This window comes from Podarcis muralis, chromosome 8, assembly GCF_964188315.1.
Source record: "Podarcis muralis chromosome 8, rPodMur119.hap1.1, whole genome shotgun sequence".
Taxonomy (NCBI): Eukaryota; Metazoa; Chordata; class Lepidosauria; order Squamata; family Lacertidae; genus Podarcis; species Podarcis muralis.
This window is the reverse complement of record NC_135662.1, coordinates 54,216,497-54,287,678: the sequence shown is the minus strand read 5'-3', so window position 1 is coordinate 54,287,678 and position 71,182 is coordinate 54,216,497. Positions and strand designations below refer to the sequence as shown.

Sequence of the window (71,182 nt, the reverse complement as noted above, 5' to 3'; positions counted from 1 at the left end):
TTTACCTTTTTATTGTGACTCTCCAATTTAGGAAGAATTTGCTGATCCAGAGGCTCTAAATGGATTCTTTTATATTATCTCTTCCTACCTCCACATACCTCTCGATGTATTTTTTATTTTTTTTAAAAACCAAATGTCTGGTAATTTATTCTCCCATTCTCCAATTTGTACCCTATTCTCCCTGCTCCCCAAACCCCACTCTGCAAGTTTCTTTCATCCCTCCTCCCTGGTCCTTTTCACTTCTTTCTCCTATAACAGCTTTCCTCTTTTATCCCTTTCCTTTCTATTCCCACTTTGTTTGTTCATAATAAATATGAACTTCTTATCTCATTTTCTAATTTCCTTCAACATCTCTTCTGGCCCTTTCCCCTCAGAGGAAGCACTTCCTTCCCTTCTTTGTCTCCCTCTACTCAGCATGCTCTTCTTCTTCTTTGGCGATCACTTGTAGCCAAGTAAGATTGTCTTCCATAAATGTAAAGTGTTGCTGGTACTGGCATCAGTCCAATCAAAAGGGCTATGCCAGGGTTAGGGGCAGGGCAGTCTGTGGCACTCAGGCCCACCTGAAAGTGGCCCATGGTGGGTTCCTGGCTGGCTCACTGTTTGAGAAACAGTGATGTAGAGAATCCATATTTTGCAACTCCATAAAGTGTCCAAAGCAGATAACAACTCAACCGCTTCTTACATGTGCCACATAATACCGGTTCTGCATTTCAAAGAATTCAATCTTTTATTGTTACAGCAGCTGCACTTGCCTACTGACATCTGGTAGGCACCTCACTGTACTCTTTTAGGCAATTGCTAAAAGCATTTCAGTTTCAGGAAGCCTGCCCTGGTGTTGATGAGAGTTTGAATCTATTTATTTTCATTCTGTTTGATTCTTCTTTTAATGTTAATGTTTCTTGTTGATGTTATTATTTTGTTTTATCTGTTTTATAAACTGCTTTGAGGGTTGCTTTTACAATCAAGCGTAACAATTTGCTGGGCGAAAGATACCTGCATTGCAGGAGATTGAACTAGATGACCCTCTTAGTCCCTTCTTACTTTAAAATTCTATGATAATTTGTATGAAATAAAATAAATTAAACAAAAAAAGCAACACGGTAATAAGAAACACGTTTTGTAAGATGCTAAGGGGCTCCTTTTTGTTTTTGTTACATAATGTTTTTGTTTATTGATTTTTTGTTGTTTGTTATATAAGGCTGAAATCCAGGTAGCAACAGTCTAGTCTTCATTTCGCAGCATTGCGTGACTGTCTCTACTTCCCTATGTCAGCGTGAATGTTGTGCTTTGGTTTCCCCCTTCCTAGCTCTCTTTTTCTATCAGAAAAGAAAGCCGCCGCCTTGAGTTCTTGGAATCTGCGGAAAGGACAAACACATAAACAAACAAACCTACGAGCTTCTTAATTCCCACATCCCAACCAATGGGCAGCCAGCTAGGACAGCTTTCCCCGCCTTCCTCCGAGAAGTGGGCGGTGCTTCGTGATTACGGAGCTGGCGGCGGAAAGGTTCGATCTGCGCGTGCGCGAGGAGGCGAGGCTGTCCTGGGTCAGAGTTCCCAGTTGGAGATCTGCCGCCGCTGCTGCGCCCAAGGGTCAATATCTGCCAGGTTGAGAAGCGAAGCTAAGAGTTGGGGCGATGGCGAAGGTGAATGCTAGCGGCGACAGCAAGCCTGGAAAGGAGCCGTGGCGGGGTTGCTATTATACCCTCGAAGAGATCCAGAAGCACAATCACAGCCAAAGCACCTGGATCATCCTGCACCACCGTGTGTATGACCTCACAAAGTTTCTGGAGGAGGCAAGTATAAGGGGCTGGAAAGGTGGGGCTGCTGAGCTTGCAGGCGATTTCAGTCCTGTCGAAGAGGCGATGGGGGCTGGAGTAGTTCTGCACGATCATGCACGCTGGCAACTTGCTCTCAGCGAAAAGCTCCTCCTCTGGGTGTTTTGAGACGAGGGATAGACAGATAGATGGGGACCGTTCAGAGAGCAAGGGGGTGCTTCTGTTAAAGTGCTTCCTCGTAGGCGTTTTGTTATTTTTGCTGTTCGTCGAAGTGAGTTTCTGATCCTGTAGTGCTTTTGAAGATGAGAAAGTTCAGCTCACATAGCACATATTCCATCTGTATGGTTTGTTGCAAAGTAATATTTTATTGTATAGCAACTCAATTTTGTAAGAGACACTATCATTGTGGGATGAGCTAGATTGAACTGGAATAGCTTGGAAAAGCAAGGTTGCCAAATTTATGGCAAGCTTTGCAATGAAACTGTTGTAACCAGATGCTTACAGCCATTTCTTGCAAGCAATATGACACGGTTCATCCATCAGTTGTTCAAGTATAAAGGGTTGAGTAATGTCGTCTTTGTACTAATTAGCTGATTAGAAACAGCCCACGTTCATTGTATGTTCTAAGATTCTGTATTTAGAATTTGTGTATCTGTACAGTGCAATTTCTAAAATCCATAATGCTCCTGCTCTCCTACGGTGGGGAGAATCCAATGCAGACAATGCATTTGTCCTTCTGTTTCTGGGCATTTCCCCTCATTTTTTTCTATATTTTCCTTCCCACTAGAAATAATGGGAGAGAGAAAATGAGCTACACTCCTGAGCACATATAAATTTTGCACAGATATGGGGGAACCCCAATGGTTTTGGATCTTTTAGCCAGTAGAACCCTTCAAGGTATTGTGTGGGTGGAGAGAGGCGGGCACAAGATCTGTTGTATCTTGAGCCTGTCTTCCCATCACGTGACAGCAGTGGTCCCAATCTGGGCCTCTTCACTACACCAGTCTTGAGAACTGGCATAGCAAGGGGCCCAACATCTGCTCTGACTGGTGTAACCACAAGGGCTGCAGATGTGTCTGCCATCCCATTAAGTCCTGCTGCCGCCACCCACCTGCCTTCTTAGAAAGAAGTATGCTTGGATGACTAGCCAGAAGTTGTCACTTGTGGAATGTTCACTTATCACAGGGTGGGTTGTTTCTCCAAAGGAGTAAAAGAACATGTTACATCAACTTGGGAGTTGAATTGGAATCCCTTTGCTAGTGCTGTCTCCGCTTTATCACTTTCCTAGCATAGTTATGTTAAGCAAAGGATTCATGTTGGGGGCTGCAGTGAAGGATTGTGTCAATAGTATCTTCAGCACTGCAGTCCTGCACCTCTTTGCAACAAAGGGGTTTGGGTGGGTTTTAAATAGCAAGGAGGTACAGCTATGTACCTTGGTCCATTCATCAAACATACAGAACCGTTGCATTGATATACACCAGGGGTTGCCAACTTTTGGGCCTTCAGATGTTGCTGAACAGCAGCTCTGATCATCCTTGGGCATTGTCTAGGCTGGTTAGAGCTGCTGGGAATTGGAGCCCAATAACATCTGAGGGCCATAAGTTAGCCACCCTTGACAGAGACCTGCTTGCTAGTTGTAGCTAGGGAAGATGTTAAGGTTCATGCCATACAACTATTACAGCCCAAAAAATGACTGTGAGTCAGGGGATTGGGGAGCTCTTAAGGAAGTTTAGGATCTTTCAGTTGTCACTGTTGATTTAAATTTAATTCTATAAATAACTGAGCTGCTGTGTGTCATCTGCTGACTGTATTTCTTGGTACACCCATGTGCACTGATAAGAATATGGTTTAAACCTTCTAGCAAACTTTTTGCTAATTTCCGATCTTGTTCTCTGACAGCAATATCTTGGTTTCAATATTGCATGAAAGCCACCGGTGGCTCTTTCGCCTGTGAAATTGATTTTATGTAGCCATTTATTTCATCAGCTTATTCTGAGAAACTGATTGAAGATAGTATGCTATGAAGACACTTTCTCCTTTTTAGATATATTCTCACAAAACTTACTTCAATCACAAAAAAGGAAAAAAGTTGTTTCAAGAATTTTTTTTGCCACAGATAAACATAATTGCATCCCTCAGACATTGTGTGCAGATAACTTGTGCTAAACATGACGAAGCTTTTCAGGTTTGGGAAAACTGTAGCAAACTTCCTTTATAGTTTAAATTGTTTACGGTAGTAGGTAAACTATTGGGACCTGTAACAAAATACTGCATTGTTTCTTCACCTTCTGACTGGCATGCCCCTGTTCAGGGTCACAGCCTGTTCCAGTTCTAAACTTCTCCAGAGCATTATAGGCCAAAGGTCCCCAACATGGCACCCATGGGCACCACAGATGGATCTGCCAGGGCCCACTGCCCCTTCCAGTTTTTTAATTGTTAAGAAAAACAAGGGGTTTTGACTTCTCTTTTGTTACATAATGTGGGGTTCCTTGTTTGGGGTTGTATTTTATGTTTTGGGGTACGTAGGTATTTTGTCCTGTGGAGGGGATTCCAATACCCATTTTTCTTGAGTGAAATGAGTATTTTGTGGTGCCCACAACAGTTTCTTACATTTGAAAATGTGTCCCAATGATCAAAAATGTTGGGCTCTTCAATGCAAGATCCCTATTCATTCCTTCGCACCTGCTGTTATCAATTTTATTTTACAGCTGGCAGTCAACATTGTGTGTTTACTGACTGAGCTTATTCTCCATTTACCATTCTTAGTTTTTTAACATAGTTTTTAAAAATGAAGGGTGAAAACTATTTGGTGTGCTTCTGCCCCCTAAGCATGCTGGCACCTCCTTCTTGTTTCTCATTGGGGCCCTTTTGAGTCCATTCCTCTCAGTGCTCACCACTGAAATTTGCTGTGGAATGATAGTCTAGTTGGGTAGTTGTCCCAAGGCATGTGATAGGCATGTGAGAGCTCCTGTTTTAGTGGGGGGAATACTGTTTCAAGTCTCAAATGTAAATGAGGACAAACTTGTTTGCTCACCCTTTCACCTACCAGGTTGCAATACCAGGAACTCTTCTGACCCCTGTGATCAATAAGCCATCAGCACCAATAATTACAAAATGAGCAACCTTTGGCAAGAACCTAATCTTGACTATGTTTCATATTTGAGTTGAAACTGACCACATTTTGTTTTAATGTCTCTATACTGACAGAAGGGTTGAAGAGTGAAAGGTTGAATTTTTGAAGAAGGAAATCTGGCAGCTGCCCCCACCGCCATTAAAACTTATAGTTAAATATGTGGATAAACTTTTTTTCCTATCATAACTAAGCACATAAAATAATAGGAGATCAAGAGTCTTAAAAAAAACCTAAAATGGTCAGACCACCCCCACCCCATCTCAAATTAGCTATATTTAAAAGGTAGTGATATTAACAAATCTTTTCCAAGGATGTTCCCTGGTTAGCCTGTTGCGTAACTTCAGTACCAACACTAGGCACCTGCAGATTTAATATTGTTAATTGGTCACTGATAACTGGCAGCATCCAGAACAAGCCTCCCAGCTCATTTTTGGGAATGAACAGGATTTAGGGTGTGCTGGGTACAGATAATCTGCATTTAATAGGTATTGTCTTAATCTGCCTTCCTCCCTTCAATTCTACATGTGTTGCAGGAACTTGTAGTGCTCTCTTCTGAGTTTGAACTAACTGTAGCATGTGGTTATGTTCAGGTTCTTTGTGCTTTTTATGCACTGTGGTCTGATTTGCATGCAAACTTTTTTTGGGGGGTGATATTGGATGGGTTGCCCTCCTTTTGAGCAAGGGTTTGGCCTAGATGGCTCCGAAAGTGTTCCCAGATCTAGGATCCCATAATTCTATATAGAGAGTTTGATGCCATTGTATCTGTACACTTGCTTAAAAATAAATATTGCATTTTGCCTTTACAGGGTGGGGAACATAGGAAGCTGCCTTACACTGAGCATTAGTTCATTGCAGTCTTGATTGTCCTCACTGAGTGGCAGTGATTTAATTTGGGAGCTTCTTCGTGCAACACAGATGCTCTACTACTGAGCTTCTGCCATTCCCCAATATCATTCTGCCATGGGATTGGTTTTCTTTTGTTGGATTTAACTGATACGCCACTCTCAAACAGTTCCGACAAAAACCGGGTTCTCCCAGAAGCTTACTTGAGGTTCTTCATTGAGAAAATAGGCATTGGAAGACAACTTGCTTCAGAAAGAACAGTTCCAAATAACTAATCTTGGTCTGCATTGTGTAACCGCAGATGAATGCTTTGTTTTAGGGTGCATCTAGTTTGCATGGGACAGCAACTAGGCATGGTAAGCAAAGACTTCAGACCTGTGTAAACTGAGACTGTATAGAGTTTCCCACGCTAAAGTAGACTTCCAGACTAATCAATATGGAACACAAAGCTTCTTGATAGTATGAACTTTGAAAAAACCATTGGACCAAGCATTTTTATTTCAGCTTGCATGCAGAATTCATTTTTAATGATGGCATCTAACAGAATGCTTTAGATCTGTGCAGCTGCAGAGGAAGCTGCTCGGGCGCCTGAGGTGGCGTGCCCAGGGTCGGGGCGAGTCACCCATAGGGGCAGGGTGCATCGCAGGGCCTCCAGAGTCTGCCTGCCTCCTCCCACTCAGTTGCCCTACAGCTGGGGAGGGGGAGGCAGCGGGCGGACCGTGTGGGCAGCGTGGAGTCTCTGTGCGCCCATGCCCCTATGGGTGCGTCTCTCCCAGACATGTGGCTCGGGTGCTTTGCAGGCCTTGCTTAGATTACTACAATACATATGCAAATTGCTGCCTTAAGGCACTTCAGGCAATACACATGGTTAATCCTAAATAGAGCTACAGTGGTACCTCAGGTTACATACGCTTCAGGTTACATACGCTTCAGGTTACAGACTCCGCTAACTCAGAAATATTACCTCGGGTTAAGAACTTTGCTTCAGGATAAGAACAGAAATCGTGCTCCGGCGGTGCGGCAGCAGCAGGAGGCCCCATCAGCTAAAGTGGTGCTTCAGGTTAAGAACAGTTTCAGGTTAAGTACGGACCTCCGGAACGAATTAAGTACTTAACCTGAGGTACCACTGTACAAGAAAGGTAGGTACTGTTGCTGGCAAAGCTTTGGAAGTTGATCCACCACTGTCACTGTTTCACCCCTTTGCTATCCTGTATATAGGAATGGGGTGGACTCCTCTGAAGGCTGTAAGTGTTTCTGCAGTCTTTATCTATGCCTGGTAGGTGGAACCCTTTGTTCCCTTCTCTTTTGATTGCTCCTTTACTTAGGTGATGGGGAAGGTGCCTCTGCCTCCTGAGACGTGGCCAGCACTCCTGAAACATCCCCCTCTGGGCAGATAGAGCCACTCCCAGTATCTGACAGATCTGGAGTGAGTGCACCACAGAGAGGCTCTGTCAAGCTAGAAAAGGAGGCAGGGACAGAGAGGGAGGCAGAATTCACAGCTTGGGGACGGAGAAGATATGAGAAGATTGAGGAAGCTGCCACCCCCCCCCCCCCCGCCACTCCTCACTAGCAGATTCTTCGGCATCTGGCAGAGGCTTCCACATCCCACTGGAGCCTTTTCCTGGGTCCTTGGCCAATCCTCCACCTGATTCAGACAGCCCTTTACACTGTATTTCAGCAACATAAGATCTTCATTTGTGATGTAAGGAACATATTTATATTTCACAAAGAAAGTGAACAAGCTGAGACAGGCAGGTTCAACTTGAGCAAAGTTTATATGAAACTGAAATTACCCTGATGTCACACGGCTGGTTGCTACATTTGAAAGGCAGCTCTCAGTTCATACTCAACTCTAGAAGTCCCTGCAGGCTGCAGTCAAGACTTGCAAACTGTGCAAGTGCTTCATGGTTCCTCCTATTAATGTGTCTTTTTTTATTTATTTAAGGTACCCACTTTACTGCGGTCCCACTTTACAAATTTGGTCTTTGACCTGGGTATGACTTACAAGACCACTCCCAATTCTTGTGGGAAGTGTAAACCCATTGGATGTACATTAGCACTCTTGGATAAACCCAGAAAATTTTACACAGAAAGCAAATAAAAAGAAATTAGGTTGTCATTAAAGCCTGTGAAAGTCAACTGGTGTCTATTATGCTGATGGAAAAACTTTTGGGGAACTATTCTGCTTTTGGGCAACAGGAGAAGGGAACTGTGATCTCTGCTCTGACATATGAACTTGTAGGCTAAGATCTAACATTTAAAAATGACTGCTACAGCAGTGTTGTAAAGTATGAGTGCTGGCTTGCAGACTTGTTCACCATCATTGCATTTTTTTTTTGCAGTTGTGGCTCTCATAAAAGGTACTTGTGTGTATGCAGCCAGGATTTTAAGAGCTATGTATCAGACTTTCCCCTCTCCTCACAAGTTTAATGCGTTAAAAGGTAGTTTGTATGTTTTGGGAGAAGAGTATCTAGTATGCTTTGAAAAAAGAAAGAAAAGGAAAAACTGTTTGTGTAGTAACATGACTTTGCCAAAGTCACTCGTTTATTTGTTACACTTACACCCTTGATATTTTAGTTGTATACTGTGGTACCTTGGTTCTTGACGTTAATCGTTCTGCGAGTCCGTTCAACTCCCGAAACCGTTCGAAAACCAAGGTGCAGCTTCCGATTGGCTGCAGGAGCTTCCTGCACTCAAGCGGAAGCCACGTCGGATGTTTCAGCTTCCGAAAAACGTTCGCAAACCAGAACACTTACTTCTTGCAGTGTTCGGGAACCTATTTGTTCGACAACTAAGCTGTTTGAGAACCAAGGTACTCAAGATATTTTACAATCTTTTATTTGTGAATTGTCCCACATACACAAATGCTTTTTGAATAATCTGTATTAGGCAACCGCAAGAATTAGGATGGCTAACCTGTGGCCTTCAAAAGGTTGCCTACAACCCCCTTCATCCCTGATGATTGACCATGCTGACTGGGCCCAAAGGGAGTTGTAGTTCACAACTGCTGGAGGGCACCAAGTTGGCTACCTGTGCCCTAGAGGCTGCTTCTACTTGGGTTTAAAATGTGTAGAATGGTGGTATTTTTGAGAACGTGTTATTTGTGTGTCAAGGGAGTGTCTCATCTGCTTTTTCCACTGTTGCTTCCAGTGGTGCTATTGTCTAGTGTGGAATGAAGTGAACAGAGCTCACATTTGTGTTAATTGCTGAAAGAAGCCATTTATCATCCAAACAGAAATAAGTTTCTTATCTTTCCATGTGTATCTAGTGAATACTTTGAATTCCAAGGACTAGCAGGTATGTGAATATTTTGAAGAGATAAGAAACCAAAACATTGTTTCTACACCTGGAAAGATTTACACATACGTACAAGAGTTTGGTGGGGTGTTTTTGCTTTTGTTTTGCTTTTACTTCACTGCTTTTTCTCCATGGAAAATATGTAGCTATTCCGCAGGTTATCTACAATATATATAATCTTTATCAGTACAAATCATCTAAGGAGACACAGGTCCAAACCTTAGTACAGTTCTTTGTACTAAGGAATGTTGGGGTCTTGGTCTGTGACTTTGAGATCTTCTCTCAGTTCAGAAGAACATATAAAGAGGCCACTGGATCAGGCCCATGGACCACATATTCCGGCATTCTGTTCTTACAGTGGCCAGCCAGTAGCATTTGACAGCACAGTATATTTTTGCTTCTTTACTTCTGGACTGACCTAAAGATTACCCAGGTGAATGCGTCTTGTGCTGTCAAAGGGAAAACTGTTTTAAATCTGATCATATTTCTCCTTTTCAGTATTTTTAATATTGCTCTGTGCCTTACAATTCAGAACAGGAAGCTTTCTCTCTTCAGTTCATGCTCCATTAAAAAATGGATCACTTCATGAAATCACATTTCATTGCAGCTATTCAACTTTTTTTCAGTATAGATGTACTAATAGGAGTTTGGGCTCATCATCTCTGAAAAGTTGTGTAAGTTACACTTTGTTGTCCAACCTGTTTTCTGGATTCAGTTTGCTGAATGCTCTGTAAATCTCACATCAATCAGCTTCAGCGTCGTTCAAGACCTTTGCTCTACTCCTTTGCTTGGATAGTTATCAGTACTGATTCAAGGGTAGGATTTTGTCATTCATATTTGCACGTTCGCTTTGACTTGCATAATCTCTCTCCAGCATGCACTTCCTTAACCTTTTGGGGATTGACGGCCACATGTAATCTTTGCTCTACACACTTGTGTAACTTTTTGCCCCATTTTGCTTAGTCACTGTGCATAAGCACTGTGCACTTTCTTCACCCAATTATTTTTTTTTATGCAAAGAAACTTAGAAACTTTTACAAGTTTATCACTTTTAGGCAACAAATAGTACCTACGCGTGTGTTTTTAGAATGTTGCCAGGGCATCTCTAGACAGGAGTGTTTTCTTTTGAATGGTTTGATATGGGGAAATTGAGAAAGTTGCCTACATATTTGCCTACATACTGCCTTGCATATGTGCTTTCCTTCCCATTCCTCTCGAAGTCCTGAAATGACAAGACTAGGAAATGTGGTTTTGTTTTGTTAGTGTTTTCAACTACTCTTTGATTTAAGAGCTGCATTGTCGGTTATGTGTGAAATTAATTCTGGAATAAGATCTTGGCTAAACAAGTGCTTCAAATGCCTGACTCGTATGAAGTGCTCTCAGGGTTAAAAACATCTTTATTTTTATATAATGAATGTTATAGTACTTAGGTGGAGCAGCATTTACAGGATCATATAACGTGGATTAAGAACTTCACTCATCCCCTTTTATGCAATAAGAATGAGTTAAACACAGGCAGATTGGACTTCTGCACTGGCAGAGGGCCCACTGCCAGTGGGGGAGGCTGGGTCAAACTTCACAGTGGGAGTGCCAGAGAGAAAGAGAGTGCATATTTATTTAGTGGTGTGTTTTTTAAACCCTGCCTTTTAGGAAAGCTTTCTCCTACACATGGCTCTTTGTGTGTGTGTGTGTGTGTGTGTGTGTGTGTGTGTGTGTGTATACACACACACAAAACATTCACAACCACAGCACAATCAATCAACAACAATCATCACTAGGTAAGTTAATTTTAAGACATTTAAAACGTAACAGCCTGATAAAACCATAAAATGACAGAGTAGCACTACAGAAACTGCAGCATGATTTTTTTAAATTCTTCAGATTATGAAAATGCAGTTACAAATCAGTTTTGATGCCCACAGAAGCACCTGCACAGTTGGGGCCTGCCCGTTCCCAACTGGAATGGAGTTACACAAATATGGTGGCTTGCCAGCCTAATTGGTTTGGTTTTACTGACAAGCATGCTGCTGGCAGTAGGGCTGTGGAAACTCTTCTTAAAGTGCCATTAGACTGATATGGGCGAAAGTGAGGCTTCAAGGTAGCCAGTCCCAACCTGTGTTTCAAATGAACAAGGCACATCTTTGGGGGACTTGATCAGAAGCTGCTGCAAATATTGCAGTTGTAAGACATAAACCAGCCAACAATTAAAAATACATTTTTATGAAGGACAGTATAAAGCTGGATGATTGAACTTTGTTTTAATCACAAGCACAGATATATTCTAGTGGTATTTTCCTTGTGTCAACAATATCTTTGTGTCTACAATATCTACATATCTACAATACTGATGGTAGTTGCTGGGCAAAATAGTGTTCTTCTGTGTGCTCAACATTTCCAAAAAACAAGAACCATATGCACACTTGTTATGCATCTAATATTAGAATTTAGGGCCATTCATTGATAGTGATTGGCAGCCAGTTTGGCTTAGAAGTGTACTTTCAGCGGCTCAGGTCAACATTTTGTGCATCTAATGAAGTGGACAATGCATGAAAACTCATGCCATAATACATTTGTTAGTTTTTAAGGTACTACCAGATTCCTTGTTGAGCATGCAATCTGTCGCAGTTCCATTTGTGAAATTGACAGCTTTAAGATGTACTGATACCTATTGGGACAGAAAGCTTTTAAAAACTATTTGTAAAGTTCATGGATACTTATTCATATGTTGTTTTCTTACAGCACCCAGGTGGTGAAGAGGTTCTAAGGGAACAAGCGGGAGGAGATGCTACAGAAAGTTTTGAAGATGTTGGCCATTCCACAGATGCCAGAACATTGTCAGATACATTCATTATAGGAGAACTTCATCCAGTAAGTGCACTTTCCATGTACAGAACGTGTGCTTTCTTTTACCTGTATATTTCTCCATATTTTTAAAACCTTAATGAACATATTAAATTGGATGCTGCGATGCAGTGTTCTGTGTCAAGTTGTAACTTTGTAATTTGGGATTAAAAATGTTTGTGCAGTAAAGCAGGTTATCAGTACCTCCCATCAGTTGATGACTTTTTTCAGTGTACAGTTTATTAGTGCTTCTCTGCAAGTTCTAAGCTATTTTTTAGGTTTTAAGTTTTTTGTTTTAAAATAGTTGGTTCCTGTGTTCAGGATGGATTGGGAAAGTGAGAAATAAATAACAGTTAAGAAGCAAAATAAATAAATAAGTAAAACAGCAATAAATTGGCAGTGGCACTAGAAGTTTAAAACCAAGCTTGTGATTTAGAAGAGACTGATCTGAACACACATTTGCTGCACTGCAAGACATTTGAGTCCAGGGCAACAAATGTATGCCCTTCAGCAACACTTAATGTTATATCTGAACCAATTACTCTTTGCTAAGATCCCACCAATGCAGTTCCCGTAGCTAACCACAGGACTTATCCTGATGGCTGTTAAATTCTAGCACTAACTGAAACAGTCTTCAGTTTCCAAAATTCTCTGCACATCAGAGAACTTGCCAGTGTGTGTGTGTGTGCATATGCATGCATGCATGCACGCACGCACGCACGCACGCACAAAGGTGCTGTCTCTTTTGGTTGGGTAAAGGACAAACTCTACCCAAGTCCTCTGACACTTAACAGAGGACCTAGGAAATGATCGGGATCATTTATGCATTTTGTGCAGAGAATTAGTAGTGTTGCCAAGCTATTTCTGCCAGGTATGTCTGCATGGCAATTCCTGCATTCTTTCCTTTCATCATATTTAGTAGGATACACAGCGGTATAGTGTTTTGAGGTTACGTCTCTAAATCAAGCCCCTTCATGCAGTTACCAAACTAAAGTTTAGACTGGTGCGTTTGATATTTCTGGAGCTGGTACATGAAGAAATTTGCTTCTGTTTAGCATGTGATAAGCTACTGTAATGGGTGTTCAAAGTGCACTGATACTTGCTGTGTTCCATGCAAAAGTGCCTTCATGACTTTAGTACTGGAATCAAGATGCAGTTACAAAGTCCGCTTTTTCAAAAGAGCCAAACAGTTCCTCCTGTTTCATAACACCCCTGTGTCTAAAAGGCATTAGAAGCTTTGTAGAAAACTGATCTTGGCATCAAAACATTGCTGCAAGATTTATTTTTAATAATTTTGTTTCCTTTGCTTTTTTAAAAGTCTTCCACCCACACTTAACTGTTCTGTTATGCTAAAAGATCTGTTATGCTGGAGGACTTGAAAGTAGCTCGTGTGCTACCAGGGAGCATTTAATCAAGCTACAGTAATGTTTATCTCATGTGGAGATAATGTGGAGCAACTTTTCTGGAGGCAAACTCAAAATACGTTTGGTAGAATAAAATTGGATAAGGAAGCACGTTGAAAATTATCAGCAAATACTACAAAGAAGATAGGTTGCGAAATGCTTTTAGAATGTATGTGTATCCATATATTCACTAATCAACAGGGTGAAATTTACTGTACTAGTTTTACATGTATAAATAACTTTTGGTATTTTGGGGCATTCTACATTGTGTTGCTTATCACTGTTTTTGTGTTGCAGGATGACTGGAAAAAAGTTCAGAAACCAACGGTAAGCATTCCACTTTAAAGCCATCGCACCATGTTAATGTTTGGCAGCAGTGATCTGTGTTACATGCAGTGCTGGCAGGGACTTTAACTAATGTTAAACATCTGTTGCTCCTTCCTGTATCAGCTTGGGAAGAACAGCAAGCAGGGCGCTGTTGCTCTTGTGTCCTGCTTACGGGATTCCCAGCAGCATCTACTGTGCCGTAGTGGGAAATATGAGACTGGACTTTATGCGAGGGTGGTCTTATGTTTATGGGAAACAGTTCTACAAAATCTTAAGCATGCTAAGTGGCCTAGAACCAGCTGATGCAAGGCTTCACACAGTGTGCACTAAGAAGGTTCTGCAGCCATTCTCATGTTTCTGTTTGTGCAAAAGGCTATGTAGAAGTCTTTGCACAAGTGGAAGTGGAAGAACATCTGATTTCACTCTCCTCAAACAACATTCTAGCACGAGGCATACAGCAATCCTTCCTTGAACAAGAAGGCACCTTGGGTGGTATTCAACTAAATAATTCCGAGCTTTCCCTCCTCCATGCCCCTGCCACCCCCAATTCTACTTCGAAGGGTTGGGCAAACCCTCAGGGCAGATTTAAGGGGCATGTGGGGTAAGGAGAGGGGAAGAACTTTTTTGCTGCACAAGGATAAACAATTGTGCTGATGGAATACCCTCCCCTTAGCGATGCTTTTAATATAACCTCTTCTGTGCACAGAAAGGCACATCTGGTCCAGCTTTTAGTACTGAAAAAGGAGTTTGAGTCAGCTTTTTCAGATATGAAAATAATACTCTTCAATATTGCAAAGTATTCTAATGCTTACCAATACTGAACAACAGCTGACATTCTTCAAAAGTAGAGGTCTGACCCATGAGACTCAAGTGCTGTGTTGTGCACACTGAAGAAGAAAAAAGTAGATGCCATCTAAATCAGTATTGTTCACATTGAATGGCAGTGGCTCTCCAGGGAACGTCCCCTGCCTTGAAACCCTGAGCTAGTCTGACGTGGTACACGGCAGTCTCCTATCTCACTATTATATCAGCCCCTTTATTCAGAATCATGAGGACTGGAATCTGAAATCATGGAGAAACCCTTCTAGTCAGTTTGGTTAAAACTGAGTTAGGTAGACCATGATTTTGACTGTATATAATAAGGGAGCTTCCTATGGTCCATGAAAGGTGATGATCCAGAGAATGCTGATATGGTTTACATCTGAAGATTTTTTAGCAGTTCTGTTCTGCTATCAGAGTACTTTGTCAGGCCTTGACAGATAAGCAGTTCAAATGTGAGCTGAGTGGAAAGTCTCTCTCCAAATCTTTCTGCATTGCAGAAACTGTTAAGAGGATTCAAGAACTGCCCTCCTGGATCAGGCTTGAAGAGCCACCAAGTCCATCATTTTCCTGCTGAGTGGTGGGCAGTCAAATACTCAAGAGACTCTAAGAAACTGGGGAAGATGGTGATGATTAATTCCCTCCCATTTGCGCAGCATGTGTTTTCCATAGGCATTTCTGTCTCTGAACATGGAGATTGCAATTAGCTTATCTTCCTCAAATGCTGCAAGAATAACAGAAAGGATCTAGAAGGTTAATCATATGACATTAACTGTGGATAAATTGTGGGGCAAGATTTAAGTGAGGGACACACTGATATAGTCCCAAGGCTGAAAAGTGTCCTTGTGGGTTGTAAGATGTTGCAATGAGTCCAGCCATTTATTGTCTAGCTGCTGTATTTTAGGTGTTGACTTTTAAACCAGAACATTGTGGGTTTTTTGCATGGCAACAAGAAGTCATTTCCAAAATTCAGAGAATGTAGCATATACTGCTGTAGCAGCAAGTGAGCACAGAGGGCTAATGATCATGATGAAAGGTTAGATGTGAAAGGTTACACCATATCAGAGGAAATCTGAGGAAGCAGTAGGTGAACACTCCATGTTAGTAATTGGCATGAGTTAGCTTTGTGACAAGAAGGATGGGCAGGAGAGACCAGTTAAGTCTAACTAATGTATTGCTTTGTTTTTCAGGAACCTTACATTACCACCCTTGATTCTAATTCCAGGTATTGTATGGCCTTCATTTAACAAGCCAATAGTGTTTTTCGTTTTAAAAATGGTATTCACAGTGCTTTTTTTCTAGGAAAATATGTGCCGGTACTCACCATGAAATTGTTACAGTAGGTGTCACACTTTTTAACAAAACAAAACAAAAAGAGGTGCCGGTACTGTGTACCCTTGAGTTCCCCCTGGGGGGGAAAAAGCACTGGGTATTCAGATAGGTTGACATCCGGTGACGTTCACTGCTTGTGAAAAATAAATTCACTCAGTGGAATTCTGGTTTCTCTCCCCCCCCCCCCCCCGTTTCCCATGCACCCGCAAAATCTGCTTGGAGGCGGTGTCACCCACCCCTCCTGACAAGCTTTTGAGGAGCAAGGGGGTGAGGAAAGAGAGGCCATGTTATGCAAGCGGAGGTTTGCTCGCTCCGTGTTGGCTTTCACCTTTACTAAGTAATTTTGTTACATTTTCATGATGCTATTATTATTTTTATCATTTTTATTACCCTGCTTTTTTGGCTTACAGATAAAAACAAGAATAGCTAAAAACATAGAAAAAAATCATTAGAAAACATTAATATATACATTAAAAATCTGAAGACAATTGGAAATGGGGTCATATTTGAAGTCTAATGCTTGCATGTGTGTAATTGTTTATTTAACAGGACTAGGCCACATTGTGTTTATTGAAAGAGCACCCTAACTCTGCATCTGGCACATATTTATTTGTTTATATAAAATGTATAGCTTGCCTTCTGGTGACTGCCTCACTGCTTCAAGCCCACTGTCTCTAACAGACTCGTAGAAACTTGCCAGTGCTTGGGTCTTGGGAATCTTAGGTTGCATTTGGAAGGCCACATATTTTGAAAGTGTTTTCATTATATTTGCTTTTTTCACTCTTACTTCAGGATTACATTTCCTAACAAATGTTTTTTAAAAAACTTGTGTAGCTGACTTAATTCAGTCGACCTTCTGGATAAAAAGTTCATTTTGGTCTCAAGCTTTTGTCCTAAAGTCTTCAATCCAGCCATATATTTGCTTGCATTTCCACCAGTAGTTCAGAAAAATATTCCTTTGTCCAGGTCATGAATATGAGGAAACCTGTGGCCTCCAGCTGCCATCATCCTTGCTAAGTTGACCATATTGGCTGGTGCTGATGGGAGTTAGGAATCCAGCAACAACTGGAGGGCCACAAATTCCTCATCTCTTTCTTAGCTCAATGTGACTTCATTATAGTTTGCCAAAAATCATATGCAACCTTTACTTAGTTGACTTAACTATATTATCCATTGTATTTCACTTCAAAGTGTTTATGATCTGCTGCTGTCAGACCTAGGATAAAGCCTTAGCCAAAAGTTCAGTTTTTCTCAAGTCCATCATATAAAAGCTAATGGATATTTGTATCAAAGTAACTTTATTCTGTTTTATTTATATTTATTGAGTTTTTTAATACAAAAAGAAAGAGCAAAAAAACAACACCGTACATCCTACCCAAACGAAAACACACAAAAATACACTATTATTTACACAAACATAAATCCTTCCCTCCCCCAATTGGCTCGCATTCTGATTTAGCCCTTGGAAACATAAAAGCTCTTCCCACCACCACACCCCACAACTTCCTTATTGTTTAAGTTTGATATAATCATTGCACTCTTTAGATTTTGGATTTTTATCTCTTTATAACATTCCTAGATAATGTTGTTCTTTCTACTTTACTCCTTTAATCTAAACATAACAACATATTCTTTATGGAACAATATTTGACCATGTATTCTTTAAAGCATTGCTATTCTAGTCTTAAGTTTTTGGTTTGTCTGCATTCTGATATATCAGAATGTATCAAAGTAACTTTTTGTTTCTTCTAGCACATGGTCCAACTGGGTGATTCCAGCTATAGCAGCAATTATTGTGGCCCTTATGTACCGTTTCTACATGATGGAGTAATCAACATATTGAGAAGCTATAAAGGAACAGACTGTTTTGGGAAAGAGAACCAAAAAATGCATCTGAACCTTCACATCAAGACAGTATCTGAGAACAACTTTCAAATTCCATCCTACTCTTTCCCAGAAAGCCAAAATAGGTTGCTTCAGCAATGCACTTTTTAACTGTGCCTTTCACGTAACTGTTTTTAAGTGCTAAAAATTCAGAGGTCTCTTTTATATCATAATGTTCATCAATTAACTATCTGATATTATCACAACATTTCTTAAAAATAAGACCACTCATTTTATCTATGTTATCAGTATGATACAAGGACACTAATGCTTAAGGCTTGTCTGGGTTTTCTATGAGTTGTTTGGACTTCTTTTGCTAAAAACATTAGCAGAGGTTGTGTCTATGCAAATTCCTTCCATTTTTTTGGCCTTCATTTAGAATTTTCTAATGCAAGGACCCGCTTTCCATCAGTTTCATAGGTATAATTTGTATATTTTCTCCCCCCCAAAAAGTCATAGTAAGCTTTTGGTATGGAAATGAGACTTAAGGCATATGTATATTTTTTCAATTTAAAACACCGTATTTTCCCATGTATAAGACGAATTGTTTTTATTTTTAAAAAATGCTTAAATATGGGGGTCGTCTAATACACAGATAATTCAGATGTTGGATGGACAATTGGTGACTGCTGCAAGGTCTGCTGGCAATTGGCTGCTGCGGCAGTTGGGCGTGCAACTGGCGGACAGACGATTGTTGGCTTTGTCGATGCGTGCAATTGTCAGGCGGGTCAACAACTCTGGGCAATCTCCCCCCATTTCCTCAATTTGGAGTCCCCCAAAATAGGGGTCATCTTATACACGGGGGCGTGTTATACACGGAAAAATTACGGTATTTCCATGGCTCCAAAGATTCCACTAGGTAGCATGGCCAGTTCCAGCCCCACAATCAGCAGCCCTTCAAACTTGATTCAAAATGTTAACAGAACAATTCAGACCAGTTCTCTTCTCCACCCCAACCCCCCAAAAAACTGTGTGAAAGTGTCTTCTGCTTGCAAAGTGGCATCTCTGGATCAAAGCTCCTGTCCTATGATGACTAGGTGATAAAATATATTGGGCTGTACTAAATGCTGCTGATCGGCAACAGATTTCCACTCACACAATGGAACTTCCCCCTCTGCTGTCCTTTGCAGCCCCCTGTGCACCCTCAAAATTTGCTCCATGGGGTTGGCGGACCCTGCAGAGCAAATTTTAAGGATTCACGAAAGGGAAATCCTGTTGTAGGAGTAAAACTCCACGTGCAGCATTGGAGGCAACCCATTGCATGGCCTACCTGGAATTTTGTTAAAGGAGCAAGAGAGGGAGAAAAAATCCAGGGAGGAATTCCACATAGCTTGTCTGAAGGAATGATCTACTCTTTCCTCCCCCTACCCCGCGCTGTTTCGGAGGGGCAATGCAAATTGTGGTGGGGGTCGGGAGCCCCGTTGTGCTTGCGGAAGTCCTTGCATGGGTTACCACTGGTTAGATTAGTTAGTTGAATGTGGGCCCTGTCTTTGATTTTCCACTGCCTGTGTAAATTTCTTAAGTCTAAATGAAATAGTAGAGCTATTTTAATCAGAATCCACGTAATTGTGCAACTCTTAATCATCTTGCTTAATTATCCTTAATTAACTTGACACCTGTCTCTGATTTCTGTGTGATTTCTATGTCCTGCGGAATATAAGTAAAAACATATGTGACTTGCCTGTGCCTGTTTATTTTGATGAAATAAGGGTAGTTTGCATCATGTGCCCATTTTTGTTTTTCTTACCTGCGTGTATGTCACTTGCTAACAACATTTGCATTGGTCACATGGAAGATACTCCGGAATAAACTAAAATGTTTACTTTGTTGTTGTTGTTGTTGTTGTTGTTGTCCTTTATCACCAAGTTGTACCATCCATCCAGCCTCAAGCTCAGTTGATAGTAATGTAGTCGTTGAATGGGTCATAAAGAAATATGAACTGTAGCTAAAGCAACTGCTTTATGACTCCAAAATAATATTGAATTGGCCTAACAATGCATATCTAGATCTGTACTAACAAATGTTTTGTGGAAGTGCTTTCTCTATCAAAATCTAGAAAATTTCTATTTAATAGCGATCACAGGGGATTAATATTTCTAAGCTGATCTTATAGTAGGAACACCATTCATAGCCTTGCCGAGTGAAGGCCTTTCTGAGCATACCCAAAGGCATCTAAACTCTCCCCTTGTACAAACTAGTGCTTCCACTTTTAATTTCAAGAAATTATCCCTGGATGACCTAAATGCTATTACTGCTTGGCTGGTATTCAACTCTCATTTAAATTATGGAACATGACTAAGTTAGGTCTATTCATGTCAGTGGGTCTACTCTGAGTAAGCTTAGTTGAATACCACCTCGTATGTTTACAGTCTTTCATATTAATAATCCAGAATCTTCCAGCCTACTGTTATCATTACAATTGCTGATAATGTTATGGGAAACAGCCCTTTGTCTGAGAACATTTTTAATATAAAAGCTCAGAGAATAGTTGGAACATGTAGTTCTTCACTACTCTCAATGACACACTCATGTTTCTCCTGTCCCCTTGTGTAATAACATACTTTGGCCTTTTATGTGTACTTGGTGTGCACCCAACCCACTTGCATTCATTAAAAGCATTTCCACCCACTTCTTATTGGAAAACTTTAGTATTGGATTATGTCTTTGAATGCAATAACCAGTCAAACCTGTTTTCAATCTCTCTGGTTCCAACAACTTTATAGTAACAGAGCCAGCGTTTTCTCCTTGTACTGCATTATTTTACACAGCTCAGAATAGAAAACACAGAACAGGTTTTTTTGGAGCAAAAAGTACACTTTCAGAAGACATCTGAAGGCAGCCCTGTACTGGGAAGTTTTTAATGTTTGATGTTTTATTATATTTTTATATGTATGGAAGGCACCCAGAGTGGCTGGGGCAACCCAGTCAGAGGGGTGGGGTATAATAATAATAATAATAATAATAATAATAATAATAATAATAATAGACACTGTATTTGCATTGACAGCAAGACTAAACACCTTGATTTCAGCTGTGTTCACACATTTATACTTTGTCTGGTGCATTCCCACTGGTTAGGGAAGCAGTATACACACAATGTTACTCATAATCCCTATCTATCCTATATCTATTCTTTCTTATGAAATACTGTGTTTTCTGCAAATCACCTTTGATCAAAACTGAAGGGGAAAAAAATCTAGCTACTTTTAAAACCAGTAATGTTTCTGCATAGTATTTCTAGGAAGTAACAATGAGCTATCCTATATTCCTTGAATACTTCTCAAATAAATAGGTTTATTTTAAAGCACTTATATGCCGCTTAATATTTTATAAATCTCTAAGTGGTGTCCAACATGAATACAATAAACAATGTGATTAAAACAAACATAAAATGCAAAACCAGTAAAACTAGTATAAAAGCAGGAATCCAGAGAATTCAAATAAATAAAAACAGGGTTCAGTCTTCTGGATCCTGAGATGTCTCTACAAGACATCTGAAGCAACTGATGGTTGCTGCTTCACGTATTGAAGGGCATTCCATAGTACAGGGGCAGATATTGCCTCACAGATATCTCTGAAATGGGGCAATCTCCTTTAGGTCAATATGGAATTTGTTAATTTTAAAATTTGCATGTGCTATGCTTCCAGGGTACCTTGTTGTTGTTGTTTAGTCGTGTCCGACTCTTCGTGACCCCATGGACCAGAGCACGCCAGGCACTCCTGTCTTCCTAAACCTAAATCTTCCTAAATCTTTCAAAGATTTCAAAAGAGGTATGGAAATGTTAACTCATGAGGTACTTTTAGCATCTTTTTTGAACTGTGGTGGTCCAAAGGTACTGAGAAGATTGTGGTCTCTCTTAGGACTTAAAGCTTCCATGCACCTAACTTTCCTCAGCCGAGGTAATATTTACGAAATTTTTTTTGGGTATGAAAATATGTCAAACCCCAGAAATGGCCTGAAGAAAAATATAACACCTCCCCGCCCCAAGAGAGACAGACAAACAACGCCCCACAAAAAACCATGCCCCACAAAACATTAAAATAAGGCAAGCCTTGTTGCACCCCAAAGAAACAACCCAAAAAGACTGGGATCACCACCACTGACAGCATCCCCATCAGGCTGGCCTTTATATCCTCCCTCCTCTAGCACCAAGGCAAAGTGGGCTGGTTTGGGGACTTCCCTGAGCAGCTACAGCCATGCAAGTTGATGGTCTCTATAGACTCAGTGGAGTCCAGAGGAAAATGCCTCCCAGAAACAACAGCCTCTTGGAGGCAGCTGGAGTCTTCATGCTAACCAGTACCAGAACCTCTCTCTACTCGCTCTCTTCCAGCCACTGTCCCCCATGCTTGCTTCTTGCATTCTTGGCTTTTGTTTTGGCCTCTGTTGTAAGTTGCCTGGAAGTTTATTTACTTTTGTAGACGCTGACTAATAAGACAGATATTTAAACAACATGTGCCCAGTTGGCTTGATTCCCCCCACGATATTTTCAAGTACACAATGCTTCTCAGTCATTGCCAAACAACCTCTGTCATCCTCCTCAGCTGAAATAGCATACGATCCAGTATGTCGAGGCAAAAAACTAGGATACCATCTTCCGGTAGGCGGGGGGCATGCTCCCCTGCGAGTCACGTGACCTGTGAGACATTGCGGCCCTGAAAAAGTGCTTTTTGGGGGGCCATTAAGGTAACAAAGGAAGTGGCTCTATGCCAGACAGAAAATGGGTGCTGCCCCTCCATCAACTTGCTGGTAGTTAGAAAGACAAAAGCCAGAGCTCTTTGTGTATAAGGTAAAAGCTGGAAGCAAGGCTGTGAAAGCAAAGGATCAACGCCATGCTTGATTTCTGCCTGATTCCAAGACTGTGGCTATGGGAGAAACAAGACCCTCTTGGGGTGTTAATGCTGTGAGCCCTTCTCTTATAGTCTCAGGTTGTATATACAGTGGTACCTCTGGTTACGTACTTAATTTGTTCCGGAAGTCTGTTCTTAACCTGAAACTGTTCTTAACCTGAAGCACCACTTTAGCTAATGGGGCCTCCCACTGCAGTTTCTGTTTTCATCCTGAAGCAAAGTTCTTAACCCAAGGTACTATTTCTGGGTTAGTGGAGTCTGTAACCTGAAGCGTATGTAACCCGAGTTACCAGTCTCCACTGTCCTCATTCTGAGGAAAAGGAACCCTGGGTCAGCATCTGGAACCCCTGGAATCTTCTACTGCTCAGAGACTGGGGTGTTGCGCAACAATATTTTGCTAGTATTTCCAAAAGCTATCTCAATCCTGTCTCAGCCAAGGACAGCAGCACCATATCATTAGCATAACACAGTAAGTTTACTTTAGAGGACACGATTGACACAGGAAAATATATATATCTTTGCAGTCCTGAGAAAAAAACCATTAACATACAAATTGAATTTTTTAAGAAGAAGAAGACACCCTGGCTTCACTGTTCTTGCAATAGGAATTATCCTAGAAAAGCTTTATTGTAGTGATTATTAGTATTACAGGAGACATTATATGACCCCAGTTTCTATAGGTTTTGTTCTGAGAAATAAAACAAACCATCCTCTCCCTCTTGCTTAAAAAACAACAAACAGAAACACATGAATGCGGCCAATTCCACCCCTTTGTTATAATTACAGCTCACATTTTAACATAACAATGAGCGCCCTCTCCTGACTAAATATTTAACTGAAGATTATAAATTAATGTGTGACAGTAGTATTTATTTTGGAAGTGCAAAGACTTACATCTAAGACAGAAAAATGTTGTGCAGAGGGGAAAGCTCATTTCCCTGCTACACAATTTTTTAAAATAAGAGCAGAGTTCATCACATTATATTTCATAATAACAGAGAAATATAGGGCTGTGCTACAAATCAGTTCTCTTGGGATGTGTTGGGATGGCTTAATTTGTTGCTGATCTCCAGTTCTGAGAAACCCAGAGCCATTTCCCTCCTCTCCATTCTTTGCATTCATACAACTCAGAGTATAATGATGCTTTAAAATGGACCCTGTTAAAATGCTCATTAACTAAAATGAAAGCGTCCCCCAATCTGTTATATTTCGATGGCTAAATTGTAAAATGGCAACATTCTCCCTTAAAAGGGTGAAAAAAAAGATTTCTCTTTACAAACCAGATTGGTCCCAAAGTACTATTCCAGATTATGTTTATGGAGAAATAGAAAATGAAGGGAAAGAAACCACAACAAATGACAAACAAGATTTCCTTCAGCTTTTTTGGCGAAGAAATTGTGATTGCACAATAGTTCTTAGTAGCCAGGGTTTTCAGACAGCAGTGCCAGCATGGTAGCCTCTTATCTAAGTTGAAGATCGGGAAATGGTCTAGATTAATTGCTGCAGTATAGAGACAGCTAATTTCTGTGTCCTCAGGGGCTTACTACATCTTCTGTCCTAAGTGCTGGGATTTTTCAGCTTGCTCATGTGTGGTGTGGTTCCGTAATAAAGTTGGCCATCACCTAGCAATGAAGATGAAGCCTTGGTAGTACAAATCAATTGATCGGGAAGACAGAAGAACAAATGTACTTTCTTAAAATAGGCAGACAGCGAATGGTTGGAACAGGAAGACTGGGAAGTGTGCACTCAGTCTGATCAGCTTCTATCCAAAGAGGAGGAGGGGGAAGTTTCACTCCCCTTGTCTACAGCAGTTTTAGGAGGAGAAAGTGTGAGAGAGATGCTATACCATTCGAGGAGGAATTGCCTAGTTACAAGATAGTGGAGGGGGAGGGGAGAGTGCAACCAGCAGAGACCTCCCTGGAGAGTATGGGGGATCCTCCATCTCTACGGGCCCATCGGTCCCTCCACATCCAAAACAGAGGAGGCAGAGGGGTGGGACACCTGGGACTTCCTGCTGGCACTCAGGATGTTGTTGGGGACGAAGAGGCAGGGCTCAGAATAGCCAACGTCTCTCTTTGTGTAGAGACATGGATTCTTGTCGTGCAACCAGATGACTGAATAAAAAGGACCATACGAACTGCTTGTTATTCTTGCCTTTGATGCTACTCCATGCCTGACACAGACTGGCAGTAATCTTCTAGTTTACTGCCACATGCACGAGTAAGCAATCCAATAACATCTGTATAAAATATCCACTGAGATATCTTTATCTTTACAACTGAAACTGGGCAAAATGTTTCAGCACAACATAGCTGAGATCTGGTAGGATTAGTGGGGTCAGATAAACATGCTTCTTGCCCAGGATACGTCTTCTGGACCAAGGCCTGAACATGTCCATCCATCCCTGTTCTAGGCAGATGGAACAACGGTCTAACAGTATAAGGCTGTTTCCTATTATGTGCATTATTCTGTTGTTTATACCTGTTGTGGATTATGTGGTCAACTGTCTATTAGAATTATACATAAGCAAAAATATTGCGTTCCTTATTTTAAAATGGTCTGTTTTCTGACCAGTAGAGAAAAATGCAATTGAGGGCTACAGGTTCCACATCGCTGCTTTAGCTGGACCAGCTATTCTGTCAGTCCAAGTGTCGGTTCAAGAGAATGCAAACTGCTGAGTTTCACAGGCCTCTTCATCAGGCTTGCATTCAACATCTTTCCCCGCCTAAATCCTTTCCGATTAATTTGTTATGCAAACATTTGCATGAGCATATGCTGTGTTGGAGTCACTGCACAGGAAGAATGAAGGGGAGAAATAGTTTTGCATTTCTAACAGTTAGTCCTCATTAAATGTTTATGAAAATACATAATGTTTACAACAAATACATTCAATAAAGATAAAAGTGCTGAGGATCCTTGTGAATTTTTAATCTGCAAATAATGAAAGTTATTTGAATGCCTCATTCCATCATTAAATATTTAAACAATTTTCTTGTCTAAATGTCAGCGGTAATTAAAATCATGCTTGACTTTTAAATGAAGCTATAAGGATGGCATCTTCCCTCTTAACAATTAATATTATTCGGGTCTGGAAATCTAAGACCAAAGACCCAAAGCCACCTGTACAACTGGGATTTTCTGTACCTGTGTTCCATCAGAAACTTTCAAGACATTTCAGGGGAAAGATTCAGTGTCCTCTCATTGTGGGAGAGTGTGTGTAAAACAAACACGTACATACATATTTTTTTAAATATTTTTTAAAATGAGAGTATAAATAATATTTATACTCTCATTAGGCATGAGAGGCTCTGAAGTGACTAACAAAAAGTTCTCAAAATAAAAGTGGTATCTGCTTTCAGGAACAAAAATGTCCTAACAAGATTGTTCAGGTGAAGTTTCCTGCCCACAGGGCTGGTTTTGTCCTCTAAGGCAAGAGAGGAAGGCTGAGCAGCTGGATCTCACTCAGTCATAATATATCTGTGTATGCATGTGTTGTATCCAAGAGTGTCACTCAGCTAACAGTAAGACTTTCATCTATGAAACAGGGTCATGTGTAGCAACTTTCAGCAGGTTCCCAGGTTCAGTCCTAGGTACTGGCAGAGGAATGGGGTGGGGTGGGGTGGGGTGGGGGGAGTGCACTGCCCCTGGCACCATTGGGGAGGGGGGTACCATCATGGCCACCCCCGACATGTGCCGTGCACCCCCCCACAGCGCCGGGAGCTACACCCCCGGGACATGTGCCAGCCACGCCCCTGCCTGCTCTCCGCCCCCCGGTGCCAGAGCATTGCAGCTTCACCACTGGTCCTAGGCATCTTCAGGTAGGACTAGATACCTGTGATGGCTGCTGTGAAAGTCAGTGCAGATAATACTGAGCTAAATGGACCAAGACAGCTTCCTACTGTGTACATTCCAGCTCTCCGTCTTATACAGCCCAAGGTACCTCTTGAAAGCTTCTTACTTGTTTGGACCAAAGTTCTGCAGTGTCCTTTCCAGACCAATTTTCTGTTTTTCGTCTTTCATTACAGGAGCCCCTCACACACACACTGAATTTGTGTTATTGCATCTATAAATGCCCATGAACTTAGCCAACCAAAGCTCACAACACAGCGATTTCATGGTTCACAAACATGGCAAATACATCATTCCATATCAGTGTCCTCCTCCCTCTATTACCGGCCCCCTTTTGGCACATGACATTAAACATTGGGAAGAATATGGGTGCACCTCAGTCGCGCAGTTGCTCAAATTATATATGTGTACACACACATAACATACCATTCAAGGAGGAAATATACATGCATGCACAACGCACACACACTGAGCTGTTTCAGACATCGAGGGCTAAAATGAAAATGTGACAAGAATTCTTGAATTCTGGAGTGGTAATAGCAGCCTGACTCAATGAAGAGACTGTTGGCTATTTGCAGTATGGTAGCGCTGCAGATAGCTTGCTGGGGAGATCATGCATTAAAAATGAAAAGGACTCAAAAATAACTTAAACAAGGTTTTAATAAGAAAAACAAAAACTCCATTTACACTAAATACATTAACAACCAAACCAGACCCAACCACCAACCCAAACCCCAGGGTAATGGGAGAGCTAGGTGCTGCTCCTTATATACTAAACCCAAATGCTGACACACCTTAATCAAATACAACTCAGCAGCACCTGCTATGTTTCACAGCTTTAAAGTTGGGTCTCGTTATCTTGCTCTGGCCCTTGCTCTGGCCCCTTTAAGATATACACATCGAGTGGAACAATGATGAACCTTTACATTTAAAGAAACCATTCAACATTTCCCCTGCGGTTCATCATTGTGGAACAAAAACAGAAAGCATACTTTGTACATGTTTTTCATGTGTAACCTTTGGAAGTGCTTTTGTAAAAATGTCCGCAATTTGACTGTCACCAGGAACATATTCAAATACAATCATTTCATCAGCAATTAGTTGCTTTACAAATTCTAAACGTAACCTTAAGACTCTAGTGCGCTGCGTATTGGTCTCTGAGCACAGGATAGCAAGTCCACTCTGGGAATCAAGGTAAACTTTTACTGGTAGTGTTACTTGCATCTGTAGGTCTGCAAACACTTGCAGATACCATTCTACATCACGAGTGGCCTGAACGCATGCACATAATTCACTTTCTGTTGTGGAGAGACAAATAATGGTTTGTGTTTGGGACTTCCATTCAAATGGACAACCGTTATAACAAAACACCATACCAGACACACCCCTGCAATTATTTTGTTCCATTGCATGAGATGCATCGCAGAAAATTTCAAAACCTTTGTCAATACATGTTGTAAACTGCAACCTATAATGTTTGGTATGTTTAAGGTACATTACCACTCTCTTAAGAGCAGAGAAACATTGTGTAGTAGGCTTTTCCACAAATTTTGCCAGAAAGTGAAAAGCATAAGTTATATCTGGTCTTGAGATTCTTTGAATGAAATTTAGCTTGCCTATAGCAGAACGATACAAAGTTTTGTTAGGAAATGGCTTGTCTTCACCTGTAAAGGTGAAACCACACACCATAGGTGTTTCCTTCCCATTTGCATTTTCTAAACATAGCATTTCAACAAGATTATCAATTTTTGCAGGGGCCAGAAAAGATCCATTTTTGCCTTTCTCAATTTGCATGGATAAGTAATTTTTAGCTATGCCTAATTCCACTACATCAAATTTCTTCTGTAACTGTGATACCACCTGTTCATATTCCTGTTTAGTTTTTGTAGAAATTAATACGTCATCTACATACACACATATTTTTGTTACAGAGTTTGCCCTTTCCTTTATGAACACACAATTGTCTGCCTTTCCTTGTGAAAAACCAATATCCAGCAATTCTTTTGCTAAAGTTTGGTGCCAATTCCTTCCACTTTGGTGCAGACCATAAAGGGATTTGTTTAATTTGCATACCAAACCTTCAGTGGCGTCTATGCCTTCAGGAACACGCATAAAAATTTGTTCTTTTAAATCTGCAAACAAATATGCAGTTTTTATATCTAGGTGATAAACGGAATGTCCACGCTGTGATGCATCTTTTAACAAAAGCTTAACTGTTTCATATTTTACGCTTGGTGAATAACACAAATCATAATCTTCGCCTGGAATTTGTTGAAAACCCCTAGCAACTAATCTTGCTTTGTACCTTACAACTTCATTTTTGTCATTCGTTTTAACTCTATAAACCCATTTCGAATCAATAAGTCTCATATCTGGGGTTTGTGGTACAAGAGACCAAGTGTTATGCTCTTTTAAAGAAGCTATCTCGGAGTTCATAGCTTTATACCAATTTGCAGCTTGTTGCTTAGGTAATTTCTGAACATCACTGTAGCTTTTTGGCTCAAAAACTACCTTATTGGCATACACAGTATTAAAATGTTCATCTGCAAATCGTTGTGGCTTCTGTCTCTTTCTATCTGAACGTCTCAGTCCAGAAGGAGAGTCAGACTTCTCAGACTTAATGGGACTAAGTAAACCACTAGTTTCAGGTTGTAAATCATTGTCAGATTGAAGAGGTGCCTGTAGGCTAAGCTCTCGGTCAGAAAAATCAAGAGAATCTAACCTCCCCCCGGGTGCCTGTGACTTTAAATCATCAAACAAATTATCAGACTCAACAGGCTTTTTGTCTTTTCCCATTAATTCAGAAGCACTATTTCCTGCTGCTTCTTCTGCTGTTTCTTCCTCTTCTTCCTCAGTATTATCTATACCATCAGTATCTTGGAAGACAGCAACTCCATTCCAATTTACAGTTTGTATCATGCTTCTGGTAATATGAAATTTGCCAGTTGCTGGTATGTAAATTCTGTACGCCCCCTGCTGGTAGCCCATTAATTTTCCCTGGACACTACGTTCACCCAATTTTTGCTTAGCAGGATAATGCATAATTACATCTGAACCCCAAATGCGGAGGTATTTCAGATTAGGGCGTTTTTTAAACAGTTTCTCATAGGGGGTGACATCTAAACCAGTATGATAACTGCGATTTCTAACGTAACAAAATGCATTAAGTGCTTCAGCCCAAAAGTCTTTGGGCAGATTAGCATCATGCAGATACGTTTTAACCCCTGCCTGTAGGTCACGCTGCACAACTTCAACAAGCCCATTTTGCCAGGGACTTCGGGGGCAAGATAACTCATGAGTAGTCCCCTGCGCTTCCAGGAATTTCTCAAAATCCTCAGAAACAAATTCCCCGCCCCGGTCAGAAAATAGGTTCTTAATTGGTTTGTTAAAGTGCGTTTTTACCCAGTTGCAAAAAACTTTATACTTTTCAAATGCTTGGGACTTCTCAGCTATTGCATAAGTCCAACAGTATCTACTATACTGGTCTATCAGAGTAAGCCAGTACTTAGAACCTCCTAATGATGGTGGGAGTGGCCCAACTAAATCACAATGTACACGCTCAAATGGTTCAGTTACTTTCCTATCTGAGCACCTACCCTTGCGTGCAACCTTAATCTTATTCTTGCAACAGGATAGACATTGCATAAAGAATTTACATGGTTTTAAGTTGAGGCCATTAACGATATTCTTTGTCTTAATTACATCAGCAAAATTCAGGTGTCCCAGAATTCTGTGCGCCTCATGGACACACCCGGAATGAGGCCTTACATTCCTCAACCCCTGGCTTGACTGTGCTGCTCTGCAATTTATAGGCGATTGGGAGTAGGTGCGAAAATACAGTCTATATAAACCATCAGAGTCCCGGGCATACAATAAACGTTTGTTCCCATCAAAAAACTCACACATTGATTTTAAGAAACGCACAGTTATGCCTTGACGAGCAAAGCACCTTACTGACAATAAATTGTCCACTGACGGGCAGTAAATGCAGTTTGCTATTGTAATGTTTAAAGAGTCAAGTTTAACAGTACCTCTGCCAAGCGACTGCAAGACTTGTGAATTGGCTAAATGTATATTACCAATTTCCTCTTCGAAAGAAATAAACAAGCTTCGATCATTGCAGATGTGCTGAGATGCTCCAGAGTCTATAATAAAAGACTTCCACTTGGCATCTTTAATTCTTTTACGATTTGTAGTCCAAGCATGAAAAGCTCGCGGCTCGTTTCCGTCTTTACTATACGATGTCTGCTGTTGGGCTGACAACCGTGACTGACGAACAGAAACAGACTTGGGAGTACTTTGCTTTCTTTTGGCTCTGCAGTCCTTTGCAAAATGTCCTTGCTTATTGCAGAACCAACAACGCTTTGCAGCTTTAAATGCAGTTGTATCACCACAGGTTTGCATATGGCGTTCCTCATTCTTTCTGGAAATAGGAGTGCTTATGGCACAAGCCTCCCTTCTATCCAACTCGCCCATTAATCTTGCCGTTACCCCTTCCACAGTTAATTGTGCTGGTGGAACAGCAGATATCTGGCTAGCTATACCATCAAAGTCCTCATTAAGGGAACAAAGGATGATAAAAACATACTGAATATCAGGTATCACCATGTCCCTTCGAATTAATTCGCCGCGTATTGCCTCCAGACGTCTCAAGTGTGCTGCCAAATCACCACCAGGCTGCAACTTCGTCTGGTACAACTGCTTGAAAAACGTCAATGCAGATGCTGACTCTTTTCTAACATGCACTGCTGCAAGACTGTCCCACATTTCTTTGGCAGTTTTCTTATTTCTTATATAGACTACTTGCTGGTCGCTGACTGCCAAATTAATTATCGCCCTGGCTTTTGCATCTCCTTTCGACCAAGCATTAGTTACAGGGTCAGGAGGGTCATCAGTTACATAGGTCCATACTTCTCTAGAGGTCAAAAGTGCCTCCACCCGAAAAGACCATAAACTATAGTTCTCATCTGTTAGCTGTGGGAAGACCAGAGCCTTCTCAGCTTCAGGAACCCGGTCAACCATTCTGGAACTCTTCCAGACCCACAAAAAATTACACTAACAGGAGAAGGAGTTTTCAAACCTTTCTCAGAGTCCAAAAATATGCAGTCATCCACTCAGCAGCTGGGCCCATAACCAAAGATGTTGGCTATTTGCAGTATGGTAGCGCTGCAGATAGCTTGCTGGGGAGATCATGCATTAAAAATGAAAAGGACTCAAAAATAACTTAAACAAGGTTTTAATAAGAAAAACAAAAACTCCATTTACACTAAATACATTAACAAAACCAGACCCAACCACCAACCCAAACCCCAGGGTAATGGGAGAGCTAGGTGCTGCTCCTTATATACTAAACCCAAATGCTGACACACCTTAATCAAATACAACTCAGCAGCACCTGCTATGTTTCACAGCTTTAAAGTTGGGTCTCGTTATCTTGCTCTGGCCCTTGCTCTGGCCCCTTTAAGATATACACATCGAGTGGAACAATGATGAACCTTTACATTTAAAGAAACCATTCAACAGAGACGGGGCACACTTAGACACTTTTTAGTTCCCACTAATATATATAGAAAATATTTAAATTCAAGGCTGCAGTGAAGATAGAGAGACTCGCCTTAGGCAGATTTTTTGATTAACATACTTTTGTAAACTCTGTGGCAGAGTGCTTATCAACGACACTAGGAGTTTACCACATTTTAATGAAATTGTTTGTGACATAGATTTCTGTGGCCAGAAGGTACTTTGTATGGCCAACTTTAACATTTATATTTGGCACAAATGTCTATTTGCCTTGCCTTGCATAGTATGAGAGAGAGAAGTAATTATTCTAGAATAAAGAGGCAGTGTTTGGTTACAAGAATCAGTTGAAGGATTCGTGAGTGAAAATAGAACCACACCACATGAAGAATTTAAGTCTAAACTAAACCACTTCAGAGATTAATGACTCTATCAATAGGTCTCTTCACAACATGCTGGTCCAAATGGGAAATAAAATTAACTAGGGCACACAGTGTCCTGAAAGGATCTGTTATGATTAATCCTCTTGTGGAAGAAACTCCAGATGGAACTGTTGAAATTCACCTTAGATGGGATGCTTTAGATATATGATGGACTTTCCTTAGCAGGAGTTCTGACAGACCATCAGCATTGCCCTTCTGGTAAAAGAAACGTGCTATAAACTCTGTGGTCAGAACAGTGAAATATGTTTCCTAGCCTAAATGACTCCTATCAATCAAATGGAGAAAAAAATTGTGGCTAGCACATAGCTTTTTTGTTACCGGTTGAGATTTATTCCGTTCCCCTTCCCTTGGCTTGCTGGCAGCCATCCTGAATCTTTATAAAGGTTGAGAAGATTGCTCCAAGTTGGCAAGGAAAATAAAAAAAACAAAAGGATGTTGAGAGTGAGGATTTTGTTGGTGGTGCTGGGAAGGAATTCTATAGTTCTGGATACCATTCAAGTGCAGAAGTAATCCACATTTACGGAACAGAGGGGCAATGAAAACACACAGAAGCAAAATATTGCTCTTTATTCCTCTTGTAGCTTGCTGTTTGAGATTGCCTGAGCTTCTACAGGCAGGCTATAAATTCTAAAACAACAAAAGATTTAGTATGAGAGTTTAGTAAAGCCTAAATAATAGATGATGGGACTGACTGTATATACTTTATCATATGCTAGAGTGCTACAGCAGTCTCCTTACTAAGCTGAATGGTTTGGCTTGCCTGAACATCATGCACCAGGAATGGGTGTTAAGTGGAAGAAGAGGCTTGTGCAAAGCCTCCCTCACTTGTGCCAAAGCAGCTCTATTCACGTTGGTGTGAAGGATGCTGCAGCCACAGTAGATTACAGGGGAGAAGGATTTGTGAATGGATTTACCTGTTCCTCAATCTGTTAAAGGTAAAGGTAAAGGTACCCCTGCCCGTACGGGCCAGTCTTGACAGACTCTAGGGTTGTGCGCCCATCTCACTCTAGAGGCCGGGGGCCAGCGCTGTCCGGAGACACTTCCGGGTCACGTGGCCAGCGTGACATCGCTGCTCTGGCGAGCCAGAGCCGCACACGGAAACGCCGTTTACCTTCCCGCTAGTAAGCGGTCCCTATTTATCTACTTGCACCCGGGGGTGCTTTTGAACTGCTAGGTTGGCAGGCGCTGGGACCGAGCAGCGGGAGCGCACCCCGCCGCGGGGATTCGAACCGCCGACCTTTCGATCGGCAAGCCCTAGGCGCTGAGGCTTTTACCCACAGCACCACCCGCGTCCCTTCCTCAATCTGTTGCAGCATCTTAAAAAGCACAGACATCACCTTGCCAACAAAGGTCCGTTTAGTTAAAGCTATGGTTTTCCCAGTAGTGATGTATGGAAGTGAGAGCTGGACCATAAAGAAGGCTGATCGTCACAGAATTGATGCTTTTGAATTATGGTGCTGGAGGAGACTCTTGAGAGTCCCATGGACAGGAGGAAGATCAAACCTATCCATTCTTAAGGAAATCAGCTCTGAGTGCTCACTGGAAGGACAGATCCTGAAGCTGAGGCTCCAATACTTTGGCCACCTCATGAGAAGACTCCTGGAAAAGACCCTAATGTTGGGAAAGATTGAGGGCACAAGGAGAAGGGGACGACAGAGGACGAGATGGTTGGACAGTGTTCTTGAAGCTACCAGCATGAGTTTGACCAAACTGCGGGAGGCAGTGGAAGTCAGGAGTGCCTGGCGTGCTCTGGTCCATGGGGTCACGAAGAGTCGGACACGACTAAACGACTGAACAACAACAACAACAACAATCTGTTGCTAATAAAAACTATATATGCCCATCACTAGATAGCCCTATTCAGGCATTCAGAATCCTGGTTAAATAAAACAATGTGTTAGGGAGTGTGCACAAGCATGCTAGTTTCATCCTGAATGGAGTCTTCTATGTGCTGTAGAACCCTGGAAAATCAGGGTTCTACATCAAATATGACACTGTCACATGGCATTTGGTTAAAAGATGCCTGTTTTTCATGTTATGAGAGTTTGAGGGTGTAAAGACAGATGAGCAGTTGGTATTTTGATAAGGAAAGGGGGGGGAGCACAACCTCATACCCCCCCCCTTACAAGAGGATGGGAAAGGGAAAAAGGCAAGAACCAAACGGGAGAAGCCTCCCTCCCAAGAAGGGGATACTTTAGAAGTTGCAGATGTAAGAGGAGGCTTTTGGTCGTTTGATGGGTAAATGGCAGAGGTGGGTGATGTATATTTCCATTCTTGTAGCATAAGATATAGTTACTATGCCACAACTAAATTTTAATGATCCATCTTTTTCTGCATTTCTCACCACTCTGACTGTCTGGCGATAATATTTAAGCGAAAGATAAAGTGATGTGAGAACAGAAACACACTGGCTTAGATCCAAAGATTTTACTCTGTGAACAGGAGTTTCCATTCACAGAAGGCGAGTTATGCTCATAGAAGGACCCCTTCCGTGTGTAGAACTCTTATTCAATTAACAGGCACTCTTCCCATTCACAGACCCAAAGCTTAGGATCCAAGCAGTTATCTGCAATGTGAATTTATTAACAGTTTTACAGCAGTTACGTATTATCTGCTGTATGTTATTTACTGGGCTAGCCAATACAACACATTGTGCAATGTTATATGATACCAGCCATTCTCAGATGACCTTGGTGGCACAGGGGATTGGAAGATCCCATGTGTGTGTGCGCGCGTGCGCTCAGGCTAGGTAAATTGCATTATTGTTCTCGTAATTTGAGCCTCTGAAAAAACTGTTGCTCTACTAATGTAAAACGCAGTGATCTTGCATTATTGAGGATATGAAGTGGAACCATCTGTTACTAACCCAACCACAATTTTTTGCAGACTACATCTATTCTGTTCTATTACAACAAAATGCTGCTGTTTGTGTTCTTCTTCTTCTTTTAATCAGGCACATAAAGTTTATGTAAAACAGATGCCCACAAAATGAAACTAGTTAACTCTTGTGCTAGAGGGGCATACCATGAAGGGTTTTCTGGAAGCTGGTTTGGCAATTAAATAGTTTATTATACTTATTAGATCACATCACACATTAGCAGAGTTAGTAATACATGCTGGGATTGGCAGGACAGCAGCTTTTCTCAGTTTATGAATGGATAAAACCACATTGGAAACTGTCCCCTGGAACCGAGTTCGATTGTCACAGCTTGGCATTACAGCACAACTTCTGTCCAAAATGGCATCCATCTGGCACCACAAATGAATAGGAGGGAGGATGATTTGCATCCTTCAAACCAATCTCAGAAACATTGCCTGACTGCCAATTTTTATACAGTCTACTGCGGAATGAAAGCACTTAATGTCTATTTGAAATGGCAGATTCAAACAATCCAGACCAGACTATATCAGCACTGAGGCAGAATTCATGCGCTGGTGCGACACTGAGGGTGTTTCCACTCTCTATATAATTCAGTGCAGGTGAAGGTTGTGTGTGAATGGTGGAAGCATAGGGATGAGACAAACTCTGTGGGAAAGACCAAAGTAATCATAGTGAGTGCTCAGGTTAGTGTTCCAACCCCTAAATGACAAAAAAAATCCCCAAATCTCTGAAAGAAAGGTTCCATCCCTGTTGACACTTGAGATATGTATTTTTAGGAGCCACCCTATTCTATGATTTTAAGTTGCTTACCATTGTTTCCAATATTGTATTTTAAATTGCGCTGGCTAGGGTTGATGGGAGTTGTAGTCCAACATATCTATATTGTACCATCATGGCAAAGGCTTCGACTAGGAATCTCTGCCCACTCTTTTGAACTTGCTAGCCAAAGCAGCAGGTCCTTGAGTATATTGACACAAATTGGCAGGTGATAAACTTAGGTTCTTCACCGAGCATGGTATTTTACATTTAGCAAACCGATTTCTTTTTGATGTGCCCTTCAGTTCCATTTATACTGCCATAGATTGTCTGCAAATTAGCAAGCCATTGTCCGCCCTGATCCCGCATGCTTGATCAGGACATATAATGCATTGCCGGACATCAAGTCAATAGGCAATGAAGGGGAAAGCTTAATTCAGCCTCAAAATCAATCTCAGAATCCTGTGCAGAAGCCAGCTCGCCTGTGCTTTATTCTGATAAATTAACTCTGCAACCAGCAACCTGCCCTGTCAAAGCGGGGGGGGGGGGGGGGAGCAAAACTTCCCCAATGTGCTAGCACAGGCATATTACAGAAAGATGGCACACAAAGCAGGAAAGAATTACAGCTGCTGTGATTTCTAGCTCACTTTCTCATGCAAAGGGACAAGGCAGTCATCAGGCTGTATAATTATATAATAAACAGCACTATATTGTTATGAGTTGGGGGGAGGGGGAGTAGGCTGTGTGCCGAAACCCTTCTAATTCCTGGGTCCAGCAAATGTTAAAATCTAAAATCCAGTTTCCTGGAACAGCCAGGCTAGCTTCTTGGTCCTCTAGATGATTCATTAAGGTAACAAAGAAAGTGGCTCTGTGCCAGGTACCAAATAGGGAGGCCCCACTGTCCCTCAACTCGCTGGTAGTTAAAAAGATAAATGCCAGAGTTGAAAGATGAGTTATGTGAGTTAGAGGTAGAAGCAAGGAAGGCTGGGAAGGCAGAGAGAGAGCCATGCCTGATCTCTGCTTGAATCCAAGGCTGTGGCTATGAGAGAAACAAGACCCTCTTGGGGGTCTTAATGCTGTGACCCCCCCCCCATTGTAGACTCAGGTTGTATATATGTGTAAATAATCCGTATATCATAAGGACACCACAGTCGCTGCTGTGCTTCGTTCTGAAGGAAACACAAACCCTGGGTAAACACCTGGAACCCCTGGAATCTTGAATCGCTCAGAAATTGGGTTGGCGTTCAACAATATCTTTAACTTTTCTAGGTGGTGCCTTAAATTCATCTTGGAGGTATATAAATTGTACTTACTTTAAACCAGGCTCCCAGCAAGTTTTAGCAGCTAATTGATGTCAGCTGCAGAACTGGCCATTTATCACTATAATGAAAGTAGATCAGCACCTCAGCACTGGGCTGGTCCCTATGGAATGGAAGCTACAGAGCAAGGAAAGACTGGGTCATGCCTTTTATTGGACTAACTAGTCTTTAAAATACTGGGAGTTAACTTCTGGAAAGGCACTGCCCCGCCCCAATGTATTTCTTCAGTGCAAGTATTTAATTTTTTTAAAACTGTGACATGTGACAACATAAAATATCCAATTTATCCATGCTTTTGGAGAACACATAGAGACTGTTGGTCTTAATAACAAAGAGACAGGAAGAAGAATTGGATTCATATTTGCTCTTCTGTTCAAGGAAGGCACTCAGATCCAGTGGATGTTCCTGCTAGAGGAAGAAAGGGGGAGAGATGATGTTCACTGCTTCCCCCTTCGGCTTCTAATTCCACCTCCCATCTTGTTCCAGAGGATCCGCTGACTTGCTACAGGAGGTTTTTGGGGACGCAGACGGAATTGGCAAAAAACAAAACAAAAACCCACCTCCCCTTTCCCCCTGAACAGCACCCCATGAGCAGAGTTCCACCTGCTGGTTATCTGGATCTAACCCAGTGGCTGGCTCTGTACTCGACATTGCAACCCTATGCATGTTTACAATAAGTATAGAATCACAGAACTGTAGAATTAAGGGACCACGAGAGTCATCTAGCCCAACCCCCTACATTGCAGGGTTTTTGCCCAATGTGGGGCTCAAACCAAGGTGACCTTGGGATTAAGAGGCTCATGTTCTACCAACTAAGTTATCTTCCTAGGTGTCTGACTTGTGTTCATTGCAGTTTACTTCCAACCCTAGAAGCTATATTTTGGTTCTTATTTCTATGTGCCATGCTTGCAAGTAAGTGCTCTGTGAGCCTGGCATGTTGAGTGATGTCTTATAGTGTAAGCCCATTTTATTTTCCTATAGGAACTGGGCTGATCTGCGTGCTTACTGAGCACAGTTGGTAGAAATAGTGTCATCTTGGTAAAGCTAGGTGTGTCCAAGAGCGGCCAGTGTCCAAAGAGAAGACTGCTCTGCAAGCTCATTTCAGCATAGCAGAAAAAGGAAGAACAGTTTACATGAGAGTCCTGGGCAATCTTCCACCACCAACACTGATATCCATTTCTAGCACCCACAGGGTCTCACCACCTTTGTAAGTGAGACATCAGGCAAGGTAGAACAAACAGCAATTATATTAGTTAATGTGGAGCTTAAATTTGGAAAACACAACAAGAGGGGGATATGTGCAGGCAAAATTCAATGGCGTTTATAGTATTATAAAGATGATCTAGTATTCTAAATTGTTGACATTTTATTGTATGCATCTGAGTCTTCTCAGCATGGTCAATAGGCAATAAGTCATGCCTACTGACTTCATTCAATTAACAAAATGGGGAATTTAATCCATAGAACCTTATGGTATTATATAGCATTACATATTCCAAAACATAAACCTGAATGGCATGTGATTTGAATGCTATTATAAAAATCAAAGGGTGATATCTAATGACTGAGACGGATATCACCCGAGTTGGTCAGTAACTCAACTCATTCACTATCAAGATTTGATGAATACAGTACTTGTAATACAGTGCATTTTAAATGAACGATGAGCTAGAAAAGGCTTATGTGATGCAATCTGTCAAAAAGCCCACTAGATGGCAATATTATTTACCTTTAGCCAAACAGAGAAACATACCAAGTTTGTTGGATACTGCAAGGTGTTCCCCAGCTTTCAAAGGAAAGGAGAATAGAACAGATCCTGCTAGGGTTGAGCTGAAGTTTGGAATGGTTTTTGCTAACCTTTTCAGCCATATCAAAACATGTGGGGTTTATTTGGTGGCTGCATTAAGAATGGGTGAACGTGTTCTGGCTCTTCCTCTCAGTGACATCAGCATATAAGCCAAGTCCAACTGACTGCATCGAGCTGTGATGTCATCCTGTGCACTATGTGTTCCCTGACTGACTGTGACAACCAATCCAAGAGCCAATGAAATCTAGTTGGCTATGGATAGTTCTGATGTCAGCCTGACTATTAAATGATACCTGACCTAATGGTATTGCTGATATGATTGAGGAAGATGATGCAGCAATAAAAAAGGGTGGGTGGGAGTGGCAGCAATGTGACGGCAAAGAAACCAAACTACAGCAGCGTCCATGCCTGAAAAAAGGCAACATTTTTCACAACAGAGGGGTATTCCTTTCAACCCCATGATTCAAAGTAGAACATTCAGAGGAGCCCTAGATCCTACTAGGAAACAATTTATAATCTGTGACATTCTGCCTTACAGTCTGTAAACAATACAGAAACAGACGCCACACACCTTTTTACGTACGTGAACTCTGTGCACGAAAGGACAAAGATATTCTGTATGTTTTGTATGTCTTCTTTATTGTAGCACTTGCATAAAATCCAAATCCAAAGGAAATTCATCCTGAGAAGACTGCATGTATAAAACTGTGATTCACCACGAACAATCTTTGCTAAATTATATTTGCCGCTGCCACAGCTGGCTGCCAGTTTATATTAACTGCGTCAACCCAGTTTGCATTTTCTATTAACAACAATGATTCCCTACTTCCAGTATTTACCCAGCAGAATTACACATAAGCTCAGTGGCTCCACTGCCTTCACACAGGTATGTTGTGAGGATGCAAAATGACCTTTCAGCCAACTTTTACTTCATTACTCCCATTTTTGTAAACTACAGTATCACAAACTGCAATGAAAGGTCACTTCAGTTGTTTCTCTATCTGTTGTCTTCAACTATTATGGTTCTTCTAGGGTAGACCTCAATATCCACAAATATATAACGATACTCGTATTTTCCACTTTCTGGATTCTGCAAAGAGAGGGGGTGGGAATTAATTTCCTTGCACACACTAACCTAAGAATTAAGATTATGGTTGATGTAGGTCACAGAGGCTGTCATACCTCTTTCACTTCCAGATGAACTGTTCCCTGCTTTCCTTTTTCTGAGCCCTCAATGTAAAACTTTAGGCGCATGTATTTCAGTCCATCTTTTACATATTCAATGTGGCTAAGAAGAAAAAAAGAGAGGAAAGGTTTCGCAAGCCCTGAATGTGAATGCCAGAAAAATTAATAGTTATACACTATATTTCTAAGAAACAAAAACTAAGACAATCTTGTCTTAGTTCCAGAATTCAATTAAACTTGTCTGGTTACGGTTACACTTGGACCTCCAGGTCTGAAAGCTTTCTAACCCACAAACAAGTGAATTGGGTCTAAAACTCAATTTACATCTGATCCTGAGCGTGTTTGCTCAGAATGAAGTCCAAGGATGCATGCACAGGATAGTGGCCATAAATACGGAACCAAGCAACATCATGAGTCATTTCCATTAATTTCAATGGGTCTACTCTGAGTATGTCTAATGCTAGACACAACCCAATGAGATTAATCCTAGGCGTGAAGCAACTTTGAGACCATACTAACAAGGGGCAGCCAACATGATACACTCCAGATGCCACTGGACTACAACTCCCATCATCCCTGACCAATGGCCATTCTAGTGGCTAGTAGTAGTTGCGAGTCCAGCAACATCTGGAGGGCACCATGCCGGCTATTCCTATGTTAAATCATGGTTTAGCATAATGTGCATGGATGATAATGAGCTGTAGTGACCTTCGGCCACTGTGTTGGATGAGCATAGTCTGCTCCCATGACCAGCTGGTACCTGAATGAAGTTCTTCTGCACTTGTGGTGGAATCATGTCCCACCTCAAGAGTAACAATTGAGGATATAGTGTTCTGAGTGTTGCTGTGGCACATCTGTCTCAAATTCATGTACAATAGGTACACAAAGCTCCACGTGGGGATAAGATGAACCAGTTCCTCTTCAGCATCCTTGTTATTTAGCATAAATGTATGCTGGCAATCGATGTGACTAAGAAGGTTTCTTGGCTATCAGGTGCATTTGCAAGGGTTATTGTAGGCCTTAAATTCAGGCTGCTAGCCTAGGCCCCCTTTACCTTCTTGGCAAGACAAGTGAATATGACACGTGTCAAGTGAGATGAACAGAGTAAGTAACAAATCCACAGAGAATGTTAGCAGAAAGAGTGCCGGTGCTTCTGTAAGCCATGCATTCACATGTACCTGACCAGTTGTCTTCTCCCACGTCGGGTTGCTTCACCGTAACCTTTTATGGGTTCACCAAAAACACCTATTACCTAATCAGTAAGGACAGGATAGGGTGCTTAGTAGTTCGTCTCCTATCAAACACTAGGTGCACAGTTCCCTCAGTAATACTATACAACCTTCTTCAACACATTACCTAGAGAGGTGGCAGTCTCTTTCTCCCTCTCTCTCTCTCTCTCTGGAAATCTTCAAGCAGAAGCTGCACAGCTGTCTGCTGGGAATGGTCTAGTGCCAGATTTCCTGGGCTCAGCTAGGAGTGGGTGGCCTACAAGAATCCACCCAACTCGTATGATACACTGAAAGCTCACCCACTATCACTGATCTTTCCCTGAAGCACGCAGCAGCAGGAAATGTTAGAAATGTTCTAGGATGCATTTCCAGGGCAGCAGTGCATGGGCTAGTCAGTACCCAATGCAAAGCGAGTGACCGTTCCTCAAAAGATGCCTCAGAGTTCTCTGTAATGTGCTAGGGCTCTGTGGTAAGCCGAACATTCAAGACTTGAAAACAAACCTCAGGGTGAGCTCTGCATTTCTCCAGGGCATCTCCATAGATTTTGCTGGGGCTGGAGGAAGAAAACAGCTCCTTAAAAATCACATAGAATAAACCACCTGAAATGGAAGAGGAAAAATAAAATGGAGGTGAACTAAGAACCTTTCTGCTGAAGTGGTCAACAATTAAAACAGTGAGGAATATGTTTTCTCCTGTCTCAACAACCTGTGACACCGATGCCGATCACCACCACTATTAAGTAGGTAAAATCTCGCCCAGCTTCTTTCACTGAAAGAGAAAACAAGACCAAAAAAATAAAAATTACGAAACGGTAGTTATACATTATCAGTCTCCTATAGCTCTGTTGGTTAGAGCAAGGTTCCTCAACCTTTTTCCGACCGTGGCCCCCTTCCAACCTTGTTTCCTTCCTGTGCCCCCCTCATGGTTGTAGCAAAGTGGGGGGCAGCTGCCCCCAGTAAGTAAAAACCAGTACAAATCAATACAAATCTGAGGTTCTGCCCCCTAACAAAAATCTTGGCTACGTCCATGCCCCCCCCCCCCCGGGTAGAAAGATAGCTATTTAATTTTTTTTTGTAAATAGAAAATGTTTTATTTAATTTTTTTAATAATTTACACAAAATACAATGACATAAAATGATAGGAACATAATGAAATATTGTTGAAGCAGAAAAACATAGAATCATAGAGCTGGAAGGAACCCCGGGGGACTAGATCAGTGTTTCCCAACCGGTGTTCCGCGGCACACGAGTGTGCCGTGAGACGTTGCCTCGTGTGCCGCGAGATGCCTGGAGGGAGGCGGGCGAGTCGGGCGGCGAGAGGCGGGGCGGCGGCGGCGAGGAGAGGCCGCGCCTCCTGCTGTTGCCTGGCGCTCCTCCTCGCAGCCGGAAGCGCTGCCTGGGCGCCTCCGCGCGACTCTGCCTCGCTGGGTTTGGTCTCCCAGCAGAGACGGGTCACACGCGCCCCTCCCTCCCTCCCTCAGCCTGCGCGGAGGGAGAGCCAGAGAGAGGCATCGCTCCTGCGCGGCGGGAGAGGGAGCAGCCGGAGCGATGCCCCAAACGAACGGGACCGGAGGGGAAATCCTCTCCGAGGCGGATTGAGCGCAGCTGAGAGAAGCCTTTCGAGGAGCTGCCGTGTCCCCTGGAAACCCCCTTCCCAGCTCTGCCTCAGCCGCCGCCGCCTCAGTTGCCGCCGTCCCTCAGTCCCTCGCTCTGCTGCCTCCTCCCACCCCCAAAGCTTGGAGGTTCCCCAGCAAGGGGGAGGGAAAAAACTTTCACTTTTGTGCGTCCCTCCCGGCGTGACGCTGCGCGCTGACGTCACGGGGCGGGGCTTTAATGGTGGTGTGCCGCGAGATTTTTTTTTAGTAAACAGGTGTGCCGTTGCCCAAAAACATTTGGGAAACACTGGACTAGATGACCCTCAGGGTCCCTTCCAACTCTACAGTTCTATGACCTCTACATTGTTGTCTTATGCACATATATCCAATAGCTCCTAAATGCTTCCTCTAAAACTGAGAAAGATAAAGGACTGAGTCAAAACAGCTTTTGCTTTCAGAATAATGGAACATTAAAAGGATTTTACATCTCTTCTAACACCTAAAGTCCTCATTCCCACTCTTTCCATGGGGAATTTAGTGATGGTTTGCTGTCAAGGAACAGCCAGGGTGCTTAATCTGTGCCCCACCCCCAAATATGTTGTTCGACTCCAAGTCCCCTCAGCATCAGCCTGCATAGCCAATGGTAAGAGATGACGGGAACTGTAGCCCCACAACATCTTGGAGGGCCACAGGTTAGCTGAACAGGTTTTGCTTTCACAAGGTCTATTTAGGCTAGATTTTACAAGACTTTCAGTGGCTTTTTCGTATTGATTGAGAGTTATAATTTATGCCACACGTATTTAATTTATTATAATTATTATTTACACAGCTTTTAACAATGGACAAGTGATGTATACATATTTTAATAAAATAAGCAACAAATTATTTCATTTCTCATTCTCGAGCAGTACTCGTACAGCTCAGCAGAGAGCCCCAGTGCAGAACTTGAGAATTACTAGAGTGGATACAGTGTTCACGGCATTTGTTTTTGATCCAACTTGCGTTGCCTTCATGCTCAGGGGCAGTGGGGCAACTTGTTCTCTCACCACCGATTCTCTGCTGGTTTCAAACACCAATGATCTATTTTGTTTTGTTTTGTTATTAGTAACAAACATGTTAATGACTGTTGTACTCATGCTGTAAAGTCATTAAAAATACTTCAGCCATACTTTAATCAATATTGGACCAAATCCTTTTGGACTAGTCAAGGGCCCAATTCTAGCCTGTCTCCAGCTTCAATTGTCTCCCACCACTCAACCTTTCACATGCTAAGCTAAAGTTGAATAAAGATTGTGGAGAAATCTTCCAAAACATTTTTTTTTAAAAAAAATGCTATAGCCAATTGCATATATAGCAGCCAATTTTATGCCTTCGTTCATTAAATCCAGCCAGGCTTTTAATTTTTATGAAATGCCTTACAAAATAGATTATTGTTCTTACGGTTGAATGGGAAACCCATAAAAATGTAAAAATGATCAATGAAGTGCTTTATGCATAACATTAAAAACTCCAAACATATAAATAATGCAGTGAGCACAATGTATTTAAATGGTAGAACAAATACACTGATATTTACAGGAAGGTTCTGTGAAGAGTTAGGCATGGAGTCCTTTGAAGTCAAGGGCTTTGCACAGGAAACTCTGCATAAGATTGCTGCCTGAGGAACTCATGAGGCCCAAGCCATAGTCACACATTCTAGGTAAAGGGACCCTTGACCATTAGGTCCGGTCGTGGCCGACTCTGGGGTTGCGGTGCTCATCTTGCTTTATTGGCCAAGGGAGCCGGCGTACAGCTTCTGGGTCATGTGGCCAGCATGACTAAGCCACTTCTGGCGAACCAGAGCAGTGCACAGAAACGCCGTTTACCTTCCTGCTGGAGCGGTACATGTTTATCTACTTGCACTTTGACGTGCTTTCGAACTGCTAGGTTGGCAGGAGCTGGGACCGAGCAATGGGAGCTCACTCCGTCGCGGGGATTCAAACCGCCAATCTCGGCAAGTCCTAGGCTCTGTGGTTTAACCCACAGCCCCACCTGTGTCCCTGGGTCACACATTCTAATCAGGTGCTAATTGAACATCCAGCATACAAGAGTCTATTTGTAGGGATGAGTGTGCTAGCACTGCTGCCCCTATTGCCATTCCATTGAGTAACACTATGAACTGGGGAACCTCCTACATTCATGGAGGCTCCCAGTGGCAGACCCTGGGGTCTCAAATTTCAGCAGTTCCCTGTGCGATGCCAAAATTTGGCACCCTCTGCCTCTTGTGCTCTATTCTAAATCACAGTTGCGGCACCCCCGAGTCTCCGCGCCCACTGCAACCGAACCAGTTGTGCTCCCCTAAATCCGTCCCTGAGGTTCACCACTCATTTTAGAACTCCCTTCCCATATTAACAAATAATCAGAATGCCTGAAGAGCATTATCTGTGCACTAGTTCTGAACGCTGTTCAAACCACAATGACTTGCAACTGCTTGAATGTCTAGGTGTTTTGACAGAATAACTTAATTTTTGAAAAGAGAAATAGCTGCAAGGACACTAAACCCAGCATGTAAATAAATAATCACTCCCTGGCTTGCCAGTGGCAAAAAATTATCGGCTATGGTTAGGAAGCTTTGTATGCCCGAGAAGGACTGTTCATCCATATGGCACGAATAACTGACATAGGATCTTGTACATTAATGAGTTATAAGTTCTGATGAAGATTCCATAATTTTGGGCTTCTTGAAAAGAGTTCTGGGCTAGGTGGGCCTTGCTATGATCCACCAAAGCACTACTTATGTTAAAAAGCACAAGCACATATTCAAGATCACTTGATTTGTTGTGTGCTAATTGTCAAGAGATCTTGGGAACATACTCTAATTTTGTAAATGATTCCAGAAAAAAACATGTGTAGACCACATAATATTGCAATCAGCCCACCATGGTCTTAGAGCAGGCACAGACACCCTCTCACTAGGAAGCAATCACAGCCAGCTTGGTGAAAGGACTCCTGAAGCAGAAAATTCCACTTCCACACAAATCTGAGTGCTGGGCAACCTCTATTATAAATCAAACACAGCTAATGGGTTGGCCCAAGACACTTTGCTCCCTGAGGCAGAACAGCAAATGGTGCCCCCTGTCCCAAACCAAGGTGCATGGTATCCAAGGCTAATCAAGTTATTGGGTCATATGAGACAAAATGCTTACAAGCATCTCTCCCTTAAATGTAAAAATACAATAATAATAAAATAACACTTTGCTGCCCTTCCATGATAGCAAAAATCAGTTGCCCAAGGCAGTCTCACTCTGCCTGTCCCATTCATCAACAGGCCTCCAGTCAAACAACTGTCGAACATTGTCTCAGAAACAAATCCCCAAATAATCTGAGATCCCAGTAGAACATGAGACTCTTGATCTCTGGGTTGTGGGTTCAAGCCCCACATTGGGCAAAATATTCCTGCTTTGCAGGGAGTTGTCTAGATGACGCTTGTGGTCTCTTCCAACTCTACAATTCTATGAGCAGTACAATCCTAGCTAAGTCTACTCAGATGTAAGTCCTGCTGAATTCAATGGCGGCTGACTCCCAGGTAAGTAGGGTTAGGACAGCAGCGCAAGTTTTGCAGAATATTTCAGATTATGGACTGAAAAAACCAGTGGCGTAGCGTGGGGGGTGCAGGGGGGGCTGGTCGCACCGGGTGCAACACCTGTGGGTTAGGGTTAGGGGGCGCAAATCCACGGGTTAGGGAGCACAAATTACTTGCCTTGCCCCGGGTGCTGACAACCCACGCTACGCCACTGGAAAAAACACCACTAGGCTCAACAGAAACACGTCTATATATATATATGCAGATATGCCTAAAAAGTTGGAGAACTTTAGTAGTTTGGGAAACGAATTTTACTTGCCAAGAAATCTTGGCAGTTGCTGGAGCCTCCCGTTCCTTACCTTTCTGAGCAGCTGACAGCGATGCTTCTTCTTTCTGGCCTCTTTGCACAGACACTTGCCTGCCGCTGTTTTCAGTTCTCCCAGCTCTCCGGGCCCCTTCGGGAGTCCAGATGTGTCGCTTTGGGCTCGCAAATGCTGCATCAGGGCGCGGGTCGGGTCGCTCGGCTCTCGACCCTTGCCCGAGCCTGATGCACACGCAAGTCCTTAGAAGCGCCTTCCTATGCTGTGCAAGGAGCCCCCACTTCGCGCAGGACCCCAGGAGCTTGCCACTGCAGGGGATTCCTCGCATGAAAGAAAGCATAGCGAGGCGAAGCCGGGCTTCACTCTATAACCCCAAATACAAGGTCTATCATACACTAAATATGCTCCCGTCCTGTGCAAAGGATCGGATTCATCGTCCCGCAGTTTCCTCTCGATGCAAAATAGCCATACCGTTAGAAAGATACATCTTACTCAAATCTTTCCGCCGGGCTTTTACCTGTTGATGCACTTTTAACAAGCCCAAGGGGGACACGACCCCTTTCACCCGCTGATGGCAGCTATTTGCCCCGCCATTGCGTTTGCAAAGCCCTCTGGGAACTGTAGTTTGCAAGGTAGCAGAGCTGCCCGACTACTCCGGTAAAGTACTACAACTACCACAATGCAAAGCGCCTCGCGCCTAGCCTTGCTGCTCAAAACTACATTGCCAGAAGCCTCCTCCTTCCCGAAAGCGTCTGTCTGTATATTGAGCGTACGTGCTCTGGGACAAGTCCACCCTTTATCGTTTGCATAATAAATAAAAGGTTAGGTTCGTGCTGTATGCATTGCTCAGAAATAATTATGTGCCCTTTAAGCAGGGTCTGTAAAACTTAAGGAGGGCTATCTTCAAATAGGCACTAGCCCGCCATCTGAGAAGGTCTGACTCGTGGTGTGCAAGCATTATGTGTGCAGACGTCTGCGAAAAAGACGCGTGCACTACCGTCAACTCAGAATGGCGCAGCTTTCGGGTGCAAGAAGCAAACCGGTATCTGGACTGCGGATGGAGCTCGCTCACGTGGTAGACAAAACTGTGCCCGGCATAAGGAAAGCTAGCAATCCTATACATTTATCTAATAAATCAGTTCTACTGAATTCAACGGGGTTTAACTCCCAGGCAACAGGAAATAATCTAGCTGGGTCTTACGGGATTGCGCTGTAAGGATGCCATCCTTTGCACGTTTTGACAACACGCAAGCAAAGCCCCATGAGGGCACAGTGTGGGGCTTGCTTCCGAGAAAACATGCATGGGATTTCCTAAAGATTGAGGTTATCAGTACATTTGGTTGTTTGTGCACGTTTACTTGGGAGTGGGGCCATTAAACATCTGAGGAAACGTGCATTGGGATGGATCAGGATCAGCCCTATCGGCCAACTCTCCCCGCCCCCAGGACAAAAGCAGCAAAAGAACGAGTCTCCGGCCTTCTCCTTTATTTTGGCAACAGGCGACCCCGCCCTACGCGCGTCCGTCTCGCCACGACCCGCCCCTTAGATGCTCTCTACATTGACCCAAGTGCGGAAAGGAAGCTGCTTGTGGGGAATAAATTCAGGAGCGCCGGCGGAAGAATTCTGCCCGGGGCTACTTTTTGTTCGGCTTCGTCGCGTTCTTTGCAGACGCGCTCGCGGCCTTGACTGGGCGGTAGCAAAGCACCATCCCGCCCCCCGCCCCGTTTCGACGGCCGTCGCCATGGCGACAGGACGCGGTTGGATTCTGAGGCAGCACAGCATAGGGGTTTCGCGCCCGTTGTCCGACGCGATCCCTTCTCCCGGCGTCGACTCGCGGTCGCCATTCTTAGTCGCTCCTCCAGGCGCTACTGCTGGGGTGGGTGGGGGATCACGGGGCGTCTTGTTTGAACGCCCTAAACCCAGATCCCCCGGTGCCTTTCTTGAGTCTCACAGTTTTAGGCAGGTTTACTCGCTTTCTCTCACAGAATATACAGCCTAAGTCTTCATGTCAATGGAAAAGTGTGTGTGTGTGTGTGTGTGTGTGTGTGTGTGTGTGTTTTGAGGGGGCGCTTACCTATTTTTCTGCTTGTTATATGCCCATTATGTGGCCCTTTTAAGCTGATTGGTAGTGTTGCTGTTTCATTCTTGAATTTGGCTCGTTTTTTTGGAGGAATTGTAGTACAGTGGTACCTTGGTTTGCATACGTTTTGGTTTGCATATGTTTTGGATTACAAACACGTCAAACCTGGAAGTGTGTGTCCTGGTTTGCAACCTTTTTTTGGATTACAACCCTTTTTTTTTTGGATTACGAACAAATTTTTTTTGGAGGCCCCATTGGCGAAAGCGCACCCTGGGTTACAACCTGTTTTGGTTTACAAACAAACCTCCGAAACGGATGGTTGTAAACCAAGGTACCACTGTAATATGATGTAGCGACTTATCCATAAATACTCCTGGGTTGGTTTTCAGACCAAAACCATGCTGAACAACAACACCAGCACAACAACATAATTACAATAAAAAAGAAAGATGGTAGAGAAAATGTTAAACAGCCTATGCTTAACACTTTTTCAATTGTTGCAAACCTTGGGCCGTAATCCTGTACTCGCTTGGGAGGAAGATTCATTTAACTTGGTGGGATTTGCTTCCATGCATAGGATTGAGTTTATAAGAGGGCAAGAACATGAAAAACCCAACAGCGAACAAATGATTTTGCAAGCTTATTGGGCTGTATTCCCCTCATGGGCAATCTGGGGACCCAGTGGTGGGAGTGGTCAGAGGTAAAAGTGAGTGGAGTAACAGGTGATTTTTACCTTTGGACAGTATGCGACTTTCTACCCATGCAAAAGTTAGATTTCTATATACAGTACACCCATCAAATCTTTCCATCCAGGCAGGCAAGAGGCATCAACACAGTACAGTTCAAGGATGCATTCCAGCCTGGCCAAAATCACTCATGGAGGGCATGAAATAGGGCTGGTGAGAACTGTGGCCTGGGACTAAAGACCTGAGAGAGAGGTTTGGAGGATCACATTTGACCTTGGGCCTAAGGTTCCCACCCCTGATGATGATGATATGTGTTGTTTTTTATAGTGCTATGTCGGAATACCCAGCAGCCATGCAACTCAAAAAGACACACTCTCGCAGGATGTGTACGAGGTCTACTAGTATCAAGTCAAATTCTGCAATTGATTTTGACAGGTAACATACTCTTGATGCTTTACAGATGCATGCTTACCTTGTATGTAACTCTCACTGAATTCAGTTGTACTTATTCTCTAGCAAGCAGGCTTAGGATTGTAGACAAGTATTTATCTTTTAAATACTTAGCTGGACATTTATGATTTCAAGAACTGGTTTAATTGTAAACATGTCTTGGTGTGTAACCACAGATTCTTTCACATGACCCTGAAGGTAAACTGAATTATTTTGGTGATTGTACATTGAAAATGCTAAATTAATTTTGTGTATCTGAACAGCTCATGGCAGTGTCATCCCTCATGGCAGTGAATCGTATATTTTCATAATAACAATGAGGCTTGTACCACTTCATAAATGAGGGTAGAAATGTGGAAGCTGCTGAGAAACCTATATGTGTGGTTGAGGCTCAGTGTAGTAGTCATAATGTATGAAATGAAATGAAATTGGTCATCCTATGTACAGTGTGGATCGGTGCTACATGATGCAGACAGCTGAGACCTATTCAAGTATTTTAATTTATCACATGATGAGAGACAGTGGGGATGAGCATCCCTAGCACCCTACATGACTTGGAGGGATAACTTCTGGGGTGAGGAGCCTTTTCTACTCAAGTAGGTCCCCTATGTAATTTATAACCCTGCGTTTGTGTGAGGAAGCCTATATTAATAGAACAGACTCTGTGTTACAGATGTTTGCCTCCAACTTGGGGAGGTTGACAGGGATAGACACCATAGAGTTAGAGCTAGAGTGCTTGTCATATTTCCCCTCAAACAATAGGGACCTTTTCTGCACTGACATAGACACCTTCCATGGAACAGTGCTGATCCATGTTGTGAACTGTTGGTATATATTTCCACCTGCTAAAACTCTTGTGGACTTCTGTGTGCAAGCAGGAGTGACACTAATTCTATTACTAAAATGAAAAGTTTTCCCACTAAAGTTCCTTTAAATGAGTGAGAGATGCCCATTGTGCCCTAAATTACATTTACCTTCTTCATATTATGTTTGTGTGTGATGATGGAATTCTACAGGTTATTTCTGCTTTTGTTTTCACGTAGACAGATTTTTGTGTTCCAGATTTATGAAGCAGGGATAGATTTCATTCTGATATATGCTGCTGCATGTTTCTTCCACTCAAATAATTGCATCACTTTTTCATCTTTATCCTCCAGAATGCCATCAGAGATACTACTGAAGATATTATCCTACCTGAATGCAGAGTCACTGCTGTGTACTGGCTGTGTGAATAAAAGTTTTTATCATCTGTCCAATGACAAGTAAGGGACAGTAAAATATAGCCAGAGGTTTTTAACATGACAGCAGTCATTATAATCTAATTTATATTATCCCTTTATGTTTGATCATTGGGAGAAAGCAAGCAAGTACAACTTACTGTACTAATTTTTTCTCATCGTTACAGCAGTTTACATGAAAGAACTTATATAGTGTTATTAAGCTATGCGGCAGTTTGAATCAGTCTGAATGTGATTTGCCCCAGTTTGGGGAATAAAGCAAGTGCTGCCCTGTATCATCTACTGTTTTGAGAGCTGTTATGGTAGAAATATGGCATATCAATATACCATATGTAGTTTCTGTATACTGTAGTACTCCCCCTTCCCATCATTGGCCTTGAGGATGTGGTTTGAAAAAGGATTAAGGATAATAAGTGAATAAAAGTATAATAGTAAACAAGGACACATGTGTATGCCAGTAAACTTTTGTTAGGTCTATAATTAGCATATGTTTAACTGCTTTTTAGGCACTTATTTCCCCTCCATGCATCAGAAAAAATTGCCTTAGTAATTCTTGGCCACTGGGTGTGCAGGGAGGTTATATTTAACAGTGATTATGTATGTGCCATTTGGATCTTAGTGGCTCCCAAGTTGTTCTGGGTACAATTCAAAATACAAACCTTCTTATGCACTTGGGCCTTTTTACAGGTGCTGCTATGAAAGTAGTGTTGTTTGATGTTGGATTGGCTGGCAGGAGACACGGGGGATTCCCTTTGATATAATTTGTTAAGAAACTGTTGGTGTTTTTAATTTAGTTTCTTAGGTGGTCACCTAATATCTTATTCTAAGGAATCCAGAGCAATCATAAATAATTTGTAGTCATTTATGCTCTTTTAATATTGATTATATTGTTTGTGTTTGTTAGCTTTTCAATTGTTGATGACTGTCCTGAGACTTGTTTTGAAGGATGGTGGGATAAAAATTGAGTCTATGAATAAATAATGTTGTGCGCTTATCATCCAAGAGTCAATTTTAGTGTTAATTTTAGTCTAACATTAATAGAGAATGACATAAAGCTGGATCATGAGTGCTAATTAACAAAATTTGTAGCAGTTCAGCTACATTAAGATCATTCAAAGTGTTGGCATTTTTTTGGTAGAAGATAGAAACTGCCTCCTGATACTTAATGATGGCTTAAACATTATCTCAGAACAGCATGCTCTTTAAATATTTCAGCGATTCTTATGTTATTTTATGTTGTATTTTTCTCCAGTACAATCTGGTTCAAAATATATTCTAAGTCTTTTCTGCCTAAAAGAAAAAAATGGAGGACTGAATCTGCCCAGGAATCAGCTGTCTCTCTGAATCTTCCAGAGTTGCAAGATAGGGAGTCAGGATATTGGAAGAAAGAGTACATCATGAAAAAAATAGCTGCTGGCAAAGCTGATTTGATTCAGCTTCTGAAGCCAATAAATACCCGTACTGGCCTTCCAGTGAAAACCAAAGAAGCTATCAAGTGAGCAGTTTTATATAATGTGTAATACATGGACATTTTATATATTTTAATGACTACCTATTTTCTTTGTGAGTAAAGGAAGAAAAAAATGGATCATTTGAGAAATATATGTAAAATTGATACTATGATTGATATTTAGTTACCAGGTAGGAAGTAATTAAAATTGAAAGAATATAGATAATTTTGTTAGCTTTGGATTTTGTTTGTAGAGCATGTTTTGGAGAAAACAAATAGGTTCTGTTTTAGAAACAAAGGGGGAAATGTGGCTCTCTTCTATGAAATTCCAAGCATTTTTATTATAGTTAATTTTAATGTGCTTTATATGTATGTGGAAGTGGCAGTCTAAGGGAGCAATCCTACAGCAAGGTCAACTGTGATGAGCAGATCCAGAAGCTCTCTGGATGAGTCAGGAGGTTCCCAGTACAGCCAGGCTACACTGACTTAACTCCATCATCCTCGGCACAGCCAGAGATATACTGACATATCCCTCCCATCCTGGCTTAGCTAGGACCCAGCCAGCTGAGACATGCCTGGTGGCATGGCTGTGGCTGGACTAAACAGAGAGGACTTAGGCTTGATCCTAAACTCACCCACCTTGGTCATGTGACCTGACAGCCCAGTGTAAATTAAACCGGCAAACAGGGCAGTGTAACTCAAACAGTATTTTATAGACTGGCTCAGCCAGCAGTAGCCTTGCTGTGGAACAGAGTTTGGATCTGTTGTACTTTACACCAGTTTAACTGATGCCAGGCTTGCTTTACACCAGCTTGTGCATAGGATTGTTACCTTAAACTTTGCACTCTGCCTTTTGCTTTCCCAATAACAGGATTTCTGGTTTAAAATGGATGGTCATACTAAAGGACAGAAATGGAAAGCAACATGTGCTGGAACAGACAGACATCTCTTATAATGAGACATCTGTTACTGTGTATTGGAATTATTTCAAGTGGCCTTGTTTAGAAACTTTGTCAGTTTTGCAGATATTTGGAGTGACACCTGTACTTCTGAGTGACAGCGAAGTTCATCCTAAGAATAGGTAAGTTAATTCTTTAACTGTGCAATCCTATCCACATAGAAGTAAGTCCTGTTGAATTCAGTGAATCTTACTTCTGGATAATGGGGGTTAGGATTGCCACCTAACTTGTGTTCTTAGCATATTGAGCAATGGTTGCTTGTTGAAGCTTGCTGATGAATAATTTGTTTTCAATTTTTTAAGAATTCTTATTTTCCACTGCTTGTAGTAGAAGGACATTTACCACAGCACTGTACTTTGCAAATCAGTGACCCACCAGTGACAGTCAATTGTGATGTAGTAGCAGACAGTAATACAGTCCAGGGCCATGTTAAGCTCCATATGCAGTGTGTTCTGGACTAACATACCTAACACAGAAGGAAGGCAAAGAGACGTATGCATACAGCTATTTATCATAGCAGTATGGTGATTGCTTATTATTGCTTGCTTAGGAGATTTCTGGATCCATGGATTTGGCATCGGACGGTGACTGATTCCTGTCTTCCTCATGTCCTCCATGTACACATTGCTTGTGCAATTAGAAAACAAGCACAGAAAATGGCTAACCTGTCGCCCTTCAGATGTTGTTGGATTATATCTCCCTTGATTATCGGCAATGCTGCCTGTGGCTGAGGAAAGATGTAGTCCAGCAACATTGGGAGGCCTTAGACTTTGAAGGTGGAGGGGACAGGAGTTGACATCCAGCAAAGGGGAAGTTGGAAACCCCTTCAGTAATAGTTGCAGTATTGTGTTTATAATTTGTTCCAAGAACAAGTTACGTTCAATACCTTTTTAGTTGCTTATGTCAGCGTTTTGGAGAAGACAAAACTAATCAAACTTCCATATTAACAATACCTGTTCTTTTCTTAACTAACTTGATGTCTCTTGAAAGGCCTATGCAACGTTCTTTAATTTCTGAATATGATCTGGCTAACCTGACAGAAAATGCAAAGATGATTGGCTGTGATGCCCTTGTTGAACTTTACTGTTTTGATCAAGGACTCTTGGTGGGAGTTTGGAAGGTAAGATTACTCCCTCAATAAGATGCTTTCTGTGGTGGCTCTTATTTTGTTTTCTTTTATGTTAACTTACATATCCCCCTTTACAAGATGAAAACAATACTGCAGGTCATGAAACCTAAACTAGTTTCAAGTTTCTTATTCCATATGCTAATTGGCTGTTAAGGCTTTGTTTTAAGATTATTCATTTCTTTATTTTCTGCCTTCTTTATCTGTTCTTTGGTTAATAGTATGGTTACTCCAAAATGTACTGATAAATTATACAATGTGGCTGCTGCTGAAAGGTGTATGAAGATTGTGTTATGGTAGATGGAATTACCCTTCTAGAAGTACAAGGAATTCAGGGACAACATGTTTCCTTATACTGGGGTTGAACAAAGCTGCTTGCTCTTCTTAGTTTTACTTTGCCATTGTAGAATAATTCTGAAAAGGTATATTTTTAACTTTCTTAATCAGGATTTCATAAAGTTCCATTTATTAAGACAGTAGATTTTGGATCAGATTTCCAGTTTATTAACACAAAGAACTCTAGTATTTTCCTGTTTTTAATTCTAATTTTCTTTTTGAGTACCAAAAAAAGGACTATCACCAGAGGGGAGAGTGCTGTTGCACTCGATTCCTATTTGTGGGCTTCCCCACAAATCTGCTGGACCAGATGGGCCTTTGGCCTAATCTAGCCAGGTTATTATGTTATTATGACACTTTGCATCCTTCAAAGGCTCCTTTTGTAGCCTGTTTGGGCGTTTAAATAATAGATGGGAACTGTGTACAGCAATTGACATGAATTGTAGTCTGTTGCTTTTAAGTTATAAAAATAGTATATTAAAATGCCAGTGATACATGGTTATAATCTGGAGTAGGACAAGACTTTCTATGAGCTTAAATGGATTTTACTCTTCAAAAGTCCTTTTGGAAAATTAAATACTTCATGCTGAAAATATATGTTCTCTATAATTAACTTTTTAGAAAAGTGAAATTGCTTTCGTTATGGCATGTCTTCATTATCATCAGCTCATTGAAAGAAGCACTCTTGGCTCTGCCACAGTGTAAGTACCGATTTTAGTTGTCTTATGGATGCTGAGTGTTGCTCTACGACTTAAGTTCTCTTGAAACATAACTTCCCTTAAATATGATTCCGTTTCAACAAGAATGTGAATTATGTTGGGCAGTGCTGGGCAGTGTTTGTAATAATTGACTTACAAAGCACAACAATCTGTGGCTTTAATGGTGCATACAAAATGTTTAATTAAATTACTTAAATTATTGAGGTTCCATTAAACATTTGCCTGATACCTTTAAATATAAATGATTATGGAGTTGAGTTTTATATACTCAGTTCTCTGATTTTCTAGAAGTGTTTTCCCTTTTATTTTGGCAGAGGATTTGAAGAAATCACCCTTTAGAATGTGTTTGTTTAGTATATAATGGATTATTTGGGGCTATGTGAAAGGTTAAGTTTGAAATAATTGTCTGTTGGTGGCTGGCAGTTAATTGCGTAAGACTGGTCTGAGAAAAGCTAGGTTCTTTTTATACTGAGAGGATTGTAAAATTTCACTTCTGGTTGGCTTACTGGGTAGAAATTCTGGGTCACCCATTGGACTTTAAAAGTGGTCTGAAGACACATAATTCTATGTCACTCAGATCTGATTGATTGACAAGTAGGCTGGCTGCAACATGCAAAGCCCAGTCCTATCACTGTTCAGAAATAGTGAAACTGACTGAGACTGTGAACCAGAAGAAGCAGCTGGGAGAGAAATCTGAAGTCTAGAGCTGAGACAAGTGGAAAATGGGCTATTGAGGCTAAAGAAAGCCTGGAAGTATAGTCTCCCCCAATAGAGCTGAATCAATGGCTGAAGCTGAAGACTGGCAGAGAGGCTTGGTGGTTAACAGTGAGAGAGAATTCAGCAAGTTGCTTCTGGAGCTGACCAGAGAGAGAACTGCCTGCATGCCTGGCTCATAGGAAACCTGCATAAGTCCTCTGTACCTGGCAGTGGTGAGAACTGAGTGACTAAGGGTATTAAGTTTGATAGGGATGGGACCTCTGCTTTCCAAGTCAGTCTTATGTAAGTGTATGTATTTGTAAGCAACTGTCATTTATAAAACCCTATTTTCCTTTTATAGTTTATACATAAAGAACATCTTGTTTTTATTTACTTAAAAGCATATCTGGCTGGTTTTGTACAATGAATAAAGCACAACGACTACCGGGTTATAGTTTAAGTACAGTGGTACCTCGGGTTACATACGCTTCAGGTTACAGACTCTGCTAACCCAGAAATATTAATTGGGTTAAGAACTTTGCTTCAGGATGAGAACAGAAATCGTGCAGCGGTGGCGCAGCGGCAGCAGGAGGCCCCATTAGCTAAAGTGGTGCTTCAGGTTAAGAACAGTTTCAGGTTAAGAACAGATCTCCAGAACGAATTAAGTACTTAATCCAAGGTACCACTGTATAGATATATGGTGGCAGCTATGTTAGAAGGTTTTGAATTATACATACTATGTTGGGAGTGGGAGTAAAACAGGAACACTTCCACATATAAATCAGCAGGGGTAAATAGAAGCTGTTCTCCATATATAAGGACAAGTGACCCTCCACAGAGAATATGTTGTTTTCTCTTCCTGCTGCTTTACAGTTTAGTGTGAACTGGAATTGAATACAAGAATGACCAAACTACTGTAACAGACATTCAAGCAAAACCAAGATGACAGTACATGGGATAACACCATATGCATTTTTGAAGCTGATTTCACAAGGAAACGTATTTTAGAAATAAATCTGTGTAACTGGGATCTTGTCATCCAGTTCAAACATGATTGATAACTGCCAGAGAAATTCACTTACAAATTTTATTTTATGTTATGTTTTCTTAACATGTTTTTATACACTATGTCTTATTTCTTTCCTGTTCTTTGTTTCAGGAGATATGCTGCAGCCCCAGATAAGGCTATCTTGGATGATATTGACCCAGAATATGGCATGCATGGCTATCAGCTGCACATTGACTTACACAGCAGGGGAAATACTTACATGTGTGGCACATTTCGTAGTTTGTTTTGTAAAAAAGGTACTTTGATGGCATCCTTAAGATGGTTTCTGTTGATCTAATTTTAGTATGTGTTCCTAACCACAAGAATGATCCTTGTCTGTAATTATCCCCCCCTCCAACCTGGACACATTGTCTCTTCTTGGTCTGACTGGAGCAAGGTTGCAGCTGCCTGGGGAAACCAAGGGGATCCCTGCCCAAAGCAGGAGTTGTAGATTTCTCTGGCTGTTCCCTGGGGGTGAACAGGAAGGGACATGGACAGGAAGGGACATGGTTGTGATCGATGTGACTTTGGCCAGGTACTGCTCATTTGATAGTAGCAGTTAACTATTTTTGTTTTACACAATGGCTTCTTAGCTGACCTCTACCCCTTGATTGATTTTATTGGAACTTTCGATTGGCCTTGCAGGAAACCTTCTTGACCATTGCACATTCACATTAACAGTTTAAAATTCCTTAATTGTTTGCTGCATGCATCTAATAAGTTGGAAGGATAGGCCAAGTGTTCGCCAAATAAATTATTTTCTAGAACTACTGACTGTGCCTTTCTCAGTAGAGAGAAGCTGAGTGGAGATCTCAATGTCTGATACCACACCATTATTTTAGATAAGGCTTCCTCAACTTCGGCCCTCCAGATGTTTTTGAGACTACAATTCCCATCATCCCTGACCACTGGTCCTGCTAGCTAGGGATCATGGGAGTTGTAGGCCAAAAACATCTGGAGGGCCGAGGTTGAGGAAGCCTGTTCTAGATATTGTTTCCTTTCTTCATCAAGCAGAATATTGTTCTGTTCCAATTGCCCAGGTATCAGAAAATGGTGACCAGTGCATTGGAGCTAGACTGAAGAAAATATAGGCAGGAGAAACAGATAACTCTGTATTTTGACATTTTATATTCTCATATCTACTTACGGCAAATTCAATTTTGTGATAGTGAATCTTTTATGTAGCCAAAATGGCATCATACATGCACAAGATGGAAGCATCAGTAGGCTTGCAGAAATCCTCAGGTTTTCAGACATACAAAATAGTGCTGGAGGGGGCAACCTAGGGTTGGAAATAACTCCCAAAGCAGCCCAGTGAATATTGAACTTTCTTTGCGGCTATCTGACTGGTGGTGGAGTAAATAATAGAAGCCTGAGGAGGAGAGGACATAAAAGAATGGAAAACAGAACAGGAATGTTTCATACCACACAGCTTCATTGTGGTTCCACTTAGTCATGTAATTCTGAGGTTGGCAATAACCTAAAAGATAAGGTTACATCTTAGAATATAAGATGTCAGCCAAATATGCAGATGAACCTGAAACACTGTGGAAGTATCAATACTGATATTTATAATAAGAAATATTTTGGGTAAGGATGAATCAGCTGATTACCATGCAGATTAACTCATCAAAGGTTATTAACAATTTTAATAGCTATACCACAAAAATCTGCTTCTTGGAAAATCAGTACTGTAGATGAATTGATAAAGAAACTGAAGTGGACATAAATGGTCAGTTTTCATAGTGAAGAGGGGTGATTAGTGGAATTTCTTGTTCAACTTGCTATCTAAGAGCATTTAATATGATGTCTTGAGACCATTAAAAGATGAGCAGTGTAAAGATTATTATCAAAGGGGTAGAAAATAATGCAGAAGATTGCATAATACAGTTTGATCAGTTTAGCAGCCATAGTGCCTTAGGAAGCTTCCAGACCTCAGGACATCATCTTGAGCATCCCTGACCTTTACAGTGTTAACAGTTGGAGTAATAATAACAACACGTTGTTGTTGTTGTTGTTGTTAACAGTAATTTGAATGTGTTAGACGCTTTATCTTGCCCTAGGCAACCCAAAGCAATGAACAACCAACCAAACCAGGCAGACAAAAAACCCAAACATAGATACATTAAAACCAAGAGGAAAAAAGAAATACATTAAAAACATTTCACCCACTTCTAAAAGGCTACAGATACTAAAGGCCAGAAGCCTGGTTATAGAGGAAATATTTAATGATGGTGCCAGGAGAGCCTCCCTGAGGAGAGCATTCCAAAAATGGAGGGGGGGGGCAGAAAAGGCCTGTTCTCATGTTGCCACCCTCCGGACTTTTTGTGGAGGTGTACACAAAGAAGGGCCTCAGATGATGATCAGAGGGTCTTGGTAGGTTTATTTGGGGAAAGGTGGTTCTTGAGGTATTGTGATCATGAGTATGCTGTTAGTGTTTTAAGTTATACACTTTTAACGTCTATGCGCGTGTCACAATCAGAAAGCTGTCTGGTGGACTGGCTGTGACTCATTTTGGATCTTGTATTCATAGATGACATAAATCTTATTTAGAGGAGAGTGAAGAATGTTCCACTTACTGTTAATCTGATATGAGGTATCTTTTTATGGCTTGCTGATTGTTACAGATTACATTAGAAATGGATACCTGAGGTTTACCGTGATAAATTACAAAAAAACGGCCCAACATCTACCTCTTGTTGGAAACATTGGCTTATCTTGGATGACAGGTGTTTTTGAAGGCAATGTTCAGGTAAAATGCGGGGGGGGGGGTGTGGAAAGAGAGAGAGAAGGGAAAGCTGGTAAAGGAATTTAGGGGTCCGTAATGTGGTAGATTGGGGTTGAGGGATATTTTTGAAGTTAATCATTGGTCCTGCCATTGCTCTAGCAAATACTGCTAGTTTTGTTCTTGGTGACAGCTTTGTGTATCCTCTACACATCTGCTTAATGGGAAATTAGGCCTTATTGAGATCGCTGCTGCTGATTTATGATGTGATTCAGAAGGAAGATGTAAATGTCTTCTGTGCTATTTTGCTGATAACTATAAACAAAATAATAGGACAATAATATGATTGCCACAGCCACACCTTAAAAATATTGCTGTTTTAAAAATATAAGTCTTTGACCTTGACTGTTATACAATCAAAGGAGATAAAGATGACCCACCTTAATTTTGTCACACTTAATTAATTGAAGTGTATCTGGGTTATTAGGATTTTGTGTTAGAAGGACTATTTTACAGCTAATCTTGTCTGCTGTATTCTGTGTAGCAACAAAAGCCAGCTATAGCTCTGTGGGAATAAGGATTTTGTAGATGCACCTTTGAATGAGTAATCATTGTGTTATTGGTATCATGTGCAGAGTATGGAGACTGATTTTCTTTCTACTTTTTCCCCTTCTCGTTGTCTGTTGCATGCTTTAGAATTGTTTCATTATGGATGTGACCCTTCTGGACGATTCACAAAAACCATATTGGTGTTTTAGTGCTCCAGTCAATATGGTGCTGTCTCCCAAGCCATCCGGTCTCTATCAATATTTGGGACCCAGTTATTATTTGAATTACATGGATTTGACTGGAAAAGTACATATGGAGCTGGTGTGGATGGAAGAAACAAATGAATACTGTATAATCAATCTGGTCCTTTATTTGAGCACCGAGAAAGTTAATAGCTGGTTTGGTACAAATTACTGAATTTAGTTTTTTAAACAGAGTTGCTTTACATGAAGATGATTATTTTGAATTTTACCTGTCTCTAAAAATATGTACCATAATTTACATGTAAGAAAAACTCTTATGTTAGCTGTCTGTGAATTAAAAAGAATAGTTTATTTTCTGAAAACATGTAAAATAAATTACTTTGTCTTTGAATAGACTATGTGTGTTCCTGCAGAAATTAAGCATTCTTGTTAGATAAGGGAACATATCCTAATAACAGGAGTGGCTAACCTGAAGCCCTCCTGCTGCTGTTCAACCCAAACTCCCAGCAGGCCCAGCCAGCATGGCTAATGGAAGTTGTAGTCCAAAAACTTACAAATAAACATGAAACAGTATCTCATAATGTAAGAATATATTGTTTAACAGAGATATTAGTGGAAAATGTTACAAAGACTCTTGTGGGGGCCTTGATTACTTTAGTAAAACAGGATGACTTCTGATGTACTGTTTACAGACTATTATCTTTGTTTGTTGGAATACAAACCTAGGCATGTTTCGAAGCATTGAATCATTGTAAATCCAAAATTATTCCACCTAGTCCAACATTGTGGGATGTATTCAGCTAAGTCTTCCTTGGAGTAAGCCTACTGAAATTAATGAGCCTAAGTTAATTAACTCCAGGGGGCCTCCTCTGAATATGACTTGCATTGAATACCATCCTGTGTTTTCAGCAGTGACCATTATATGCTGCCTGTAGACCACCAGCAGGACTCGAAGGCCACTCAGCAACTGGTATTCAGTGGATTTTTGCCTCTGCACATGAAGGTTTACATTTAATCAACATGACTAATAGCCATAGGTCAATAATTTCATAGACTCTATATCTTAACCTCCACCTGGAGTCATATCATCATCATCAACCTTTTATTCGACCGTCAGTCAGAAAAAAGTACATTTGTCAATACACAGTTAAAACATCCAAGAAGATTTTAGAACTTAGCCAACACTAAAAAGGGCTAAACAGATAGCCCCATATCAATACAGTCAATTATAGTCTTGCGACGCTTAAAAGCTAAAAAAAGAAATTTGGCCACCAAGGAAGGTATAGCTCTAGTGACGTTATTCAGCAAGTGTAAAACCTGGTTTTCTCCGGGTAGGAAGCTAAATTTACATAGGAGTGGGTCTATAAAATTTTGTCTGAGCTCTGCATAAGAAGGGCAAGCCAAGAGAATGTGTTCGGTGGACTCAACCGCACCCATGGCACAATGACAGGTTCTCTGGGCGTATGGTACTCCCCTGTACCTTCCCCACAATATTGCCGAGTCAAGGACATTTAATCTAGCCGCTGTAAGAAGTCTGCGGTATTCCACATAGTGGATTTCTGCAAGGTAGGGGGCTGGTATGGTCCGATAAATCTGGTCCCCTAGGAACATCCCTGGTTTTACCTGGGCTATGTCCTCTTGTCTGGCAATGTCACTCAGTCTCCGGGAGATCACAGCTCTAGCTTGATTGTACGTCATAGACTCAAAGTAAAGATGAGACAATCCGCAGGATTGAACCTCGTTAATGACCTCCCTTTCCCACGATGATTGGAAATCGTCCCTCAATATCAAGGGGGCAATGCCCACTGGTTTAAAACAAAGCTTGAGCCATAGCCAGAGCTTCGTCTTCAAGGCCACATACCGTAGAGCTTGCCAGCCGACCTCTAATCTCATAACCGCACCCGCTACCGAGGGGGGAATCCTAAGGGTGGCTCTAAGGAATTGCGTTTGGATAGAATCCAGTTTCAAAAAATCCCTGCGGGAGCCTAAAAAGATGCCCACCAAAAGAAGGGGGAGGACTTTCATTTGAAAGAGTCTCAAAGCTATCTTCACTGATTGAGCCTGATTCTTAGCATATAGAGATCGAATCTGGATGGCTGCTTTAGATGCATTAGTTGTGATATAGTCTCTATGGGCCAGAAAAGTCCTATTTGACCGTATTACTTGTCCCAGATATTTAAAGCAGTTAACCTGCTCTAGGGGGATCCCGTTCATCGACCATCGATGGAGTCTCGGTCGGGCAGAGAAGACCATGATCTTGGTCTTAGCATAGTTGGGTTGGAGCTCATGCTGATCACAGTATTCATGTAGAGCTTGCAACATTCTCCTCAGTCCAATAGGGGATCTGGCAAGAAGTGCGGCGTCATCCGCATACAGAAGAACATTCAGAGATCGGCCTGCTAATTTGGGGGGGTGGAAAGCATCATTGGCCATGTGAGTCACCAGTGAGTTGATGTAAAAGCTAAACAATGCTGGGGCCAATAGACAACCCTGTCTTACCCCTCTAGTGGTGGTAACAGGGTTGGAGACTAGGCCTTTATTGTCTAGCCTGATTCTCAGAAAGGTGTTTGTATGGAGGCTAATAATCAGATGAAGGAGACGACGATCGATCTTTGTAGCAGCCAGTTTTGTCCATAGCTGCTTTCTAGAGATTCGATCAAATGCCTGCTTAAGGTCAATAAAAGCCACATGAAGAACCTTTGGGGCTTTGCCGGCATACTTTTCCGCCAGGTGATTCAAGGTTAATATTTGGTCTGTGGTAGATCTTCCAGGGCGAAAACCCGCCTGTTCATCGGCAATGATGTTGTCGTCCTCCATCCATTTCGATAGTTTGTTTAGCAGGTACCCCGAGTAAATCTTCCCAATGACATTTAGCAAGCTGATTGGTCTAAAGTTGCTCGGCTCTGTACGTGGGCCTTTCTTATGTATTAATACAATCAACGCAGAGCTCCAGCTTGAGGGAAATTTTGCTGTTTTGTTTATATGCGTGTAAAGTGCTGCTAAAAGTGGGATCCACCAATCTTTATTTGCTTTGATGGCATCAATGGATATAAGGTCATCACCGGGGGCCTTGCCTGCTTTAAATCGATCTATGAGAATTTCAACTTCAGGGCATGTAACTGGGTCCCAATCGGGCAGTGCTTCCGGCTCCACCGTATCTCCGCAGGCATCATGGGCTGCATACAGATCGGCGAAGTATCTTTCCCAAGTGTCCGCTGAGATGTGGGGTTCTATTTTTGCAAGCGGTCTACCCAGGTATCTGGAAACTAACTGCCAAAAAGAGGCTGGATTTCTATTCTCTGCAGCTATCAAAAGGTTGTTCCAATTGTTTCTTTCTGCCTCGAGCTTCTTTTCCTTTAGTAGGGCTTTGTAACTTCTCCTGAGGGTGATAAGGTGGTTATTTGGCATGGGGTCATTTGATGCTCTGTATGCCAACCATTCATTATACAGATGATTCTTGAAGTTTTTGCATTCCTCATCGAACCATTTTTTGTGGAAAAACTGTTTACCATGCTTTGTGGGGGGCCGAGCTAGTGTTGGTTTTAGAAGTTCTACTAACTCGTCATATATTGGTAGAGGCTCATCCGCCTGCATAAGGGAAGTCCTTTTTGTTTGGAGCTGATCAGACCAGAGAAGTTCGTTCAACTGCTGGGCCGAGTTGGAGGTCCATTTGAGGGCTGTAGGTCTTATCTCCAGATGATCATTTGATAGGTGCACAAAGGAGTGCCTATCAAGTTCGCCAGCCAGAGTCAAGGAAATTTCTAGAGGGAAGTGATCACTCTCCAATCTTGTAGCCACCTTAAAGCTGGATATTTTTGGGGTAAGGTCAGGAGATATCCATACAAAATCAATAGTGGATGCACGTGAACCTGACCAATAGGTGAATTCGGCAGGGTAGTCCGAGCTGACTGCCCCATTTAGCAGAAGGAAATTGAGGGCCAGCAAGGTTTGCCTGCATTTGAAACCTGCGTAAGTGGCTATGTTATCTTTGAATTTCCTTGGTAAAAGATCTGTAGTCATAAGAGGTGAAGAAGGGTACTTGCTAAATTTAGAGAATAAGATTTGGTCAGTATGTGACAGGCGTCCATTAAAATCTCCCGCCAACAGAAAAGTGGCTTTGGGGTATTTATCAAAAAGCATTTCCAATGTCACTTGGATTTCCTGCCATCTCAAATCAACCAAATTTCTCTTATAAATTGGACATAAGTAGATATTGATCACTACTAATGTTTCCTCTGCTGTTTGCAACTTTATAATCAGCATGAGTGACGACTGGATGTCGATTTTTTCGGCCTGAAGATTTATGGCTAAGGAAACAAGAGTAGCCAAGCCTCCTTGCGGTCTACCATGTGATAACGAGTTCTGCGTGGCATTCAGATAGAAGCCCTTGTATCCTGATAGATAGAAGTCCTCACAGGCCCATGACTCTTGGAATAGAAGGATGTGGCTGCCATTTATATAGGCAACAAATGATGGATCTGTCAGTTTGGATTTAATACCAGCCACATTCCATGATAGTAGTGTCAGAGGCTGCTTTGTGTTTCCCTCAAGTCATGATTTCTCTTGCGTGGTTAATCCTGGAAAATCCAAATGGGGGTGCACGCTGCATGAAGGGGCAGTAGGGTGAAAAAAGGCAGTGATTTTTGATTGTTTGCATTTCAGGTTCAAGTTGTCACATGTCACAGGAGCAGCCGGTGGCTGGGGCGGATTTATAGATCACTGTAAGAGAGAATCTTGATACGAGGGGATGTTACTAGCCGACAAGTCCATAGACTCGTCGTTTGCCGTATGCTCTGTAGTTGCAGGGGTCGTGCCTTGAGGATCGAGGCTTGTTGATGGGAAAGCACTATGTAAGACAGAAGAAGAAAGACATCCTTTTCGGTTAGCTTCCAGTAGCTTGTTTAGCCTTGCCACTGCCTCAGTGTTTGTCCAAAGGGCTGCTGGATCTCCCAGTGTCTCTTGCATCGTCATGGTATCAGCACAAGGAGTGCAGCCATTTTGAGGATTGGAGATCGTTATCGCTGCAGGGGGGTCCACATGGGCTTGTGTCTGCCAATCTTTAGGAGCATCTATAATGGCCAAGGCTGGACCCGTCAAAGCTCTGCCCCTTAAGGCAGTCCCTTCTTGCCGGTGGGATGGTCGGCTAGTAAATCGTAGGGAGGAGTTCATAGGAAGGGTCCGTTGCTGCGAATTCCTGTCATAATCCTCAATCCTCCTTGTAGGCCGGCTAACCAAATTTGCTGAGTTTGGGATTTTCCCAATAATGCCCCTACAGTTGTTAAAGAAGCATCTTTGTGGGAAGATTCCATACCAGTTGAGGTGATTTTGAAGCTTGCTCAAAAGTGCAGGAAGCCTGGGAGAGTCGAACTTGAGCAACAAGCGCTTAAATTTTGGAGTCTCTGGCAGCCATTCTAATGATAGGAGATCACCCTGGGCCAAGTAGGACCTGGTCAACTTTCGCAGTGAGATCACAGCAGCTTTACAATTTCTCCAGGCATAGTAGGGGAAGCAGGAGTGAGCGATGTTCAAGCATATATTGTTAGGGGTGAGTTGGAGGCTTACTAGCTGCTGCCGCCTACTTAGGCTCTGTGCCTCGTGATTATCAGGTCCCTGATGATTTAATGGCGGATTCAAAATCGAGGCAGAGGTTTTGGTGAAGGCATTTAGTTTTCCCTCTAACATATTGATGGAAGCTGATAGCACCTTTATTTCGTCAGCCAAGTGCAGGCAATATTTCTGCAAAGTCCTCAGCTCCACTGATTGTACTATATCACATAAAGATTTACAATGAGGGTCGGGGTGGGGAGAGAGGCCATCTGGGCTGGAGGTTATATCCAGCAGCGATTTGTCTCCTGGCAAGGGAGTATTTGAAGTCGTTGCGGGGTCATATGGACAGTCTACCTGCTTGGAGGTGTTTAAAAGGTTGTTTGGAGTCATTGCAGGATCATGTAGGCAATCTAACTGCTTGGAGGTAACAGGCGAGGGAGGCACAAGATTGCAGAAAAACTCCTCCAATGATGAGATAGAAGGCTCTGAGGTCTTAGGTGGTGAATCCAGCCCAGTAGGCTTCAAAACCTTAGACATAGGTTCTGAGGCATTAAAGGAAAGGTCTTCCACAGAAGAGGTACGACCGCGTTTTAGGTTCGTCATGCTAAACCCCTTGAGCGGCTTGGTTATCTAAGAGTCCTTCAAAGGCCAAGCAAGAGCTGGTGGAAGGTCAGGGTAGCGCGGCCGGTGGCTGCCCAAGTTGCAGCTAATCAGGCTGTTAGTGAAGCTCGTTAAGGAGATTTATGGCGCTGACTTGCAAGCTTCCACAGGGTAAGTTCCTGGCGTTATCATCAAAACATTATCGTGTCAACTTCCAGAGAAAAATAGGAGCGGAGTAACTTACAGCATGAACTGGAAAGGGGAGCTCTGGCAAGTGCGTCTTACTTCGTCGCCATCTTGGCCCCTCCCCCCTTTGAAGCAGAATCATATAAGCCAAATATAATCTGTACATATGCAGTAGTTCTCATGCATGTACATTCTGTCATAGAACTTAAATTTAAGGACTACAGTAGTGAGATTTTTTTTCCAATTCAATGGAAAGATGTGTAAGCCACTCAGAAGCCATTTTGGAATGTAAAAACAGTATATAAATTAATAAATATGAGAAAAGTGGAGTGGTGGAGATGAATGAAAACAATTTCAGATATATTCTGAGACAAAAATTCATACGGGAAAATATTCATATATTTTCCTTTATATTTTGTATCTGAAATTGTGTTTCTATGCTTTTGTCATAGCCTTTGGCTAGCACAATAAACTTACTGACGATGGCATTGATTACTATCCTGAGGATTAGTTTCAGTAGTGGGTGAGTGCATTTGAATTCAAAAAGGCAATGAGATTTCAGCTGGTTTTTCATCTGCAGAACACTTAACAAACAGACCAGAATCTTTGCCTCTGTCTTGGTGCATTTTTCTCTGTCATTTTGTCAGCGGGAGGGAAATAGGCAAACCCTACAGAATGCTTCAGATCCTATTTGATCTCATTCTTGAGTCTGGAACTGAATATTTCATAAGATGGCAAAGAATTCAAAACAATAGTGGACAGAGTGTTTGCAAGTTAGCCTAGTCCTAGAGGTGGAAATGCTCCAGCTGTAGTTCTGCAGAATTGCAAAGCAGGTGTAGCTTAACTTAAGCTTGATTAATCCTAGAACTTGTTTGTGTTGCTGAAACACATCTCTTAAAGTTTTGAAGTAATAATAAAGGAGAATGCTTTGTGCATGTTAGAAAACCCTTTCCTTACTTCTGAGCTGCTACAGTTAGCCTCCTCCAACCCTTTTTCCACAGAAGTTGCTATTGGGAAAGGAGAGGGCACCTTCTGTCTGTTTTGCCAAGAAACACAGCAATGGGCCATGGAAAACTGACATGAGGTATATCTCTTGAATCTGAAAGCTCGTACCAATAGTGTCAGGCAGGGCTTTTTTTCAGCTGGAACTCGCCGGAATTCAGTGACAGCACCTCTAAGTTGGGCTCTATTGCCATTATAAGAGAACAAGGGAAGCATTCCTAGTCGGTTCCAGCACCTCTTTTTCTAGAAAAATAGCACTGGTGTCAGGTGTGAAAAACAGCTAGAAACTCCTTCACTACTTGCTGCATAAATGGATTTTGTACTTTGTTCAGCCTCCACAAGAGTAGCTGAATGACAAATTATTACTTGAATGTGGTGCAGCTTTTCTGCTAAAGCATTCAAAGCGGTTTGCTATTTTAAATGATAATAGTAAAGTTACAGGGCAAAAGAATTGAACAGCAGAGCTGTTTCAGGACATTGGTGGGCTCTTCAGGAGCTGATGGCATTCACTCCCTGGTCTGAGCTTTTAAAAAGCAGCTTCTGGAAACTTAGCTCTTTCAATAAATACATATCTTGCCCAGTGCTGCATAATTGCTTGCTAGCTCTTTTACCTGAAGCCACCATAGTGCTGTGCAGTTTCTTCTACTATGAAAAGAGCAGAGTACTTTGGCTGTGTTTCCTCCTCTGTCAGAAAGAGAGAATGAGAACACATCATGTACCGGCATCATATCCTACTGTTCTATATACACGCTACCAGGAAGGCTTGCAAGAACGGTCATTTGAGGACCTATGACCAGACACTTAATGGTAGGTCTCTTTATTACTAACCTCAGAATGTTCACATTCAGGTTCATCCTTGAAATCCTGTATCTAAACCCTGTCAATTGTTAAAATAGAAAATAAAAAACCTCAAACATGCAAATAAAAGCTTGCATGTGCATGCATTTTATCTTGCCTACTGACCAAAACTTGGGAGATGAATGAAATACCGGTAGTTTTTTAGATGCTACCATAAGAGGCATTTCCTCCCATCCCCTCAGTGAACCAAGAACCACTTGAAATTTGTTCTCCTCATTATAATTCATGCACCTTGAATTAATTGTGATCAGGGCCAGATGCTGTTAATTTTGCCAGTCTTCTATACAAAATTGCATGGCAGCAGTGCCAAGGTAAGGAAAGGTTTGTGCTTCTGTTCTGGTGGGAAAGGCTGTGATTTTAACACACACAAAACAGATTGGCAAAAGCTGAAGGATAGACACTGTAGTTCTCCAAACGACATATTAATTTATGGAATTGCTTATTCCCAAGGTGGCCACTAGCAAAAGGCCAAATAGACAGTGCAAGAGTCTTTGAGCTAGATCAGGACTATGAAACTGGAGAAGTGGAGGTGATTAACCCTTTGACCTCACGATCCTAATCAGAATCTTCTCCCCATGTCTGCTATTTGCAGTGGGAGGAAAAATCACATTGGCACCCATAAAAGTCTCCTCTCATTGTAGCAGGCATCCCCAGTTATTGGGGGTGAGCATGGATGAAGGGTTTACTACTCACACTATGATCCCCATTCTATGTCCATTTTGCAATTCTTTGAGGTGGGGGGGCATACTTGTTTTACAGACTGACATTCTAGGCTATCAAGCCAGGTTTTGTGTAACTTTTCACTGGTCTCTACAACATCTGCTTGTAGCTGCTTAGCTGTTATGGCCATATCTTATGTTTGCCTTTAGCCAGATGGGTTTCACTTTTTAAAAAAATGCAAAACAATAAAGGGAACTTTGTATCTAAGTTGCTAAAGGCTTCATGTGGTCCTTGCCTCACTTTATTTTAACAAGAACTGTGTACCAGGAGCATTGAGTGAAAAGTACAATCCATTTGTAAGTAGGAAAGTCACTTTGAGCTATTGTTTCGACTAACATGAAAGGTCATTTGAACTACAATTCCCAGAACACTCCTGTAACTGATCCTGCATGTTCGCCAAACAAATGATGATCCATCTTTTGGAAGCCAGATTGATGGATTATGATTCCCTGAAGTTCAAAGGATTGACTCTGACTTTGCAGAGTGCCTCATTATAGTTGTGTGTGGTATTCCCTCGCTCCTGTTTCAAGCCATCCATATATTATATTTTTCCACCTTGGAGGTCTGGTGACTGCATGAACTCCTTGGCCTTCTCCGATGTGTCTGCCTTAGCAGAACAGTACAATGCAACTGGAAAATGCTTCTTAACTGTGGAGCGTGTCATGATTAGGCTTCTTCTTTTCAGTTTGTATTTGCTGCCAGGGCTAGCTTTGAATTACTTTTTAAAGTTCAAACAGCATTCTCCCCAACCCCTTACCTCCCTGCCTTTTCCCCTTCGAGAGAGAGAGACCATGTATATATAGCATATGGTTACCAGATTTTTTTCAATGAATCCAGGGACACTATTATTATTTTTTGGAAGCTGAGTAGCAACAGGGAATCAGTAATAATAAATAATAATACATTTTTATTTATACCCCGCCCTTCCTGGTTCAGAAAACGGGGCTCAGGGTGGCTAACAACAAATTTAAAACACTTAATTGATGCAGTATAAAACGTGAATAACAATAAATTCAGAATTCAAAAATCATTTTAGGGGG

General features: G+C 41.8%; 3 protein-coding genes across 7 annotated transcripts; 2 read left to right on the top strand and 1 right to left on the bottom strand.

Annotated features, from left to right (window-relative positions):
- Nucleotides 1-1,513: 1,513 nt before the first annotated feature.
- Nucleotides 1,514-19,481, top strand: CYB5A (cytochrome b5 type A). The gene is made up of 5 exons (XM_028737460.2): nucleotides 1,514-1,793; nucleotides 11,788-11,916; nucleotides 13,590-13,619; nucleotides 15,629-15,663; nucleotides 17,523-19,481. The coding sequence occupies exons 1-5, from the start codon at nucleotides 1,635-1,637 to the stop codon at nucleotides 17,599-17,601; spliced, it is 432 nt and encodes a 143-aa protein (XP_028593293.1). The 5' UTR covers nucleotides 1,514-1,634; the 3' UTR covers nucleotides 17,602-19,481.
- Nucleotides 19,482-39,687: 20,206 nt separating this feature from the next.
- TIMM21 (translocase of inner mitochondrial membrane 21) lies at nucleotides 39,688-47,585 on the bottom strand. 2 transcript variants are annotated; one of them, XM_028737459.2, is made up of 6 exons: nucleotides 47,004-47,584; nucleotides 42,194-42,256; nucleotides 41,990-42,087; nucleotides 41,438-41,511; nucleotides 40,257-40,362; nucleotides 39,688-40,164 (listed from the first exon to the last, which is right to left on the bottom strand). In XM_028737459.2, exons 1-6 carry the CDS (start codon nucleotides 47,302-47,304, stop codon nucleotides 40,072-40,074), a joined length of 735 nt encoding a protein of 244 aa, XP_028593292.2. In that variant the 5' UTR covers nucleotides 47,305-47,584; the 3' UTR covers nucleotides 39,688-40,071. The 2 variants fall into 2 exon arrangements, with proteins under 2 accessions (XP_028593292.2, XP_077789324.1); XM_077933198.1 differs by lacking the exon at nucleotides 42,194-42,256 and having other exon boundaries at nucleotides 47,004-47,585.
- Nucleotides 47,586-48,512: 927 nt separating this feature from the next.
- FBXO15 (F-box protein 15) lies at nucleotides 48,513-61,620 on the top strand. 4 transcript variants are annotated; one of them, XM_028737457.2, is made up of 10 exons: nucleotides 48,516-48,840; nucleotides 50,058-50,165; nucleotides 51,338-51,442; nucleotides 52,671-52,913; nucleotides 53,740-53,949; nucleotides 54,818-54,947; nucleotides 55,911-55,990; nucleotides 57,864-58,009; nucleotides 60,380-60,504; nucleotides 61,174-61,620. In XM_028737457.2, the coding sequence occupies exons 2-10, from the start codon at nucleotides 50,062-50,064 to the stop codon at nucleotides 61,441-61,443; spliced, it is 1,413 nt and encodes a 470-aa protein (XP_028593290.2). In that variant the 5' UTR covers nucleotides 48,516-48,840; nucleotides 50,058-50,061; the 3' UTR covers nucleotides 61,444-61,620. The 4 variants fall into 4 exon arrangements, with proteins under 4 accessions (XP_077789323.1, XP_028593290.2, XP_028593285.2 ...); XM_028737452.2 differs by having other exon boundaries at nucleotides 48,516-48,923; XM_028737454.2 differs by lacking the exon at nucleotides 48,516-48,840 and adding an exon at nucleotides 49,876-49,982.
- Nucleotides 61,621-71,182: the final 9,562 nt, after the last annotated feature.

Bases quoted from the DNA above. Each gene is read 5' to 3' on its own strand.
- CYB5A (XM_028737460.2), top strand. From the start codon at position 1,635: ATGGCGAAGGTGAATGCTAGCGGCGACAGCAAGCCTGGAAAGGAGCCG. The intron at 11,917-13,589 runs GTAAGTGCACTT...TTTGTGTTGCAG, and splicing joins TTATAGGAGAACTTCATCCA to GATGACTGGAAAAAAGTTCA. The intron at 15,664-17,522 runs GTATTGTATGGC...TGTTTCTTCTAG, and splicing joins ACCCTTGATTCTAATTCCAG to CACATGGTCCAACTGGGTGA.
- TIMM21 (XM_028737459.2), bottom strand. From the start codon at position 47,304: ATGCTTTCTTTCATGCGAGGAATCCCCTGCAGTGGCAAGCTCCTGGGG. The intron at 42,088-42,193 runs GTTGTTGAGACA...CTTCCATTTCAG, and splicing joins GATCGGCATCGGTGTCACAG to GTGGTTTATTCTATGTGATT. The intron at 40,363-41,437 runs GTACATGTGAAT...TTTTCTTCTTAG, and splicing joins GGGAGAAGACAACTGGTCAG to CCACATTGAATATGTAAAAG.
- FBXO15 (XM_028737452.2), top strand. From the start codon at position 48,706: ATGGCGACAGGACGCGGTTGGATTCTGAGGCAGCACAGCATAGGGGTT. The intron at 48,924-50,057 runs GCAGGTTTACTC...TGTTTTTTATAG, and splicing joins CTTGAGTCTCACAGTTTTAG to TGCTATGTCGGAATACCCAG. The intron at 52,914-53,739 runs GTGAGCAGTTTT...TCCCAATAACAG, and splicing joins AAAACCAAAGAAGCTATCAA to GATTTCTGGTTTAAAATGGA.